The sequence below is a fragment of the Chelmon rostratus genome, chromosome 1 (genome assembly GCF_017976325.1).
Source record: "Chelmon rostratus isolate fCheRos1 chromosome 1, fCheRos1.pri, whole genome shotgun sequence".
Taxonomy (NCBI): Eukaryota; Metazoa; Chordata; class Actinopteri; order Chaetodontiformes; family Chaetodontidae; genus Chelmon; species Chelmon rostratus.
The window spans coordinates 24,354,204-24,405,151 of NC_055658.1; the positions used below are offsets into that span (position 1 = coordinate 24,354,204).

At 40.7% G+C, this 50,948-nt stretch overlaps 5 protein-coding genes across 8 annotated transcripts; 1 reads left to right on the top strand and 4 right to left on the bottom strand.

The window, feature by feature from the left end:
• Positions 1-5,361: 5,361 nt before the first annotated feature.
• On the bottom strand, positions 5,362-11,810 carry vegfd (vascular endothelial growth factor D). Of its 2 annotated transcripts, XM_041941509.1 has the most exons (8): positions 10,855-11,810; positions 8,774-8,987; positions 8,574-8,694; positions 7,924-7,993; positions 7,635-7,759; positions 7,436-7,551; positions 6,590-6,755; positions 5,362-5,510 (listed from the first exon to the last, which is right to left on the bottom strand). In XM_041941509.1, the coding sequence occupies exons 1-8, from the start codon at positions 10,966-10,968 to the stop codon at positions 5,492-5,494; spliced, it is 945 nt and encodes a 314-aa protein (XP_041797443.1). In that variant the 5' UTR covers positions 10,969-11,810; the 3' UTR covers positions 5,362-5,491. The 2 variants fall into 2 exon arrangements, with proteins under 2 accessions (XP_041797443.1, XP_041797452.1); XM_041941518.1 differs by lacking the exon at positions 5,362-5,510 and having other exon boundaries at positions 6,586-6,755.
• Positions 11,811-12,054: 244 nt separating this feature from the next.
• Positions 12,055-25,740, bottom strand: pir (pirin). Of its 3 annotated transcripts, none has more exons than XM_041938678.1 (10): positions 24,980-25,116; positions 24,407-24,525; positions 24,222-24,314; positions 21,660-21,740; positions 18,315-18,521; positions 17,214-17,298; positions 15,388-15,432; positions 13,704-13,786; positions 12,990-13,056; positions 12,057-12,844 (listed from the first exon to the last, which is right to left on the bottom strand). In XM_041938678.1, exons 2-10 carry the CDS (start codon positions 24,500-24,502, stop codon positions 12,726-12,728), a joined length of 876 nt encoding a protein of 291 aa, XP_041794612.1. In that variant the 5' UTR covers positions 24,503-24,525; positions 24,980-25,116; the 3' UTR covers positions 12,057-12,725. The 3 variants fall into 3 exon arrangements, with proteins under 3 accessions (XP_041794619.1, XP_041794612.1, XP_041794604.1); XM_041938670.1 differs by lacking the exon at positions 24,980-25,116 and adding an exon at positions 25,602-25,740 and having other exon boundaries at positions 12,058-12,844; XM_041938685.1 differs by lacking the exons at positions 15,388-15,432; positions 24,980-25,116 and adding an exon at positions 25,602-25,740 and having other exon boundaries at positions 12,055-12,844.
• A 279-nt stretch (positions 25,741-26,019) lies between these two features.
• On the bottom strand, positions 26,020-29,658 carry zgc:113276 (uncharacterized protein LOC553748 homolog). Its single transcript, XM_041942052.1, has 9 exons — positions 29,451-29,658; positions 28,607-28,800; positions 28,301-28,516; positions 27,493-27,904; positions 27,158-27,279; positions 26,818-27,057; positions 26,506-26,667; positions 26,298-26,387; positions 26,020-26,208 (listed from the first exon to the last, which is right to left on the bottom strand). Exons 1-9 carry the CDS (start codon positions 29,656-29,658, stop codon positions 26,038-26,040), a joined length of 1,815 nt encoding a protein of 604 aa, XP_041797986.1. The 3' UTR covers positions 26,020-26,037.
• A 2,239-nt stretch (positions 29,659-31,897) lies between these two features.
• On the top strand, positions 31,898-37,004 carry LOC121606433. Its single transcript, XM_041936751.1, has 7 exons — positions 31,898-31,938; positions 32,074-32,192; positions 33,474-33,570; positions 33,971-34,343; positions 34,557-34,682; positions 34,817-34,956; positions 35,708-37,004. Exons 1-7 carry the CDS (start codon positions 31,927-31,929, stop codon positions 35,924-35,926), a joined length of 1,086 nt encoding a protein of 361 aa, XP_041792685.1. The 5' UTR covers positions 31,898-31,926; the 3' UTR covers positions 35,927-37,004.
• A 418-nt stretch (positions 37,005-37,422) lies between these two features.
• ace2 (angiotensin I converting enzyme 2) lies at positions 37,423-47,970 on the bottom strand. Its single transcript, XM_041941967.1, has 18 exons — positions 47,782-47,970; positions 47,511-47,669; positions 47,226-47,319; positions 46,123-46,266; positions 45,635-45,750; positions 45,438-45,543; positions 44,431-44,528; positions 44,104-44,276; positions 42,866-43,092; positions 41,487-41,631; positions 41,171-41,269; positions 40,233-40,355; positions 39,928-40,106; positions 39,003-39,061; positions 38,773-38,870; positions 38,544-38,660; positions 37,617-37,811; positions 37,423-37,525 (listed from the first exon to the last, which is right to left on the bottom strand). The coding sequence occupies exons 1-18, from the start codon at positions 47,968-47,970 to the stop codon at positions 37,423-37,425; spliced, it is 2,424 nt and encodes an 807-aa protein (XP_041797901.1).
• Positions 47,971-50,948: the final 2,978 nt, after the last annotated feature.

Sequence of the window (50,948 nt, forward strand, 5' to 3'; positions counted from 1 at the left end):
AAGTAAAACAACTTTTTAAAATGATCATTTGCATGTGCTGTGTTGTTGCCCAAAGATTGAAGTTGCAATGTGCTTTAATATGCGGTATCTGTTTATAGTGGTGGAGACTGTACTGAATATTGATGTATAATATTCTGTTGCTGTATGTGTATAATATTTCTAAATGTTTGATGCTGTGATGATGGAGTGTGAGTTTAAGTGAACCTTCAGAGATGTATTTCCAGTGTCCGTTGTCCTCAGGTTACAGAATGTTTATTGAGCTGTGTTGTGCATAGTGTGAAAAATGGACAGTGATCGTAAATGCGTGTCTTAGAAAACACATTTGCATGTGCATGTTTAGGTCTATTGTAGTCGTGTGTCTTAATGCAATTTACATGCAGTTCTCGAGGAAATTAAATAGACACTAAGTTGGTGTTTAGCTTAAACACACTGCACCAAGCATTTTTCTTTTCAATGGAAGAAATACAATATAAAATCAATGAAAATGGCACTCAAACCAGTGTGAACTATATCACTTTTTCGTTGAATTGCAAAGTGAAAGTGGAGCCTCATGTGCACCTTTGTACTTGGGCTATGTTAAGAGTCTAGATCCTGTTGACTGTGCATACACGACCACTTGACACGATTATTCTGCTCTCTTCCATGCCAGATTTACAGTCACTATATCAAACTGCAATGTCCTAATTTGGAGTTTCACAGAGGGAGAGGATCATGCTCAGGTTGTGTTCAGTGGCTGTATAATTCAGCCTGGATACTGTTTGTTTAATTGTGGTGTGTAGCGCCTTGCCAGATTTCTGTCCTGCATGGTCTCAACCGTCTACTTAACATGTCATCTTTATGGTCTGGCTCATTCTTTGCAAACTCTGGAATGTAAATAAGGATCAGTTATTATCTTGATTTATGAAATGAAAGACACACACATCAAGACTAATAAAAGCACATGTGTGTTGAAAATTCACAGTCTTCTGCATGATCATGAAAAAGTTCTGCAGGAATTTGAAAGGAATTCAGCAGGAACTGTTTATAAATCCTGCAGGAAGATTAAAGGTGGGGTGAGTCATTCTGGAGAAACATAGTCAGATATTACGATCCCTCCTTCTGCGATTACATGTCAGCATGCCTGTTTTATCGTATTCCCCCATCCCTCCTCCTCTCCCTCTTGTCCCATGCAGAGCACGAACGCCACCTGTTGCTGATTGACTGGACAGAACAGACAGCTAGCAGATTGTCAAGAGATATGTAATAATAGTAATAATCATCCTTCTTCAGATTGATTCACAACACCTCCGTATTTTTCCCCTTGACTTTCTGCGAGATTCCTCAGCTTCCTGCAGGAATTCACAAGGAGTTTTTCCTGCAGAGGATTTGCTTTGATAGTTCTGGATGGCCACCTTTCACACCTGAACCTGCAGGATCTAAATGGCCAAATATAACATCAAGAGTAATGATTTTTGTAGTCAATTAAGATCATTAATCGTTTAAAGATCCCCTCCAGAAATGTTTTTTTTTTTAAAAAGATATATAAAACTATAAAACTACACTGCTTTGAATAATAATTTGTGTGTGTTTTGACATTAAAAACTTAAAGTAACTAGTTAAAATTTAAATACTTTCATTGAGCCTCATTTTCAAATCTGGAATCTCTCTTACTTCTCTGAAAAGTTTTGACTCTTATGTAAGTTGCACACTGGTCCATGACTGTAAAGATTAAATGTTCTTAATATCCCTGCACTGGTTTGTCAGTATTTTCATTTATGTATATTTTACATCACACGTAAAAAAATGATAATAAAAATCTGGGATTCACACTTATTGAAGTCTGTTCGATAAGGTGTGAAGTTGGTGTTTTTGGTCTTGTCCAACTGTCTCAACAGGAAGAGAGAAAAACACTTCCCAGGGCCCTCACACAGTAACTCTAAAGGTCAGCAATATGTGTACCTGTTAGCTGAGCAGATACGACCTAATGCAAGGTGTCAGAGCCATCAAAGGACATCAGAAGACTGAAATGTCATCGTGTTTATCCCACAGTTGATGCCAGTGTTGCTTTTAGGGTAAGTTTTGAGTTCACAGTAGGCACCAGGGGGGGCCTCTTTACAGCATCTCTTTTTGTCCAACACAACAAAAACGAAGTGAGTCCTATTTCTGCTTTGTTTGAAGCTCCCTGTGTCAGATCTTTAGAATTTCCAGTAATGTTTCCTGATGATAAACCTAAAAATGTAGAGAGTGACACATACAATTACATCCTAATGGTCTCATTTTGGTAATATTAATTCAATGTCAAGAAATAAATGGGGATAACAGGAGCAACATTTTTTTTTATTTTGATACACCTTGACATGTTGCACTACATGATACTAATGGTGACAAAGATGAGAAGGTGTTTTCTATTGATTTGTGACAACTTCACATGGTTATTTCCACATTTTAGTCATCTTTTCGACAGTTTTGTAATCTGCAGACCTTTATGGATTTGTTGCTGTTGTCAAGTGAAGTTGCTTTTATAGCCTGTGTCATTTGCCTTTTCTAGCACTCTGACATTTCTTTAATGTGTTTTCTGACTTCCATAAAGGAAAACTGTTTCACCATGAAGCATCATTTTGCTTTCACCTACTGTGCTGCATTGGGTTAAAATTGCAGAAAATGTCACGCAATTTCATGCCCTGCAATTTGCAATTGCGTGTTCCTGACAGCAAAAACTGAGTGATTTGGCTATTTTAGTCCCTTTGTGCGCTGCAGAGGCTTCAAAGAGAAACTGATGGTGTCCAGCGTATTCATGACAAAATGTGAAAATCTCTTACAGGTTATTCAGATGGAATGAAGGAACAGAGTGGCATACATAGCACAGATAGAGCCTTTTTTTATATATACTTCAACTCCAGTAAGTGCCAGTTTGATCATGTAATTTATACCCCGTATGACCAAAAGTATGTGGACACACTTGCATGCTTTGGTTTAGGGCTGTTTGGGATAGCTACCCTGGTTCCAATGAAGGGAACTCATAATTTTTTTTTAAATGAAATTGTGCCTCCAACCTAGCAGCATTAAGATCGGAAAACAAATTAAAATAACCTTACACATACAACAATGTACAATACTAACCCATAGTAGTTACAAAAACAAATAAAAAACAAATTGAACAAAAAACAAAAAGGTACCAATAGCTGCAACATCATTAATATCTCTGATGAATTACTTACATTTATGTGACTTCTTAAAAGTCTGTTTGATGCTGTTAGGAATCATGTTCCAGGCAGAAGAACTTCTATACAGAACAGTTCTCATCATATAATCTGTATGAGGACTAGATGCCACCAGCTGACCAGGACTCACTTACTGCAAGTTTGGACACACAGACTTATTTTAAATATGGTTGGCTTTGCAAACATGATCGTTTTGACCTCAAGGACAAACACATTGTGTTTCGGTGAGTAACATGTAAACATAACTTTAGCAGGGCACCTTTAATAGTGCGGCTTGCATTAAATACTCCAGTTTATCGAGATCATGGTCTCATATTTTTAGATTAAATCATAGTCTCAGATTCATTTCTACTACATGACTTTTTCCCTCTATCAAAAATAAATGTAAGCCAAACAACCATGAGTTTAACACATTAAAAAGGGATGTTTAATGTTTAATGTATTTGGGAAACTTTAAACGCAGGACTGGACATAACTATTTTTTCTTTTGGCAGCAGAGTGAAGAACGGTGAGAACAGTACACAAACAGTGCAGCAAGGGGGAGACACAGCTCCATAACATAACTGTAACTTCAGGACTGATTAGTATTTTCTATCATTATATAATCTGGAATATGCAGCACTCAAATACTAATTGATTTTTTTTCTATGAAATATATGCAAAATCTGTCTTTGCCCTGTTGCCACTGGGACAGGATCAGCTGAGGATTTAAAAGTTTGATCCCACGTGGAGACTAGAAGGAAACAGCAGTTCTGCCTGTGGTATCTGCCTCTCGTCTGAGCTACTGACACTTTCTATTCTGACCTTGGTAAAAACCTGTATGGCTCCCAAAGGCAGGGTGTTAATGGTACTATGAGAGCGAGCTCCCACAGGAGTGCTTGCCTCAGTCACAAACACCTTTATTAATGCATCCAGTGGAGCTCTCACACATGAGGACTTTATTTCAAATATTGTGATAGCTTGTCATTTTATGACGGCGCACAATCCATTCTGATGCCAACAAAAGGAGGTACTTTATGCTTTTATGTTTGCACTTCATTAATTAGCAGCACTGCAGCAGAAAAACAACTGAAACACCAGACTGGAAATCAAGACTTTCACCAAGCAACAACAGTAAATGAAGCACATTTACAAATGACGCACCTGTTTTATGAGAGCCTGTATTTACAGTCCACTCTGAATTTCACCTGGAAACTGAAATACTTTACATATGTGTATCAAATGCAAAACATGGAGGAATAGAGTTATACCTTATACCTCTACCATCACCTGGCCAAGCAAACAGCTCAGATACTCAATAGATACCAATGTAGCAGGTCTCAGGTCAGCAAAACAGCTGTTTGCACAGTATCAAGAAAAATATGTAAAAGTGTCTTTTATTTTGCTACAACATTGAATCAAAGTAGATTTAATGTGGCTTTTTGTCGCCGATCAACAGTGCAGTGTCAAAGCAAAGACAGACTCTACAAAGCGAGTGAAATTAATGCTGAATATGAAGTACTAGTTTGCAACAGTATTCACCTCATCCAAGTCAGTATTTAGTTTAGATGATGTTACAGCCTTGAGTTTGTGAATAGATCTGTCAGCTTTGCACACGTGGACACAGCAATTTTCTCCATTGTTTTTGTAGAACTGCTCAAGGCTCTGTCATGTTGCATAATGATCATGAGTGGACTTCAAGTCCAGCCACATATTCTCTACTGGACTGAGACCTGGATTCTGACTCGGCAGCCACTCGAGGACACTGACGCTGTTTTTAAAGCATTAATGTCTCACTTTGTTTCGATGCTTGGGCTCATGGTTCTGGTCTTGCTGGAAAACAAATCTCCCCTTTGCCCTCACCAGCAACCTGAAACCCCTTCGCAACTCACAGGTGATCTCCATTTAACAAATCACGTGGCTTTCAAAACAAATTGGCTGCACCAGCGATGATTTTGAGTTCAGTATTCAATTATTTTGAATCACTAGAGTGAAATGTCCATCAGAAGTTCAGCAATAATTCATAAATACAGAGCAGGTTAAAATTATAAAAATAATCTTTTAATAGAAACTACATGTTCAGTGCACAAAGAACAAATGTACAAATCATAAACATCATAAACTTTACACATTGATTGAAACATAATGTAAGCATGTTAAAAAAATCAATTAACATGGTCATGTGAGTTAATATCTTAATTAGTTAAAGTGATCGGCATAAATAGGACTGTAAATAAATTATGAGCCTTTTGTCCCTGCCTCCAAACATCTTTGGCGAGCAGGTTGTCGTAATTTATTTCCCCAGTGGACTTCTACTTGGGCCATTTGCAACTGTGAATAAAAGAGGGATCGCTGTAAGTATAAAATATGCATGAATTCAGACACAGGAGAGCTCAGAACCACTCAGCGAGCCTTCGCTCGGGATACACTGACCACCTTTTCATTCAGTTCATCCTGCATTTCTGAGTAGCTGCTGGGAATACATTTACAATCCCAATTCAGTCTTTTGTTGCTCCTGTCCCAACTTGTTAGAAACGTGTTGCTGCATCAAATTCAGAATAAGCAGATATTTACAAAAATCAATGAAGCTCATGAGGGAGATCATTTGATATACTGTCTTCGCACTGTTTTCAATTGAGCATGTGTCAAAAAGGATTAGCAAATTATTACATACTGTTTAATCCATGTTTTACACAGGGTCACAGGGTTTTTGGGATTGGGGTAGTACATTGTACATACAATCAATTTACCTTATATTGGATCTTTTTATTTTCATCTTCATTAAATTTATTAAAATGATTCATGCAAACTTGAAAATGAAAATGTAGTTCCACAATAGAATTATGATTTTCCATTTACGTAGGTGTTATTTGGATGAAAATCAAAATGCAATAATCCAACTTGCATTTTTATTTTCTCATACTCATATGGGTGTTTAGGGACCATATTAAAATGAAAAAGGAAAAGCTGTTTGACATTTCATTTTCAAACACTTAATCTGCTCTAAAATGGACAATATTCAGATGCAGTAAGGGAAACAGAGCCCCCTGTCTATTGCATTTACATTTATACATTAACGTGCTCTAAAGTGGACAAAATGAAAATGAAAATATAATTTTATAACAATTCGAAAATAAAAGTGACAGTAGCATTAGACATTTCATCTTCAAAGACTTGAAACCTGCTCTAAAATGGACAATATTCAAATGCAATAGGGGAAACAGTGCCCCAAAACTGTTGTGATTACATTTACATATCAACATGAAAATTGTCCTCATTAAAATTAAATGTCAAACAGCTTTTTGACCAAAACAACAGGCTCAAAAATTAGAAATGCTCTTGTGGAATTACACTTCCATGTTTACATTTTCATTTCATTAAAGTTCCCTTTGACTTCGGTACTGGCCTACCTGCAGGAGGCTTGATCAAAACGTTGATGCTTGTGGGCACAGACGGAAGAGTTGAGTTGACAGCGATGGTTCGGTGTTGGCTGGAGGGTCGGCACAGGTTGAGGAAGACAGTCACAGCGCTCCACATCTATCTCGCAGTCGGGCATCCATGAGCTGAGTGGAAAGTCTAAGCAGGAGGTAATAACGGTGCATTTAAGTCTCAAAGACAGTAGAATAGTTTAATAAATAGTTTTTTATAAACCAACAGCTCTGAGAGGCTGTGCGTACAATTAACGTTCGCTTAAAGACAATGCTAACATGCTAATGTTTAGCAGATATAATCTTTACCATGTTCAACATTTTTGTTTAGTGTGTTAGCGTGCTAGTAATCAAAGCAAAGTACATTTTCCCATGAAAATCTCTTACAGGTTTTTCAGATGGACTGAAGGAACAGAGTGGCATACATAGCACAGATAGAGCCTTTTTTTTTGATACTTTAGATCCAGTAAGTGCCAGTTACAAATTCAAAGTATCAAAAAGTAAAACAGAGCTAATTTTGACTGGCATCACATTTATCAAGCTCAAAGTTACACCTTCAGATGTCTTGTGTCTGACCTATTAGGAATATGCAATGGAGTAAAAATATTTCCTCTGAAGTGTACTTTTTACTGGAGTACAGCAACTGAGTAAATGTACTTACACTCCACCACTGCCAAAGTGTCACTATTTTGACCTCCTGGAGCACATGTTGGTGTACAAAAAAAACTGACACAGTGATGCACTGTGTACTATTTCCAAAAGCTGTTGCACACGTCCAAAAGGCCCTTATGTATGTTTGCACACACACTCACACACACACACACACACCTGGTGCACTGGAAGGGTAAGGTATGCATCTGTCACTCGAACAATCCCATATCAGCCCACTGGCACAAAGCCTCCTGGAGTCCTCTGCCTCTGACAGCTGGCCCATCGGAGAGCAGCTGCCAAAAAACCAAATGGATTAGAGCAGTAAAAAAAAAAAAGATATGAGAAATAAGATTGAAGATTGAGGTTCTGGACTCACCCACTGCTCCTTGGCTGAGCATTACGGCGTATTATGGCGGGCTCCATGCACCTGCACTCTGTGTGATTAGCTACTTTTATTAGCACAGGTTCTGGTACAGACTTGAATGGAATCACACTAAGGACCTGAGATACACAGAAACACACACACAAACACAGACATTGGGTGTAAGGGTGACTGCTGAAAACTAGTGCTGTGGTTACAATACTCAAAACCTCAGAAAAAGATTAAATAGGTCAAAATAGGTTAAAAAGGGCCAAAAGGAGATATGTTTATCTGAGACACTCACAGTTTTATTGGCAAATACAGTAGTTGTGTTTCTGCAGGTGAGGCCCTCTTGATTGCAGCAGCCACTGCACCTGTCAGTGGGAAAACAATTCACACCTGGGTAAAGTGATGTGCATGGCAAAAAGAGTCAATGTAGAAAAGTAGAACAGGACCTGAGGCTATTTGGGAAATTTCAAATCATACTGGGTCAAAGGTAAAACTGAATCTATATGAACATGTATACAGAAAAAAAATGAATAGTCTGACATTTGTTGGGAAACACGATGAATTCCTTTCTGAAATGTACCAGCAGGATGAATATGTAGCTATGGCAGCTAGTTAGCTTAGCATAGCATAAATACTAAAAAACAGGGAGAAACAGCTAGCCTGGGTCTGTCCAAAGATAAAACCGCCCTACCTCATTATATTATATCTTTATATCCTGTTTGTTTAATTTGTACAAAAGCTTATTTTGTAGTACGTCAACCTCAGAGTGACAAAAAGACTCCCAGATGTTTCTGCTCACGGCCAAGAAGTAGCCTGACATGTTTCCATGTCAGGCTATATTGAACATGCATGCTGGTGTAACATGAATGACTGCTGAGAGAATTTGTCAGATTGGCATGGTGAGCTTTGAACCACGTAGAAGGTCTGGTTTCATGTTAAACGAACCTGTGGACGGACACACAAGGTGGCTTGAAGAAAATCGAGGGGTCAGTGCCGAGCTCCTTGGCCACATCGACACACGTTTCCCTCGGCATGCACTGAGTCCGCTGCCACTCTTCATCTATGGCTGAACGGGAGACACATAATGTTTGTAACCACATGGACACACAGGCACAGACTTGCAACTAAAACGTCGTTCATCCAACCTTTGAGTATCTCCAGGCTGTAAGATTCGGCAGCGTAGCGTGTGGAGCGGTGCGAGCCCACTGAAGGTGGAGATGAGAGGGCCTCTGGCTGCTGCAGTCTCAGGCGACACTTCCACAACTTCCAGTCGGGGAAGTTTGCGAGCCTCAGCAGCTCATCCAGGCTGGAGGCTGAACGCACCTTCCTCTCCCTCTGCTCTTCCCACTGCTTCATTACCTGCAGGGACCACAGTCAAGCATCATTTAATGTTTCACATGACACGACAGCTATTGGATGGATTATCATGTCCCTGATGGGTAAAGGATCAGTTTCAATGACCTGGATGATCTCTTACCTTTGCTTCTAGCGCAACCATCATTCATTCAGTTTTTGACAAATACCTGCTTCATTCACGACTGCCTAGACAGGTGGCAGGTGTAGTTGCACAGCAGTAATCTTTCTGTTACACTGTGGAATTTCTGAGGGAACTATGTTGTGGATAAGTTTCACACACTAAAACAGAAGAGGCTAAATGTGAGGCACTATGAGTGCGCTAGCGTTCTGATGTGTGCATCCTCACAGAGCTGCTAACGCGGCGGTAGAGTCTTATCAGAAAACATTCCAGCAAAAGGCTGAGGCTGAGTTGACATGACGTTTGCTGTAGTGTGGAGTGACTTGGAGCACTTGGCCTCACGGCTCACCCATTAGTCAGAGTGTGTTGTCAACAGCTGCAGATTTGTGTGTCTGCTCCAGTCTGCTTTTATACCTCCCTGTCTCTGAACACTGCTCATTCTGTCCTGCGAGCCCGCTACCAAAGAGCATGCATTTATATTCACTGGAGGGATGACATGTAGCCAGGTTCAGCCAGGCACACTGAGAGAAGGCAGCGCCCACCTCAAAGCACGTGTGCAGTATGAACACGTGCACATACATTGTGTTTAAAGTATAAAATGATCCTTGCTACCTCTGTATAGAGAAGAACTGTGATTCATGAGCGGGGGAAAATCATAAAACCACCTGTCATGCTACAGAAGGGCAAAGTTCCCATGAAGACATAAACCAGAACAAAATGGAGCGATTAGATTTGTATGGTTTGGACAAGTGATGGAATGCAGAGTAATCTCATGCACTAAATCTAACATGATGTCCTGCGTGAACGATTTGTACCGTTTTGTTTGAGTTTTATGCTGCTGAAATTTTAATAGACTTTGAAGAGCCAAGGGTGTGATCTGAGTGGGAGAGGAGTTCAAATTCAGGACTTCTCAGGCTCATTTTTGAGGCGGGAAAGCCAAAGCCTGATACCGGATGGTGGGTCTACAGCTGGGGTGGAGGCACATCAAAGAAGACAGTCATGGAATATTGCACTTGTCTGCGCAATGTTTGCTATATTGCCTTTGGACAACTGTAATGATCTGAGTCCTCTGATGTGTTCAGTGTGTTGCGGAACAGAGGGTGGGGCAGGTTGGCTCGCTAACTGCTTCCACTTAAATCAGAGAAACAACAGAAAATAGGGAGGTTTTCCCTTCGCAATTTCTACCAGGGGATAGACCCACTAATGAGAAACAGAGAGGGAGAGCGCCTGAGTGAGGGATATAAGGATGGGGGCGTGCAGGAGTTATATTGATAGAAAGTGGGGAGAGACAGAAGTAATGATAGATAAAGGAAACCTACTGAAGTACAAGAGTTCAGTGGTTCAGTAATCCCCCTGATGCACATCTGATGTTCACATGCATTCCCTCTTTTTGCAACATGCAAGAACACACATTACTGTCAATTCTGGTTTTAGTGGGCAGAACATGGTGAGCACATGTGAGTGTGCTGCACTGGCAGCTACTGGTTTATGAGATAAAGAGTGAAAAAGAGGTCAGAAACTACACGACACTGCAAAAAGGAAAAAAAAATCAAATCCTGAATGCAACAAGAATAAAAGAGTAATGCAGTGTTTCAATTTTTCTGGCAGACTCTCTGGTCGAATGCTGGATAATAAATTTTTGTCATTTTTGCACCAAGGCGAGCAAAGTCTGTTCTACATCAGCTGCAACAAGCAATTGCAAGACCGCTTTGATACGTGTTACATACACTTAAAGCTCGACGCCACACTTACCCTGCTTCCTCTCTCTCTGTGCATGGTGTGGCCCACGTTGATCCAGCTCAGCTCCACCACCAGAGTTACCAAGCAAGAGATTCTGCACAGAGTCCGTTTCATCTTCATCACCATCCCTTGGCTCTGCTCGCGTTCTCTGAGGAGCACTCAGCAGTGCAGACTTGTCTCCTTTCACTGCTGGCAGGAAGCACTGACTCAGTTTTCTAGAGCAGCTGAGTCCCTCAGACCACACACACTTAGTCCTCTCAGTGCAGGTATGTGCAGCACAGACTGTTGATCTTTCAGCTGCAGAGTGTGAGTGTGTGTGAGTGTGTGTGTGTGTGTGTGTGCCACACGTAACCTGTCACAGCAACCCAGACACCCACAAGCCAAATGGAGTCTAAAGAGGCTTTAAAACACGCACCCCTTGCTGCAGAGGCTTTGATGCAGAACCTGAGGTGTCCAGTTCAATAATGAGACTACTGGAAGCCAGAAGCTGAAAATTACCTTTAAAAAAAGCAAAAGTCGAGATTCCCTTTAAGACTTCTTATCAGCAAACCCTCTTTTGTCCAAATGGGTTGAAGATATTGTGTGAGATATTCCAGGAGGCTGCAGCTGGACTATTATAACAAATTCCTCAGTGATCTTTTCAAAACCACCTCCTGACTGGCTGCTGACTTCTGGCTTCCCTTTACTGCTAATGTCAGTGGTTACAAAATGTTAATCTTCCCCTGCATCAGTCTCCAGTCATCCAGATCCAGCTGCGGTTAGTCCGTGTAAAAAGGCCCTGAGGTGCAAGAGTAGCCACACAATTCCTTCCTCTAAGATGTGGGCTAAGTCTGAAAAAGCTATGAGAAGCTGTCTGTCTTGATGTCTGCCCTGATGTCACTCCCACTGCTGCTGGTCCGGCTGCCTCAAAGCTCGCCTTTTTATTTGCTTGTGTGTTCCCGTCTTCCCTTTTTAATGTCTGTTTGTCAAGTGATCAAATCCCCTGCCTCTTAAATCCCGTATCAGTGTCTTTTCCTCTGGAGCTGCCAAACCGCACGCAGCCGGAGAGCAGTAACATGTGTTTTAAATGTGATCCAGACCTCCGTAACGTGTGAGGGGAAATAAGATGCCAGCACCACCCCTGTCCCACCGATGCCCCACCCACTCGCCCATCCTGGCCCATTTGACTCAGGATGGAATCAGCCAGGAAAAAACATAATGGAGGATACAGGAAGGACAATATTCCTAATTTGTATGCAAATGAGGAGCAGTATCTTGAGAATCTTTTCTGCTTATAATGATTATGAAACATTGCACCTTTTTTTTTAAAAGTGGAAATGTGATTCTTCTGTGATTTGTTTAACAGCAGCTTGATGAATTCTGGTAATGTTCCTTTAGGAAATTCTGGGGCAAAACATCAAAACATGTGTAAAACCGCCATTCTTCAATTTAATTAAATTATATTAAATCATCGTCATGGCGGCATGTGAAAGCAACCCGCTTTCAGAATTCCATAACAGCTCTGCTACAGTGTTAGTTCAAACTGCAGAAGGAAAATGTAATAAAGCTTAAATTTAACAAGGGGAGTGGAGAGCAGTTAGCAGCACATTTTCCCTAAAAATGATTATTTTACAAGGAAGAGAGGGTGAACTGCTACACTGCTAACAATGGAGCACGCCGTCCACTCCCACATGAAGCACTTGGACATGCAGCAAGCTCAGATGGATGCTGGAAAGTACTAAATGTCCCGTAAAGGGTTAGGGTTAGGGACAGAACACATGCTGAAAAATAAATATCTGTGTCTTCTAACATCAAACTTTCATCGTTTTTACATTATCACAAACAAATCAATATGTTTCTATAGCAACAAATGAGGCAAAGTCTGTCAGTGCAACGTGCGGAGCTCAGATAGAGTCCCTGATCTTGGACCTCCAGTTTACGGCCCTTTCAAAGCCGTTTCTGCCAGACTGGTAGTCCGTGATTGCCTGTCTGATCTCCTCCTCTGTGGTCATTACAAATGGACCTGAAGGACACACACAACATAGGGACATATTACATGACAGGTACTGTACTGATTGAGTTCTGTTTGTGACTTCTGAAACACATGAAGCACTTCTTGTGTTTTGTGACTTGTTGCCAGCATGTAGAGAATCACACAAGCGACGCACCGTGTTGGACCACAGGCTCTTTGATTGGTTCTCCAGCGATCAGCACGAAGTGGGAAGCTTCAGAGCCCTGAGGAGGAAATCAGATGTAGCAACGTCAGTCTTTAATTTTTATTTGTGGTTCCCGACTGAGCCAACAGATCCCGAGATAAATCTGTGGGGTCACAAGATGATTAAACACAGAAAATCAAGACAAAATAGTGTTTATTTATGCTGACTTTGCTGATTTTTTCACCTTTATGCCCCCCTAAAAACATTCATATTAAGCTATTTGAGAAGGAAAAATCCCTTTTTGATTCAACTTCTTACAACGAGACAATGACCGCTGGAGTCGCTCAATTTTACTCATCACACAAAACGGGCTAAAACCTAGAATGTGTGGAATGTGGAAGTCCAAGCCCAAAAACAAAGGTCCATCTGTTTATCCTGAAGTCCATCCTGATGTGCGGTTCTGGAGGATGTGGCTTCTGCAGACCAAAGGATGTGCTTAGATGGACTCCTCCAGGCAAAAGAAAACCAGGAAGATTAGAAATGACATGCTGCAGAAGTGTGAAGGGATAAACTAGACACAGGGAGGGGGGGCTCGACATGTTGCCATTTACAGGAACCGATGTAGGAAGCTCACTGTGGCCTTAGGACAGATTAAGCAGGTAAGTCATCAAACGAACATAATCAAAAAAACAGTGTGAAACACTCTCAGCTTCCAGAGTCTCTCACCTTGTTCTGAACCCTGACACAGTCTCCATCTCCGAACACCACAGTGTGATGGGGCTCCACCTTCTGCTGCTCCTGATCTGGACCTGGAAAACAGGAAAAGCTCTCAGTTTCATCCTGAAATCTGAACCTACTTCATAATAATTTCAACTGACTCGATCCCATCTCAGCCGAATATTCACATTTCTGTATTTCTTACATTTTCAAGTTCAAGTTCTTTCATGAAACTCTCCCATTATTTTCAGAAACATACTAAAAGCAACTCAAACAAACACTGCCTCATAACACCTCGTAATTACAGCACATTATTACCATAAATTCAAAAGATGGTGAAATGGCACATCGAGCTATGACAGTTCTGGCAAAATGGGGCTGTTGTGTTATGTTAGGAAACAAACCACAGAATAAACACGTTACTTAAGATGGTTGATTTAAGTTTGTGGTCTTGCAGCTCTTTCTGACGTATTTCGGACAATGGGAATCTATGACTTCTGGGAGTAGGAGCTTCTCATTGGGGGAAAACCCCTCAAAAAGGGCTCGGTCTAAGAGAAAATGAGATGGAACCTGTTCAGATGTTGGTAAAACCAATACATTTTTCACCCAAATCTCGTTTACTTGACGTATGCATTAGTAGTAGTAGCATTAGTTATTACATTTACTTCACAAGTCATTTCACAGAGAGTTACACAGAAATAAAGGCACCTGCGTGCTTCAGACAGTTTGACCTGGTTTAGCACTTTGTTTGCACGCTGCGACACTTACAGCGCTGACACTAAATGCTGAGAAAGCCAGACACTTCCACTTGTGGTCGAGGCATTCATCAAAGCCAGCTGGTCCTGATTTGGCCAGACTACATGTAGAGTCGGAGACTTCAGATTCAAATAACGTCTTTAATCTTAGCAGCCGTTTTCATCCTTTCGTGTCATCAAAACATCTGCCAGCAATTACTAACAGTCTGAGAGATCCTGCATTGAAACGATGGAAAGTAATCAAATCAGAATGAAATTTTATGAAAGAATAATAAAAGGGGAATTCTGACTGAAAACAACAGGTTTCAACAAACCAAGAAAGCCTCTGAAAATGAATCCACTGTCTGAAAGGGCTTGTTCTCATGCGAGGGGAATTCCCTGATCACACAATGTCGAACAACATGCAGGAAATGCTGTATTTCATAATGTGTCAAACAGCACCACTGATACAATAGGGTGCAGCTTTAATATGTGGGTAAGGTGATTAATATGCAGCCAAACTCTGAGATGTTCGTAATTCACAGACAGTAGCACCATTTCCCAGTAATGCTGGGTAAATTTCACATTGAACTGGAGCGGTCTGACGAGGTCGTAGGTGAGTGTTAGTACGAATCCATCAAGGTTTAAAGTGGAACACGTGGGCACACATTGTGGCTGAATGTGGAGGGGAAGTTGCAACTGGACTGAGATCACACACACGTTTGTAACATAGACAGCGAGGGACGCGAGAGAGTGATTAAATACGATGAAAAGACTGCACATGTGCAGCTAAAGAACCACGTTGGCGCCAACGTGGTTATTAGTGATGTCCCCTCCTCTTTATATACATCTAAAGCGTTGGAAAACATGAGAAAATGCATCTCTTGGTGCAAAGTTCAGGTAAAAACTGCGTACAGTGGGCTTTTCTTTTAGGAGAACATTAACCAGACAAAACTCACCGACATGAATGGATCCTGATAGCGTGTAGATGAATGCAGTCCATCCTGTCAAACATACAAATGTTATCTAGCAGTGCATTTGTAATAAAGACATTGGTGAACCTGCAATAAACATATTGGCCACTTTCTTCAGTAAACACAACATTATAAATGTTTACATGTGAAGTAGTGTCTCCTATTAGTTGTGTTGTAAAGCTCTCTCTCTCTACATGTCGCTCACTCTCTCTGTTGGTGTAAAATGCTGAGCTGTCACGTCCTCCAACGGTTTCACAAGCTTTACGAGCCCTTAAGTGTTTCTGTCGGAACTGTAAATGTCCGCTGATAACATTTTACCCACATTCGTCTTACTCTTCTACAGTAACAGTGCAGTCTTTGTGTGAACCTTGCGTACACTGATCTAGATCCTTCTGAATGGAGCCTGTAAAACCTCTAAACCGCACACAACCCGTGAAACCATTCGATCCGGCCCGCAAGGCCTTTCGTAAATACAAAAAAGCCACAAAAGAGAATAGCGTAAAATGGTAGACTGACAGATTTTCAAGAGTGGTCCCTGAATGCAACACACGTGTAGCGGTTGATATCGTGTCAATGCATCATGACGGCTGTCAAGAAAACAAAAGGAGATGCGCCTTCAAAGAGAAATGTCTAATTTCCAGCATCATTATAGCAACAAACATGCTAAACTGGATGAGCTGCAAGGACAAGGAGAAGGAATGAAGGAGTGCCTTGTTGCCGCACTTTTTTAAAAGTTTGTCAGATAGCGAAGCTGCTGAGCAATGGAGAGGTGGGTGGAGGTCAGCGGGGGCTGCTTCAATGGTGAAGGTAAAGGTCTGGAGTCACATCTAAGCCAATGTAAGGCATGAAGGGATTTTTTAAAAAATTCTGAATATGTAATTTTGATGAGTTGAGATGAGTTTTTAAGGGTTTTATTGATGCCTGGAGAGGAACTTTAAAGGTACCCTGTGAAGATTTTGACCACTAGTATCACTACGTCAAAGGAAATCCAACACACTGTCAGTCCTCATGGATACACACAGTGTGTTTTGGTAAATAAGAATGCCTGTAAACCAAACTAAAAATCACCTGCAAACATTGGAGGACGGTGACGATGGTTGCGGTCGGACTTCAAAAACTCCAATATGGAGGCAGGTGGGCAGAATGTGAAGCTGCTTCAAGGTCCAGTAATGTTCCCGGTAGACTCTCTTTTACAAACCAGGAAGCACTGATCATATTATTGCATTTTTTTGACAATGCTTTTGGTTGTGAAATGGTCGCGATCAGACGTCCGCACTGTGACGTCCACAGATTATGAGGTTTATGCCATTTACGTATCTCTACATGTAAACAATATTCCTGTGTCATCGTTCTAAGCCTGCAGTGTTTGTAAGAGCCAGAAGTCTTTAACCAAGCTGTCTCTGATCACACATGGCTTGCCAGAAAGTCAGGTAACGTAGTATAAAGAGCAACATAGGGAGGAGGACTTGGTGGATGACTGGATCTCACACTCAAGAGAGTTTGTGTCCCGTGTGAATCCTGAAGTCAACGCTGACTTATTATTCTTAGTGTTACGATTATTAGCCTTTTCAGGCAGTATAAAGCTGCTGAATCCACTATGTTCACATAATCCTTTGCAGAATGGCTGAACAGGCTCGTCTAGAACGCCCAGAAAGGTCAGGTAACGTCCCCCCTTCTGGAACTATTCCTGAACCATAACGGGCCATTTTGATTGAACAGCAAACAAACAACAGCCATTCACCATCGGTTTCCAAGAACACTCAACCATTTGCAGACGCACCACAGTGTATTTGTAAATGTTGTTCTCCCACCTGAGGGGATGGGCTGCACATGCAGGGCTCCTGTCTGCAGTCTGAAGTCTAGGTACAAAGTCGGCGTCCTCGTGAAGACCTTAGACTGCATGGGAAAAAAAAGACAGTCAGAAAATATGCTTACTTTCTCTAACACACACACGCAAGCACACACACACACACAGCCACAAGTTTTACATGTTTTGTATAAAACGGAAAACAAAGTCATGCAGACTTTGACATACTGGCGCCAGTGACTGTCATGCTCATTTGTTTACAGCTTCAAAAGCATCTGCAATTGTGTTCCCTGAAAATGGGTTCGGAGCAGTACGTTGAAGCTGCATTGCTCTGTTGCTGCCCCCATACTGTAAACCGAACTTCAGCATCGAGGATTTGCAAATCGGGAACGTGGGTCAGAAAGTGAAAAAAGCGAAGGAAATGAAAGCACATGCGTTTTCTTTGAGTTCTTTGTTCCTATTTTGTGCAGAATTACCGTCACCTGTTAAAATACATTGTTTTCAGGGACTTATCAGCACAAACGTGCAGTAATCAGTTAATCATTACATAGTCATACACTTTAACAATTACTAAAAAACAAAACCAGCATGAGGTGCTGGTTTTCATCATTTTCTGCTCTTTCCACTGTTCAGTTTGTACTTGTACTGTATCGGTTGCACTTGTTCTTCACTTACTGTAAACTTCAAGAGTGTCTTCTTACTGTAGGAAACATTTGAAGTAGTACGAACGTACAGTGGTGGTAAAATGTCAACCAATCTGTTCTTATGATATACGGTACAAATACAACAAATGAAGAGAAATGGATGTTCAAGTTTTACAGGAAGAGAAGTTCAATGACCTGCCTTAAACTGAGAGCTTTTAATGCCAGACCATAACTCACTGCGTCTCATGCCCTGCAGTAACCTCTTACACTCTCCACACACACACATGCACAAACACAAATGCATGCACGTTTATGTCATTGTTTGTCAGTTTTTCCTGTTTGCCTCCAGCAAATGAGCAATCATGAGAACAACAGCTACCAGGAGAGAAAACATCATGTTTCAGACTGTGGCTTGGTTTAATGATGCTGCAGTGACAAGCCTGAATCACTTTCACACGCACCTTTGCTCCTAAAGCCTCCCCAGATATCACAGCGACTGCAACTCCTCCCTGGCTGCGTTTGGGGATCTCTGAGCCTTTAATCTCCTGGTACGCTGGTTCCACCATCTTGTCTCTTCTCGGCAGGTTCACCCACAGCTGTAAGCCCACCACTGGCTCCTCCGACACGGGCATCTCAGCATGGACCACCCCCTGTCCTGCAGTCATCCACTGGTGCACAAGGAGACATGTCTCAAATACACCAAAGACACAAATCAAACGACTGGGACACCTATTTGGAATATTCCACAGGTAAACGGGTTCATGGTAACTGGTGATAGTATCATGATTGGGTATGAAAGGGGCATCCTGGAAAGCCTCAGTGGTTCACATGCAAGGATGGAGTGAGGTTCACCACTTTGTGAACACATGATTGGATAAAGGAGATTACTACATGGGCTCAGGAAAAGTTTGTAAAGTTGGGGTTGTGTGCTGAGGGTTTTCACAGATTCGTATCAGTGTTTGAGGCCATATTGTTCTTGTTTTTGTATTTGTACTAAAAAAACAGCGGTGAGAAGGTTTTTATTAGCCGTGCATGTGATGTGGCACTACAAATGGCAGATTGTGTGGCTATCCCACCACTTCCAGTCAGAAGTAACTCAACAACTCTTTGAGGAATTGTGAAGAAATGTTATACAGACATGGAGCAAATGTTCTTCAGTGATTTTCCATCTAGTGCCACCAGTAGGTCAGTTTTTACTGAAAGTGTCTCGACACGAACAAGACAGATGGGCACAAAATTTGGTTCAAACAATCACAGTTGCTATTTAATGTATCCTAATCACCCCCTGACTTTACATGTCGCTGCTGGATGGATCTCTCAGGATGAATTCTAATACCTTCACTAACCACCCTGACCAGCCGCAGCTGGACTGTGTGTTTGGTACTCATGCTAGCATGCTACCATGCTAAACTAAAGTGGTGAGCATGTTCATATCATACCTGCTAAACATCACTATGTTGACATTATGAGCATGTTAGCATGCTGATGAGGCTCAACTACAACCTTGTACTAATTGTAAGATGTATTACTGCTACTATTATTATAAAAAAAACACCACTTTGGACAAAATAAAGAAAGACAAACATGATTATCAATTAATTACATATACGTGCATTCTTCTGATCAGCCCCTTGGATATTAATATAATGAATAAATGCTGAATCATGGAGGTGGTTTCAGGTACTGATTCCAAACGCTGGATGAAATGAAGTGCAGTTTAACAGCCCCTGCTTCTCCTTTAGGCCAGCTGTAAATTTCCACTCTCACGCATAAACTCAGCTGGCCACTGACAATCATCTGTGACTGTCGGTTTCTGTGGGTTTCAGTTATATGTGAGTTTTTACTGTCAGAGATCTATTGTATGATAAAACATGCACAACAAAAGAAGAATACTAGAAGCCCAGACCTGATAAAGGTGAACATTGTGCATGAAAGCACAAAGACTGTCATTCATTTCAAACTCTGCATAACTAATTACAGCTCATGCTAATAATTGTTTCTTTGATTTGAAAATATTGACATACAAAACGTAGGTGGGTTTTTTTTGTAAAATGAAAATATAGAGATGTGGAATTAAGTCAAACATTACATCCCACTTCCTTTAATGAAACCCTGCTTTAATGTGAGACAGTGTTTGAGCTCTCCCCAAGGGATCGACATGATATCCGAGCCTCCACTGAGTGCACATGGCGGGTTAGAGGAAATTCAGATGAACTGACTGAACATCTGTTGCAGATTGAAGCTGAGTCAGCAGCCAGAGTGTGTGTGTATGTGTGTGTGTGTGTGTGTGTGAATGTAACTTTCCTACTTTAAAAACACAGGAAACAACCCACAGGGCATGATATCCAATTAGTGTGAGTGCACAACATTTTAATGCATATGTAATGAGTTTTGGGGGGATTTGTATGCCAATGGGCTTAAGTCTTGTTCTGCTCTTTCATTTACGTTACTAACAACTGGACTGAAGGCGCCTGATTCATGTTAAAGACTTGTTTGAAATCTACCACGTTACAATCAGAGGATTAGACTGATACATGTGGACAACAATGATCACACCGTTAGATAACGTCTATCTGGCATCTGAAAGAACAGAAAATGTCACCACTTCATTTAGCAGTTTAATGAGCGGCAAAGTTACACAAACAGTTCAGCATTTTGGGATATGCACTTATTTGCTTTCTTGTTGAAAGTTAGATGAGAAGATTGATACTACTCTTGTATGGTAAACATGAAGCTACACTCAGCAGATGGTTAGCCTAGCGTAGCAGCAGCTAGCCGTCCTCTTGGCTGGATACAGTAACTTCCTGAGTCTTGTCATCACGGTGCAGTAGCTCAGCAGTCAGCGCCCTGCTCTCACGTCTGTGAAGCTACAGCCAGCAGATGGTTAGCTTAGCTTAGCATTAAGGTTGAAAACATGGGGAAACAGACACCAATTACATATAATAATCAGTGTTTTGCAAGTTACTGAAAATTAGCAATAAATTACAGTTACTAGCAATTAAATTATTTTACCAATTACTGCATATGGAAGTAATTAGTTACTAGGACAAGCAACTTTTGCCTTACTTTTGTTTCAGTTATTTATTAATGCACACATATCTAAACTATTTTAGTGTTGCAATGGAAAAATGTGGGACAATGCAGCTTTTATCCATCATGGAATCCATTACCACTGTAGTGAGAGTAGTTATTAATACTCCCAATGACCAGAGGGCAGCAACGACCAGCTTTCCTACCTGTAAGCCACCTGTAAGCTACACTTGTGTTTTCTTGGTCAGTGGGTAGGATTTGATAAAAGAAACCAAACAATGCTGGATATTGAATTTGATTAACTAGTAAGTTAGTTTATTTCAGAAATATTGCAATCACTTTGATGAAAAGCAAGCTCACATTGCCTTGCATCCTCTGCAGTTGTCCACTATTTTCATTCAAGATTGTAAAGTAACAAGCAATGAACCCATTTCAATTTTAGTGACTGTAATTGTGTTATTTGGTTGAAAGTCGGTAAATAGTTTATTTGAAAAAGTATTCGCTAAATTTTTAGCAGCAGAATTACAGTAATGAGTTACTCCAAACAGAGCACAGAGGTGCTGGTAGGCAGATTTTGTTACCTCAGGCTAGCCGTTTCCCCTGTTTCAGGTCTTTGTGTTGAGCTAAGCTAACTGTCTGCAGCTTCATATTTACCTGAGACATACATGTGTCTCAATATTTTAATCACACTCTTGGCAAGACGTTATTCCTAAAATGTTGAACCAGTCCTTTAAAGAAAATTCTAAAAATTAAGACTATAAGCGATTACGTATTACTTGCAGATCTCCAGGTTTCAGTTGTCCTGAATGGCCACAGAAGTCTTCATGGGCAGTGATTCCCTCTAAAACGTATGTTACCTGTTGGGGGAAAGACATACATACTGTAAACAGCTCCTGCAAAATTGTGCATGATTGCCTCATACAGACGAGTGAATAATTAGTTATATTTTATAACAAATGTAAAGAAATGGTTGATGAGCTTTTCTTGCATTAAGTGAAATATAACAGGTTTCTTTAACTGAGGCCACAAGCTTTCAAACAAGTGCTGCTTTGACACCGAAAGCACGTGTGAGCCCGTTTCACCCCTGTGGTCCGACTAGACAGGAAGAGAAGTGTTGGTTGTGGGGACATGGGTTCAAAGGAGAACATCTGTCTAAGGGAGGAACGCTCGGGCCCCTGCAATGAGCTGCATGCGATCTGTCCCCACAGCTGTGTGATCTCAAAAGTCATGTGACTGTGGGCAAACACACCTGCTGAAAGGCATGCTGGGAGTGAAGTCAAGTCCTGTCCACCCACACCAGGAGATTTAAGTTGCATCTGCCAAATCAAATACACTTCTGGCAATCTAAGGACAATATCTGGGCTGCTTGAAACCAATTTTAAAGATAGAGCTGCCACATTATCTATCTCCATTCATCAATGTGGTACTGCTAATATCACAGTACTGAGTTGAGCCATGATTTAAAAAACATGTCACAGACTTCAGGTAAATTTAATACATAGCATTAAGCTAAAAAAAAAAAAAGCCATTTTCAAAAACAAGCGTATCACTAAGTGGTTCACAGAGTGGGGGGGCAGAATGAGGGGAAACAGAGCAAGCCGTAAAAAGAGCACCGACATATTATCACCTTATAAAGTCGTTATGGCTAACATGCTACAAAACAGCTGCCTATTAACGCACTGAGCAAACATGGAGTGACATTAGTGCTCATTTGGAGCTGTGCTTCTGTACAATATTCACCACTATCTGGCTCTTTAGAAGCAAAATGCTACACAGCTAGTCACTAATTTTGCCTGGTGGCTGTTTGGTGCTGGGAGGTAGCACTCATCAGAGCACTTCTGCCAAAAGCAGCTGCTTTCTGCTGCTGGAAAATAAGCCGATGGGAGCTGTGAGAGGGAATGAAAACTGTAATGATGGCAAGTGTGAGTTGAGAGTTGAAGAAAATTGGGTGATAGTTCTCTCAGTTTCTTCCTCTTAGGTTCATAGTCATTGGATCCATTGTTGATTAGTGTAACCTTAAAGTCAGGGTGTGAAAAATCTAGCTGCAACTAACGTATCTCAACAAATTAGCCAATGAGTCTGTGGTGGAAAGTTCCCATCACACAGTAGCCCAAAATGACATCTTACACCCAAATGTGTTGAAATTCCAGATAACATTTTAAAATTTAGTCACAGCTAGTAAAAATCTGTTATTTTTACACATGGAAAAGTGAATTAAATTATCAGTCAGTTTCATCAATTGCTTCTCTGTCAATTAAATGATTCATTTTCAACAAAACTCCAAATTCAGTCGTGAAATAAAAACGGCAAATAAATGACAAAATGCGGGGAAGGAAAGGTGGTAAGGAAGGAAACACTGAGAACATGTCAAAGAGGTGCGAGTAATTGTAGAAAGAAAGGTCTCAAAAGCTGACCTTCATCATGAGAAGAGAGTTTGAGCTGGAAAAAATGCACAGTTTTAACTTTGAATATGCGTATGAGGCTACCACAGTAATGTGATGTTTGGGTCTTGTATGTGTGTGTGATCTCTCAGCTTTCCTGAGAAAGAAGAACTGGCCAACATGCCAGTATGTCACCAACAACGCCAGAGGAAGACTCTTTCTGGTGGAGACATAACAGACTACTTTCAAATGCCTGGAAGGACAAAAACAAAGCAGGGGCGGTTCATTGAAAACACAACAGAAGCCGGGGCAATTCCTCTCTTTCAAAATATGGGATTTTTTTTGTTTTGTGAGCTGTCATCAACAAATCTGTAGCTTTCTGGGCTCAAGGTGACATGAAGCAAACTGAACACTACAAGCAGATATTATCTCTCTGATATGTCTAACTTCTGATTTTTAAAATCTGTAAACCTAAATCATCATCTGTGGAAGGCAAATCAGCACCTTAGCTCACTTTCTAGACCCCGTCCCGGCGTCGCCATCTAGTGATCAAAACAGGAATGTCACCCCTCAGCAATGCCTGCTGGTCCGGAGCTTCTGTTGTTTGCTGCTTTTTTAGTTCTTTGGTTAAAGGAGTTGTACCAGTTCAATACTGTTATATTGTTTTCATATATTAAAGGCATTGCACTTTTTCTGGTATATAATTAGCAGTCAATTTTCAATCTTTATCCTTTCATTGTTATGCAAAGCTTGTGCTACTACGGTTAGATTGTTCTTTGCCCTGAGCTGATTTTGAAAAATGAGGTTTGAAAGCACAGATCTTTGTTGCTTTGTGCAAAAATTTTACTGTTTTTCCATCACTGGGTAGTTAAGATGAAAGATTGTATCTTCATTTCCCGATTAATCGATTAATCATGTTTATTATGTGTCATAAAATACCGGAAATCAAACGCTCACCGTCTCAAATCCTCTGTGAGGATGGTCCGGAAAACCTGCCGGCTTGCTTACTCTGAACTCATCCAACATCAGGAAGGGATCCAGGTTCCTCAGCTGGAAGTAAGGCATGTACAGTTCTGCATCAGCTTACAATGACATGTTGAAAGGGTTGGCATCGATCTACTGTAACATGTGGAGGAACTTACCTCCTTTCTACCGATGCTCCTGCGGACACGAGCCCCGACTCCCTCTGACTGTTCCACACTCAAAACTGTCCTTTCCACTCTCCTCACATTCATCATGCTGGGAAAGGTTTCACTCAGTACTACAAAAACAGAAAATATTCCTTAATGTTCATTAACCAAGGATAAATGATGGAATAAAAGGCATTTACGGACACAATAAAATGATCTCTTTTTTCTCCTGTGCACAAACAAACTGTTCTTTGAAATTAAACAAACAGAAGCAAAACAACTTGTCTGACATATTGAAAATACCAGTAAAAGACTGGAGGAGATGTCATATAGTTTGTGATACAGAGCACAATTAATACCGTGATACACTGTGGGTCATAAACAGTCAAATCCAATTCCAATTCACCTGTGCCCCCTTACATACAACATGTTGGACTTTTTGGAAATTATTTCTTAAGGTACCTTAGTGGTCTCAAAGCTGAACCTTAACATCTGTTTTGCAATACTCTAACTGTTATTGTGTGTTTTCATTTTTTGGGTATCTTGTAAAATCAAACAAACAAAAAAAAAGACCCAAACACAAACCTGCTGGAGGACAACACCAAAATGAAATTCTGCCAAGTAACGTGATGTGACAAAATAACAGGAAAGGTCACGCAATCGCAGGGTTTTCCCGGTTTTCAGGATGATTTTCGTGGTAATTTGGCGGTGCCAGGTTGAAACTACCACTGACACAGAGCAAACCGATCTGAGAGCAGCAATCCGGGGCGCGAGTGTCAGCTGATGATCAGCTGAGCGGGTCAGCTGATCATCAGCTGATCTCAGCGCTGCTGCTGCTGCTGCTGCTGATGATGATCTCTCACATCTTCAGCTTTAATCATTCCAGAGAAACTTTCCCTCGAATCACCTCTGCCCTGGATGGCCTCGCTTTCTGGAGGAGAAATCCTTGTAATCCTTGTCATTGTAACATACTCGAAAAACACAAGAGCGTCTCATTAAAGCAGATCTCAGATCTGTTGATAGCCGCCTGCTACTGTCGCATTTCGTCGTTGTTAGTCCGTTTTCCTTATTAGCTGCATGCTTTATGAAATTGTTATTGTGCATAACAGAAGCATAGAGTGTAATTTAGTCAACCTGGCGGAAGAGAATTTGCATCAGTGATTAAACATTACTGCCAACATTGAATTACACCGTAAAACACACCCACCTGCCTGAAAGCATAAGACAACACGACGCTGTTTTCGTTTTTTCTAGTTTTATGGCGACATTTGAGTGACCGTCAGTGTATTGTTGCACCTGAAGCGCTCTTCACCTCCTTAGGTAGGATTACAATCCGGAAGTCAGGCAGGAGGCGGGGCTAAAGGTGTATCCACAGCGTGACAGATAAGTAGCTGGAAATGTACCTTGTGAGGCAGCTGGATTCGCGAGATCACGCGAGATCACGCGGGATCACAGGATAGCTGGAAATAAGGGTAATATGGGTATTTTTAGAAATCACTGACTGGGCCCTTGTGGATGAATATATATTTATTTGAAAAAGAACTGTTCCCCAAAAAAGTCAGTTTCACAGCATTTATTTAAAGGCCTCACAGGCCCCGTCGCCTGCTCACACACGTTTGAGCTCTTCAGGCTAAATGCTAACGTCATAGCCATAATAAGCCTTGCATCTGTTGAATATACTCTTCAGGTTTTGATTTCTCCCCACTCAGCTGGGAGTCCTCTGCATCGTCCTGCTGCCGACGGCGCATGATGTCCTTGGCGATTCGCATGCTGGCAGCCTGTCCGCCAGCCAGGTTTACAGCATGAGGTCCAACCTGTGTGGGAAAAGACGTAGGGGACACGTAGTCGGTGAAATACTTGTACAGCTTGTTGTTGAGACCAAAACATTGTATAGAACACCTGCCTGAAGAGCGGTGTACTGTCCCATCAGGTAGAGCGGGCACCCTTCTGCCCACTGTAAGCTTTCTGATATGCATGGCCAACCATCTATCACCTTCATGGAGGGACAGGCCAGAGACATTTTATGAGGCTCAGTATTTCCTTGTTACATCATTAAAATAGAGCACATCCCTCAAGTCACTGTAACACAAACATTTCTAAACCAAACCCACCTGAACAGGGAATTCCTTCATCACCTCTGAAAGTAACGGGTCTTGTTTGGCATCGAGTTTGCAGCCAGTGGCGAGCCAGATCATATCTCCAGTCCAGTGGTCCCCAGTGCTGAGGGAAAGACTCCAGGCCTGGCTCCTGTAGCACCAGCGGGCTTCACTCACCTGGACAGTCGCATGAGGATCAGGTAAAAACCTCCCACGTCACATGAGGTTACATCACCTGTCATGAGATTATCTTGCCTCACGTGATCGGACTTTTCTCAGCTCATTCACCACACCTTCAATTTTACACCCTGTGTGATGCACGTGTACCTGACAGTATGTCTTCACATCCACCCGTCCACTCAGGATGAATGGCTGCAGGTGGATGTAGGCCTCGGGGGTGACGGCCCCTCCTTTCCTCGCCTGGCGAATCATAGCCAGCCGTTTGTGGAGGCTCCGTTCATTATAGAACTGTCGCAGGTAGGCTTGGCCGTCCATCTTGATGCCGTGCTCCACGTGGGAGTAACGACCCACCAGGCTCTCCACGTCGCCCACGTCAAACTGTTTTAACTGCAGAAGAAACAATGAAGAAGAATGTGTGTGTCTGCGGCAGACAGGTGTATCCATTCTTTATGGTTGGTCTACATGCAGTTTCACACTGTCACTAGACCTGCAGGTGCTTCCTCATCACCCATGTCACATGGCCGGCGCCCTGCTGCAGGGCAATTGAGACGACATGAGCGCTGGTCAGACCTCCACCAACTACCATTACCCTCTGCCCTGCCTCACACACTACACACACTTCTAGACACACATACAGGAGTAGTAAAGGAAAGTGTTGCAGCGAGGATCAAACAGCCACTGAAGTCTGCAGAAACAGGATCATCTCAGGTGAAAGCAAAGTATATTCTGAAAATCCTGGCCAAGTGCTAAAACATGAGTTCCCTGCAGAGCTTTTCTGTGTTTTCATGAGATCATGTAACCTGCTGAAGAAATCTGACTCACCTTGTTTGGGGAAAGTCTCTTTCTGTCTCGGATAATCTGCGTCTTGAAGCTTTTGCCGAGCAGTCGGCAGGTGGTGCATGAGGTGCACTGTGTGTTGCAAACGCTCCTCCGGGTAGCTCTCTCCAATGCTCTTCACCCATGAAGGGATGTTTGCCATCTGGGCACGGGTTGGACCTGTTGCCATCACGACCAGGCGGGCTTTTAGGACGACGCCTTCTTGAAGTTGGACTTGAAAATATTTCACTCTCTTCCTCGATCCATCTCGCTTCCTTTCAGTCGCTCTCGTGGCTTCACCGTCTCTGTCGTTTGTCCGGTCCTTCTCTTCTTCCATCTCTCCAGTGTGTTCAATCACGGGGCTGATGTGCTCCACTGTTCCCTTTACCAGCACTTTGTCCAAGTTGTATCTCTTCACCTGTGTGTTCAGATTTACCCACTCAACAACTCAGGTAAGACCACGAAGACCCAAACCCAAATCCTCCCTTCCTTCCTACTGAACATGTCAATCTTTTTGGAGGTACTGTTCTTTTATTGTTCTTTAATTTAAGTATTTAACCTCAAAGTTAGTGAAAAAAGTAAGTCCAGCAGAAAGCAAAACTCAAACCACAGCAAAGGTTATTTAGATGCAGCGTTGCATGCTTTTTATTTCTTTTATTTAGAAATACTGTGAAGACATGAATGAGGTATTAGCGAGAGCAATAATTAATACAGTGTTAAAAATATTCATGGCCTTTCAGTGTAGAGCAACATGGTAACATCAGCGCAACATCAACACTCACCATGCAGAACACACACACCCACACACACACACCTGATCTTTAAAGAAATCCACACTCAGTTTGGTTCCCGGCAGACTGAAGGATAAACTCTTCTTCAGTGTTGCCGTGATGTTTAGACGTTTCCTCTCCTTCTTGCCGAGCCTCATGTCATTGAAAAACGCATTTTCATCCAGAATGTAAACCTGGTCTGGAAGACTGTGAAGCTCCGCCGAACGGTTATATGCTAAAACAAACTCCTGCAGTGCTTTCTGTGAAGGAAAACACACACATTGGCGCTGTGAACCCTCCCAGCCCAGCCCCCTCGTCTCTACTTCAGGGGAGTTTCTTTGTGTTTATACCTTGTTGAGGGGATCCGTGTGCACCAGTGTGTGTGAGCGCAGATGAGGGATGTTGAGAGCTGTGAACTGGCTCTCCCACAGCGAGGTCCACTCTCCGTAGGAATCTACCACTCGGAGACTCAGCGGGGGGCAAACGACCCTCTCTGATATGGTTGACTTTGCTAGTTGCTCCTCCAGCATCACGCCTGCAGCGACTAATCACAAACCACATATGATGTGAATTACGAGGCCACAGAGGAAGCAAAAGTTTGTTTGATTGTGGTACGCCACAAGTAGCAGTGATGAATGAGCATTTATTAATTCAGTGTTTCATGTTGAAAGCAAACTGAGGTATCAGCTGTTTAAACACAATGAATGAAAGAAAACTATGGCCAAACTGTTTGTAAAAAGACAAACCTAAGGACTGGAATAGTAGGCCACATTATGAGACGCCAAGTCAACATCGAATACCTTTCAAAGCTTCATTATTTGATACGTACTTGGTCAGTCAAAGTCAAGACTGCAGTGAAGATTAAAGTCCAAATCATGAGAAATTTTTCCTAAATCACAATTTTTTGGGTCAGTTTATGTTTGAGATTATGGCATCAAAATAATGATTTAGGTCCATTTCAAGTTTGATTTTTGAGCAACTGATAAAAAATGACCTTTCCCAGAACCTGACTCAGCGTCTTGTCTAGCCCCAAACCCATAAATAGTCATCTCACCATTGTGTAAAAAATAGAAAACAAATCAGATCTTGGGAATATTTGACATTTCTTCTCAAAAAACAAACACCAAAATGTTCAACCAAAATAGCTGCGACTTAATTTTCTGCCTAGAGACTAATTCTTCGAGCGTAGTTTACCAGCTGTCGTCCTCCTCCTCTTCTTGCCGCTGCAGCGTTTGTTGTCCGATGTTTCCGGGTCTGGCTGCGGCCTCGGAGGGTCCGGGCAGGCGGGGGAGGGGGGTAAGTCACATCCAGGGTCTGAGTTTGGATCAGGGTCAGGGTTCGATAGCAAGCTAGCCAGGGTCAGGGCATGTGGGCCGCCCCCTATTATTAACACATCGAGCATCACCATCTGAAACACCCACAGAGGCAATAGAGGAAGATGTTTTAAGACATGAAAACAAGTGTGGGAAGGTGAGTGGTAGCGCTTTCAAAACCTCATCGTAATCAGAGTTAGTTCCTTAAACTGCAGCATGTGACTTTCACTCAATGATGGTTACTCTAGTTTATTAGTGTTTAGTACAGCATTCATTTTAAATTCAATCTCAGATGCAAACAAATTCAGACATACTGACAGCGCTCCAGAGGGGACACCACAACAATCAATAACAACTGAAGATATTTCTCTTCTGTCGTCTTTTGAACCCCGTATGAGCTGCTCCTGTATCTCTGGAGAAGCAGCTAAAAACTCACATCATGCAGAGTCCCACGTTCGGAGCCTCTCAGTACCTGGTTGAGTCCGGATTGTCGGCCTCTGGGTTGATGCTGGAAACGTGGTCGCTGTCTGAGCTCTAGCACGCTGCAGTGTGCGACGCTCGACCTGAAGTTTTGCGACGGTAGCGTGAGCCTCTCATGTAACCCAATCCGCCTCAGCGTCTACAGATTTAGCTGGCTGGAAATAGCTTCAGTGTGTGTGTGTGTGTGTTAGTATAAATTTAGTAACACAACCCATAGTAGTATAAAAACACTACAGTTTGCTCTCATGTGCACACAGACTTCTGTAGCAAGAATACCTTTTCTTTTCCTGTATTTTCATGGTAAAAAGTGAGCTTTCGAGATGCTTTTAGGTGGATTTTTGCTACCTTTGGACAGGGTCTTTATGCTAAGCTAACTAGCTGCTAGCTTTAGCATCCCTGGCTATGCATCACTCCAGGGGTTAAAGGCAGATTACAGGAACACTGTGGAGTTGTGGACCTCCGGTACTGCTGGAGTCATGTTTTGTCCTTTTCTGCTGATCTCCAGCAAAGTGAAGAATAAGACTGCAACAAACAAACAATTTCAAATCTAACAACAAAATCTTTGCAAGGAAGGAAGTGCACTCAACATGTTTATTAAACCTGAACAAAGAAGGTAAACATACCTTTGAGTACAAGCAGGGGCGTCACTAGGTTTTAAGAACAAGGGGGGCTTAGCCCCCAAGAGATGCACAGGATGTGAGTGAATGTAATGCACAAGTACAAAACTTCACAAACAGCCAACAAAGACTGAGAAATTATTCATTATTATTATTTCAGTCTGTGTTTAATACAGTACAACAACAAACAGAGGTTTGCACAGTAACACAGTAAGTGTGTTTACATCACTGACGAAAAGATGGCTACACTTGCGAGTTAGATGGAAGCATCAAAGAATGCTGTCTGTTTTTAAGGGTGGCAAATCGGTCTATCACTCTGTTGTGACTCAGATGCTGAAGCTTGTCTTTTCAACTGACATGACTGCAAGACTGTGAAGTCTTTTCTGACCCATTGTTTGACGCAGCCAGGAATGCAGCCGACGCAGTGCACTAAAGGACCTTTCACACGAGCAGCTGCTTACAGGCACTGTTAGGGCAACTTGGATGGTTGCCTTCAGAGAGGGAAACATGTCTGAGTCAAGGAGGTTGTGACTTCTACACGTCAATAGAGGTGGTGGAGTGATTATTATTAGTGTATTATTACCGTTAGTGATGGCTTCCGTTTCTAGAGGGACAGAAGCACACGCAGTAGAAAATTAGATTGTTAACTCTCTGCTACAGAGTCATTTACTGTCATAGAGGAAGTAATACCTTTCTAGTAGTTCCCATGTTTAATGTGACATACTGTGAGCCGGACTGGTGTCATTTCCTCTTCTCTCTGCTCAGGATTGTATGTCTTCTTGCTAACTGTTGACAGTGACACTGCTGTTATTGTCTAAAGTTATTGGTGTCGTTAAAGGTTGAGGAAGTGAACATCCAGGAGAAGAAAAAGCTGATTTATATGAGATGTTTACTGTTGCAGTAGGGTGTGTGCGGGGGGCCTCTGCTTGCTGTTAGGGATTGCTCACCTGCAAGAAAATCTACATGAAATGCTTTGATTGATGTTTTCTCACCTTGTCTTTGTCACAAGTTCTGCTTTCTAACAAAATCAGATGTACACTCTGTCCTTGTTTTTTATTTAAGATTTACTAATCTTCGTTGACTTCCTCTTCTGACATCAGTTCCCCGTCCCTGACAGTATCCATGAACCCCCCATTCCCACTTCCCCTTCTGTCCGTGCAAAGCAGAAGCTCGAACACACTGAGGGCTTTAAAAGAGCGTCGCAGTCACTGGCGTCGGCTTCAGACTTTGGCGTTATCGGCGGCGGACACAGCTGGCACCATGGATCTGAGAGTGGGTGACAAAATCTAAAATCTTTAATATCTTTAACACTGAATGCTGCAACATATGAGACACATTTAAAATATTGTGATTGTGTATATTGTTTGATGTTAAAAAAAAGTTTGTTCATTTATTCCCAAATTTCAGGATTCTCTGGTTAAGGGAGGCATGCTGATCGTCCACCGGGTCCAAGAAGGAAAGCATCAGTATGAAGTGAAAAACGTGATGAAGTACAAAAAAGCGAGTAGTGTGAAAGCGTTTGCCAGGTATAAGACAATCCCACACTAACACAGACTGACATGACAAAATGGTTTCTTCTGCGCTTGTAGAAAACCTGTTTATTGTGTCATTTTATTACAAAAATAAAACCAAGAATAAGAATTATTTTATTTGTGCAGCACTTTTCAAGCACTGACCGGCGCTGTGCTTTCCAGTGCAGGTGAAATTAAATGCAAAAAATAGATGAATTAAGGAATAAAAAAGGAAAGGAACATTAAAAGGCCATTAAAACAAACAATATGGTAAGCAAAAAGTAAAGTTTACAATAACTGTCTAATTTTGTCACAGTCAATTAAGGCACAAACAAAAAGACTATAGAGAATATTAAAAAAGAAAACTCTGGTAGACAAAAAAAAAGTGTTTTAATTCATGATTTGGAAGTTCAGATGGTTCCAGCAGGACAAAACTGGATGATTGGCTGCTGCTCGAATATTCTACCACTCTCTATTTAATTTTTTGATGGGGTTTGTAAACAGCAATGGATGGTTTTAATACAATTATACATACATTTATCATTCAAAAATCCCAAACATTTGCTGGTTTCAGATTCTCAAATGTGAACTCCTGCTTTTCTCTGTCATATATGATAGTAAATGTAAATTTGGGGTTTTGGACTGTTAAAAAAGAAAGAAATCTGAAGAAACTTCCTCGGCCTGTGGGAATCTTCGTTATAGTTCATTTATATTTCCAAGGCTACACAATTGATGGATTTATATATTTAAAAAAAACAATCTGCAGATTATGTTGTTAACTTGTTAACATTGCAGAGCTGATTTTTTGAGTGACAAACTTATGACCCTCTCGTATTGCTGAATCCTGATTGGTGCACGGGTATGTGACATCACTGTTTCCAGCTGAGCCTCAGAAATGCAGAAGCCTCTAATATGAAATAAACACAACTATTCATATTAAATCATCCATTCATATTACTCATATTAAAAAGCTGATTGAGGAAAGTGGCCCAAGTTTTCAAGGCTTTCACTTACTTTCTAAGAGACGATCATTAATGCAAGGATGCAGAAATAAACGAACTGGGTGACACTAGTGTAAACAAAAAGTTTTAATAGAAAAATAATCGCAGCTTCTTTATTTTCCAAATAAAGGAGGAGTGGACGCAGAAAAGTCTGTTACACTTCAGATGGCGATACAGCAGCCAAATGGCAAACTAGAGTTTTTCCTGTATGACTTATTACATTAATGTTGTCACTGGGTATAACTAAAAACTCTTACTTAAGCATGTGCTGTGTATGTTTTCTGTTTCTTCTCAGGAGAGGAGACAAACTGATGCAGGTAAACGGCATAGACCTGCAGCATCTCACACCTGAGGAGCTGGCAGAAATGCTAGCGGAGGGTAATCCAATGCTGGTGAGTTCAGGGGTTCACAGCATCTCCTGGATGTATTGCTGCATAAAACTATTCATCTTTATTTTAAGAGAAAAATCTGTCAAACAGGGCCTCTAGAAGTTTTCCCCAAGCTGAATATATACGTGTGGCTGTTAGAATTCACCTGCAAAAACCACTCCATGTTGAGCCTTTTCACAAGAGCTGCACCTGTTTTTTCACTGTTAGTCATCAGGTTGAATGAAAATAAAACCTTGAACTTAAACTGTTATTGTTTGAATTACATGAACAGTATTTTATGTTAAATTATATTGAACTTGAAATGTCAGCATGACACAAGATTGCACTACGTGTAGGTCTTCACCAGAGGAAGAACACATCTTGTAACACTAGCTGTTTATTTACCCCTCCCTCTGCTCCTCAGACGGTGCACAAGGCCAACAGGGTGAAATGGCACCCTGAGGAGTCCTCCCCACCTGAGGACACTTTACATCCCGTCTCCAAGGAGTCCACAGAGCTCAGTTTCAGCATGGAGATGAGGAGGGAGGAAGACTTGGAGGAGGGGCGGGACGGGGAGGGAAGGGAGGATGCGGTTGTTGAGGAGGATGTTTGCAAAGCCGAAAATGAGGAGAATGGGGAGGGGGGCGGTCTGCTTATTGTTTCCATGACGAAAACCAGCATCTCCGTGGTGAGAGGGAGGGGCTGCAACGATGGGAGCCCCTGTCAGGGATGTCACGGGACAGGATGCACCTTGAATGATGTGGTGGTGGTGTCAGAATCCAGCACGGTGACACTAGGTGAGTAAGGTTTTAATCTCCTTTCTTGCCCTCTTTTCTCTTCCCAGATAATAATCATTGTTATATATATAATTATTTAATTAGTTAGTAGCACAAATTAAATTCTATTCTACCTTTAATATATTTAACTTTTACTCTAGGTTTTTTTTTGTGAACTATTAAATGACCTGACCAGTTATTTAAATGAAACGTTGTCTCCTGTATCACTTAAAGTTCCAAGAGGAGGTGGGACTTTCAGACAGGAGAAGCTGTTCAACGCTGCAATTGAACATGTGCCCACTCACCAATACCTCAGAGGTCTCTGTTCCCAAAGGACCCTCTATGTTTCACCAAATCCAGGTTTGTCATTCAGAGCAGCATGCACACATTCACAATATCCAGATGGCAGCAATCACAGATGAGTTTTTAATTACAGACACTCTTCATCTGCACATTGTTGTGTGCTCATTTCCTTTTGATTCTTGTGCGTTCAGAGAAGATCACCATCTACTCCTACAAGTCAAACACTGTGGACAGGATTTTCAGAGGAATGCCAGTGGTCCTGAACTTGACCGAGTCCAACTGCTTCCTCAGGTGCTGCAAGGAAGGAGAGAAGGTGTTCCTGCAAGTGGAGGTAATAACTATTACTGAGAGAGTGGACACAGAGTTAGACTGAAGGTGTATCCACCTGTTTCAGACAGTTTTAAGTCACATGGAAGCATGTGCGGTATTTTTTTACGTAGTTTTGAACTACAACTTGACCTGGGTCTTAGGCTACTTGTGACTTGCTCCTCTAAAAAGTTTGGTACACACAGCAACAAGCCGTGCTAACATCTCTGTGAGGCTGGCACAGTGGTGATAAATGCTAACCTTAGCATGCTAACAGGCTTAAAGTGACAATGCTAGCGTGCAGATGTTAAATAGCATAACGTTTACCACATTCACTGTCTTAGTTTAGCGTGTTGGCATGCTAACATGTGCTAATTAGCACTAAACATAAAGTTCAGCTGAGGGCAGTGTGAATGGTGTTAGTTGTGCAGGTATTTGGTCATAAATGACCACATTGCAATCTTTTGCATAGTAAGTCAGTAGAGATAATATGTTCCAGGGCCACAACCATAGCTCATTATGAGGGAACCATGCACACCTATTGAAGATTTAATTGGACGCCATTAAATATTTGTTGATGCATCAGTCTGGATCAAAGTGGTGGACAGACTGAATGACCAACATCCAGTCTTATTACTGTTACAGGAAAGTAAGAGTAAAGAGATGCTAAATGGATGCAGGCTTTAGAGCAAAGAGAGTTCAAACAAGTTGATTATTGTGATACTTGCAAGGATGTTGATCCGCCACCTGTGCTCTCCACACATTTGTTGTTGTAGACATGCGAAAAGCAGAGGCTGAAGCAGATCTCCAAGAGCGATGAGAGCACCCTCTCTTACGTCTTCTACATGAAGTCTGACCGGTCAAAACAGCGGAAGTTTGAGTCGGCGCTCCATCTTGGCTGGTTCATCCAAATCGTCAACAGGGACTTCGTGGAAATGGGGACCTTAGACGGGGGGAGGGAAGAGCAATCGTTCTTCTTCATTATTCAGAAGTGATGGAGAATCACTTTCCTCAGACCTACTCGCAGTTCTCAGTCAAGTCAGTTTTGAAATTCTCATGTGAGTTTTATTTGGGACTTGAAGATGATGTTAAACAAAAGAAAAACATGAGAGGAGCTCGTTTGTTTGAGCCACCTGGTCCAGTGACAGAAACAGTGTCACTGCGTCAAATTCTGCTATTGCAGAAGTGCGTAGATATGTATCATACAACTATATATACAGTAGTTAAAAAAATGTTATGTGTGTGTGTGTGTGTGTGTGTGTGTGTGTGTGTGTGTGTGTGTGGACCAGACTTAGATATGTGATGTCATTTTTGGTTATCAGTTTTGTTGTTTAAAGTGACCTTTCAATCTGATACATAAAGATTGATACACACATGCAAGCATTAATATTTTGTGTTCAAGGTGCGACATTCATAAAAAAATCTAAATTTATAAGTATATAAAACAAGGTGATGTGATAATAACTTTATTTATTTAACACTTTCTAATGTACAGTACATTAATAAGAGATTTTGTGAGTAAAATTGCATATGGTCTAAACTATAAACACAAGTTCAATGTATTAACACAAGAACAAGTTCTTAATGACTGGTTTGTTGGTATGAACAAATGAATATTTTCTTTTGCATTATTCCATTTTCTTATGCAACTGTCTGCCAGATATGAATTAACAACATTTAATTAGATGTTTTAAAACAAGTGGAAGTATCAAATAGTGTTATAAAAATGTCTGACCATCAAAGCCTTGCACACAATATTAAATATTAAAAAGTTATACAGAAAAACACAATTGTTGTTCTCTAGATCTACTATCCTGAATTTGAGCAGCATGACACTTAATAATGCTTGAAACTAATACAATTAAATCAAATTGTCAGGTGTTATTGAAATACTCTATATATGTTTTGATTGTACTCAAAAGTGTACTATGATTTCTGTACTTTAACTGTGCTATGTCTGACTATTGTGTGCTGAGTGTATTAATGATATTTAAGTAGCACAACTTAACTTCAGTTATAATAATTGTATTTAAATACACTTTTTGAATTAGACTTACTTGAAATGGAACTTAAATTTGCTTAAATTGCTACTTCGGGTATGGTGTTTACATTTAGTATATTATATTATATATAATATATATTTGCAGTTTATTTAATGTATATTAATATGCGTTCAAAGTACTTAACATAACTGAAGTATACACAAAGTACAAGGTAAATGTCTATCGTTACTACAAAAAGTATACTTAAATACACTTATATCAAAACCTAATGATGTCTCAAAATAACACAGTCAAGTGAACTTAAGTCTTGTTAAGTTTATGTTAAGTACTTATATATTTTTAATACACTAAATAGAACAGTTAAGTATACTATTTTTACAATTAATTATACAAGGGTATTCACTATACAACTGTCTGTACAGGTAAAACTAGTCGAAAAACTTTTACAGACACACACATTTAGCAGTTATGTTGATGAATTTTCACTTTCAGAATCCAGTTAGTTCATCCTCACTGTCCTCAAAGGCTTTGTTAGGTTTTCCTTCAAGCTTTTCATCGTATGGATTCTCAACGCCTGCCACTGGGGGTTGCCTACAAACACACAAGAAAAACATGTCTCACAGTCACGCAGGTTATTCGTCTAACATGGCAGAAATGTTCTCGGTCTCGAGAGTAAACTCACTTTCTGCGCTCTTTGACACCAGAGACGATGAGGTAGATGCCTGCGAGCACCACGATTCCCATGACCACCCCAAATACCACCAGCCACACCTCCACCGGCTGCTCCACGGGAGGGGCCAGTGTTGGTAGGATACCCTCGAACTCCAGCGTACTGTCATCCAGTTGGAAGGCACCGTTGATTCGGCCTCGAAACATCCTGGGATCATTATTGAAATGGGTTTATTATTGCTCAAAACTGAATGTCTTAAGAGAAAGGTCACAGAGATGATATGAATTTTGTCGACTGCCACAGCAGCTCTGTGAGGTTACGCCTTGAGCTAAATGCTAACATTAGTATGCTAATATGCTCACAATGACGAGTGACATGCTATGTTAAGTAAGAATAACGTTTAGCACGTCCACTGCCATAGTTAACTGAATCAGGTTAGCATGCTAACACTTGCTAATTAGCACTAAGCACAAAGTACAGCTGAAGTTAATGGGAATGCCATTTGTTTTGCAGGTATTTGATCATGAACAAAAATGCTGAACACATTGACATGTTTGCCCTGATGATGGTGCTAGATGAAAAGTTGAGCGATAAAGTTATGGCTGACACGAATATCCGCACCACAGGAGTAGTCACGGTGGTGCTAGATGCATTGTCTGGGAGCCACGTATGACGGTGCAGAATTTTGTGTCAATCTATCCAGTGGATGTTGACATATTTTACTGGATAAGTGAAATCTGTGACCTGCTTGTAGGACCGGAGAGAAATTCATGGGATTACCAAAGTCACTCGTATTCATCCTCTGGGGAACATGAATGTCTGAAGAAAATTTCATGTCAATCCATCCATTAGACATATCCAACCCCTGAGATAGCGTGACTGAAAATTATTCAAAATTAATTCAGGTCAATTGTGTGTTGAATGAAGCTACTGCCTCACCGTATGGCAGCCTCCACTTCATGCTTTGGGATATATGAGAGGGAATATCTTGGATCTGTGACGGTCATGTTGAAGGAGATTCTATCAGTTGGTTTAGTTGTGAGGACATTCTCTGTTCTGCAGGTGCAAACAAAGGAAAGCTCTCAAGTAAATGTGGCAACAAAAGACAGTCAGAGGGAAACAAAGCATAAAGTGTTGCCATTGTTTTATTGTGGCAGTTAATACTGACGTGAGGAGAAGGGTCTGGTTCTTTTGGGTGTAGTACTGCCTCACAGCAAATGCAATGTTGGACTTGAACAGGAACATCTCGTTGTCGTTCCAGGGATACTGAAACATATTTTAGTTGAGTAATATTTGCCTTGGTATCAAACAGACTGCAGTTTGAAGGTGCAAAATTTATGTTGAGTGTAGCCAGATATTATATAAGTAATAACACTTCTAATAATGATTAATACTCACAGCGTCATCGCCCATGGCAGACTTCAAACTTAGTCTCACTGTGATGGAATATTTGTCATCTGTAAAGAAATCAAATCATGAATTCGGATTGTTGAATTCTTTTTTGTCAGATATTTGGTTGACCTGGAACAACATGAGTTTGTTTTTGGATATCCTCTACTGTTTGCCTACAATTGGCAAACAAAGTTTTATTATTGTGTGTCCAAATACACATAACTACGCTTGAATGCATCATTCAGTTGCATCTGATTTCAGATGCCCTGTACAGACAGGGACAGCGAACAAGGCTAAAGAAACTGGTGCACTTCCCTGGAAGGGGGCACTATAGCAAAAGTATAAAATGTAATTCTTGCAATTTTTAATAATCAACATGCCTTAATAAAACTCGGTACACAAGTGCCCATGGACAACCAGTAGCACCATCATGTGGACAGTTACGAAGCACATTATGTTCTAGATTTTTAAGGTCCAGTGTGTAGGATTTAGTGGCATCTAGCGCACCTCCCTTTTTCAGTGTTGAGGAGAACCTACAGTGGCTGCAAAACTTGCTAAAAGTGCAAAAGGTACTCTCAAGAGCCAGTGTTTGGTTTGTCTGTTCTAGGCTACTGCAGAAAAATGGTGTCGCAACATGGCGTCATTCTGTCCAAAGGTAACAAATTCCACCCGCCAGCAACCCTAAAACTTGTTAATTGACACATCAAATCTCCTCTGTACAAAAAGCAAAGTGTAAAAACGACACACTGTGGTGTTTTTTTTTGGTGTGTGTGTGTGTGTGTGTGTGTGTGTGTGGGGGGGGGGGGGGGGGGTAAATAAGACAGTGAGAAAGCAGGAAAGCAGGAAGCATATTACCAAAAATGTTGAAATGTTTGTCAGAAAAGTGATTTGGCCAGTAATAAACTTCAAGGTGTGTAACTTTTACACTCACATGGCTTACTGCCTGTCGCCCAGCCTACCATCCTGTTGTGTTTCTTGTTCTCTGCCTTCAGCCAGTCTTCAAGTTTTTGGAAATAGTCCTTAAGGGGTTGGACGTTCATCCTAACGTCACCGGATATCGTTTCCAAAGCCTTGGTCCAGGACTCCGACTTTCCCAGTTTTAACATATCCCTGACAGAAAACATTGATGATGATGATGATAAATTATTGTTTGCTGCATTTCTAAATGTGTATCACCCAAATGACCGCATCTGATTCTGTGACAGCCTCCACAGATGAACAGGAAGTTGTTCTTACTTCAGCTTGGTTCCTGCTGCTTTAGAGCCAGTAATGTCACATGAAGACAAGGGACCTGTATGATTACTCAATTTACAGAGCGCTTTTTGGAACTGGAACTGGTAGATGGTTCTTGTGAAGTACCTGCATTTACAGCCAGGGACACACACACACACACACACACACACACACACACACACACAGGTGAAGTCTTATAGCACAGCTGGGCAACATTTTTTAATCTGGGGGTCTACTGTTTTTTCTTTAATCATTATACTTAATCTCTTTCACAGCTTTTGTTATCTTGTTTGCAAAGTTGTGTGAATCTTCATTTCAGCCTAATACAGCTAAAGGCTGAACTAAGAGTACATCTCAACACACATCCAAAGCATGTCTTGTCAGTCAAAGTCATAAATGAAAATAAAGTTTGGCTTTTCTTATAAAATTCGGATGCTACTTTAAATGTTTTTGTTTACTCTCTTGTTCAGTAAGAACGGCAATGCAATTGTTGAAGTCCTGAATATTTTAAAAATTGAATACAAATGGGTGTCATTACATGGTATTTGAACATGTTTAAAAGAATATCCTTTTGGTCTCATTTGGGGTTTTGGTAAACAATAGACAAGCTTTATAAGAAGAAGATCTCCGGTGGAGAGGTTGGCAAGATTTTGGGTGGAACTGAACAGTATAATGAAAAACTAGAAAGCAAAATGAGTTAAAAAAGTGAACCTGCATCAAAACACACATAGCCAAAACTTTCAGGAGTGCTTTTGGAAATGTTAAGAATGGTTTTTCACCAAAAACCAGTGATTCCTGTTCCTTGACCTAACCTTCCACCAAATTTCACTGAAACATGTTAGCAAGTTTTTTAATCTAAAACAAAGCTGGTTTTGAGAAAGTGGCTGGAGTTAAGATGCGTTTTATGTCCTTGGAGTGCAGCTTTACAGTGGGAGTGTTACCTGATGAAGGAATAGTCTCCAGATACATGGAACAGAGCAGGTGGGTCACAGTACTCTTCATTTCTTGGCACTCCCTCCACCACCCCTACCAGCTCCGTCCTGTCATGACAACAGAGAGTCAGCACTGATGCTGTGATCACAGCCCTGCAGCAAAGCAGCCGCTGAGGTGACACAACATTACCACAACTTGTCCGCTTTTCATGTCAGGACCACTTTCGATTACAGTGACACCACATGTCAGATTTCTACACAATTCATCCGTGAAGGACCGCACAAGTTAACTGGATTATTTGCAGATGCTTCATATAGGTCTTACTTCATCTCCCACCAGCGCTTCATCCACTCTTTCTTGGGGATTTCCCCTGCAAACACCTGCCACCTCCATTCCTCCAGCATGTAGGTGAACGGCAGTGTGGCCACGATGGTGAGCGCCTGTTTCATCAGGAAGTTGATCTCTGTTTCTGCAAGGCAATAAAACACAAAATAGTTGAGAATACATGAAGTGAAAGGGTCAGAAAGATGTCTGCTTTTAGAAGTTAAACTCTGGACTATGTACCGAAACACAACCTTTACAGTGTAATACATTCTTTTTTGGAACGTTTTCAGTGGGCCTAGTGTAGAAGTGTTTAGCATTCTGCATTTTTTATGCTATTTATGACACCTGAATCAGACATGGTGAGTAAATGACAGTTTGTATAACAATTAACTGAGGGCCCAAGGTCATGTCCACCTTGACTGAAGGTGAATATGGGTGTGTCAAGGAAGTGCTGAAGCATTTTTTTTATTGTACATGCCATTCAAGGGGCAGCAACCAAACACATTACTCATACCTAGGGGCAAGGTGTGGTTCCTCAAAAGTTAAACCTGCAGTAACTGGGTTTTTGGTTGTCAGTTAAGTTGATAAAGTGAACTTTGCAAGCAAACGGCAAATAGGGCAAACAGACATGGAGCAACTTCAGAATACATTTGAAGCCCTGTTTAGGTCTCCACTAACTCCTGTGGGAAATACCTGGCTCTTCAGCAGCTGCACGCTGCACTTTGTTCACACTGTCTCTAACAGTGTACATACAACATTTCTTCAATAAAAACATCTGCGAGTGGAAACATCACTGAAAGCTGGAGGCTGGAAACAATGAGCTGAAAGATGCTAATTGTTGTCGGATTATTGATGATATGATTACTCTCTGTAGGTTCATCACGACAGACAACCTCTTTCACATACTGATCGACCCCATTAACCTATTGTCTTCATATACATGCGTCTTGGGTGAATCAAACAGCTATCCAATCTCAAAAAATGAGTGTAAATGCAACCAAGAAATCAAATAGCTCAAACCTCCTTTGAGCCTCTGCAGGTGGTTTGAGATGCATTCTAGCCAGATGTTCAAAATGTGTAATTACATCTGTCTCTAAAAGGCTGAACTATTTTCCACTCACAGTGTCATTTTATTTTGCTACTAGATCCATGGTCTGTCTCCTCTGTCCTTGCAGCTAAAGTTGCAAAGCAGCCCAAGAAAACAAAGACTGTAATCTGAAAAACTGCATGTGAGACACTTGAAAAAACAGGTGTAACTGGGGCCACAGTCATTTCATCTATCGTTATTACAAAACTACTGATTATATCAGCTTTAATGTTTAGGAGAATCTATATTTCTTTGGTTTGATAACCGTCAGTGTTATCTAAATCAATAGTACCGTTATCATCAGTGAAGTCGAGTGGCAGGAGACCCAGGCCCTGCAGGTGTTTGGGTGTTGCAGCAGAGAGGGACATGATTTCTCCGACAGCCTCATGGAAGCCCTCGTTGGCTCCGTCCCTCAGGAGGTAGGACAGGTTACGGTAGGCCATCTGGTACTGGTTGTGACCCATCTCATGGTGCACAGTGAGGAAGTTGTCCATGTTAACCACGGTGCACATTTTGATCCTGGCGACATTGCGGGAGAAATGTTGCTGTCAGCAGTTATAATTTGTGACCTGGACGTGGCCTGACGCCGTATCAGATATACTATACCAATAAAAAAGTCAGCTCAATAACATGTTTCTGATGAGTCAGATATAACAAACGCTGAAGCCCAAGTTCAATAAAATGAATCAAGTCCTTGTCCGAGAACACTGGTGGAGTAAAGTGAAAACATACTTGACACAATGCTAAACAGTTGCTTCACATAAAAAACATGTTAAAAATGGCACAGGTGCCTGTGTATTTATTGCACATTGCTCGATCGCACTAAAATTTGGCGTTGGAGTTCAGCCGCTTGATGAAGGCCAGAACGAACAACAGCATCAAGCACTTTGATTTGCACTTTGGCCCCAGAGTCTGCTTTCTGACGGCAGAGGTTTGTATTCAAAGAAAGGGGGATTGTTGACATTCGGCAATGATATTTGTTGCTTGTTTCATGACACCCTGCTCATAAAAGCTCTTTATTGGCTCATATTCCTTTACATTCATTGCTGTTTTGTGCATGCTGGCAATCCTGCACTGTTGTCAAACCATGCTGTAATTCTGCTATGTCTCTGGGATATTTTGCATTTGGACAATCAGTGAGTGCTGGGGCAATCATGTGGATTAATATTTGACTTTTGTTATCTTTATCAGCAGGAAAGAATGAGTCAGATTGATCAATATCATTGTTCCAGCAAGTTCATATTTATGGCTCTATTGTACTGATCTACAGATTGATTACTCTTCCCAACACATCACAAAAAAAAACATAAATATTCTCACATGGCGATATTTTTTAAAAAGAGCTGCTTTAGGTCAACTGTCCCAAATGTAAACTTTTTAAGAATGACAATACGGTATAAGCTGTTAATCAATCCCTAAGTTTGCCAATACAAGTTTTATTTTAGAGTTAGCAACGTCAATATCAGAGAGTTGGCTAGATTTATATATATGTGTGTGTGTGTGTGTGTGATGATTGTGGATTTATCCCACCTGAAGTCCTCTCTGTTTCCCATGTCCCAGGCTGTGGGGTGACAGACCACGTCGCGGCCATCGTCAGGCTTCACCAGCATGGAGTTATTCCAGAAGTTTGGGAACATCTCGTAAAGGCCCACAGACATAAAGAACTTCTCTGCTTCTTCGAAAAGCCGAAGCTCAGTCCAGCTCTGAAATTCAAGATGACATTTTGTAAACGGTTTCAGTTCCAATAGAGGAAATTAAATGTCTTGTTTGTTTCAGTGCAGTGTGTGTTTTTTGCATATCAGTTACATTGTTCAATATACAAAAAAAAATAACGGTATCTAATACATTATAATGTACCTGATTTAACATAGCTTCGGTGACATCAATATCTGTTCTCTTCGGGTAGGGGACTACCAGAGGGTACAGGTTGGTCCAGAATCTTCCCCACATGTCACCTGAATGATCAAAAAGACATGTTCTTTAATTAGACACTGACATGTTCTTCCTACAGCAGACTTTAGTCTGAGTTGCAATCCATTTAAAGATGATTTGGCATATATACATGATATCACATCTGCTGAATTTCTATGTTCTGTGTATTATTTATTTATTATTATTATTATCTGTATTTTTATAACACCAAACAAAACACTTAATACATTTTCCTAAGGGTCAGGATTCTGTCTTCACCAAATATCAAAAACATAAACCTAACCCTTATTTCTCAGTCTGCCATCTTAGCTTTAGCAAAGTGGTAGTAGTAGACGTGGGCAACAGGGGGCGCCATACGCAAGTCCTGGACTGCGACTTTAAACTTACACGAACATTCAAATCTTACTGCTCTGATGCCTCTTTATTAAACTTAATTATTTTATTACTAATCACACAACTGTCACTTTTGTCTTTAATTGCTTTTGCCTGCTGAATGTGTCTATCAATATTGAATATAATCAATACATATATAATAACTATGTATGTGAAAATGATTTAGAGAATTCAATATGGAGAAAGGTGAAATACACTTCATAACTACTCCAATAAATATATAAAGTATTCCAAATTAATAAATAATAATATCTATTTTTATATTTAGCAAAGGGATTTACATTCCCCCATTCTGCTTGTATTCTTCTTACTTCTACTTCTTCTTTTAGACTTTAAAGTTATTTATATTCCATGGGTGATGATCAAAGAGAACGGCAAGTGAAGAATTTCATTGTACATTGCAACAGCTTTTCTGCACATGACAATAAAGCTTTGAATCTTGAATCTTTGATGATAATGAAGCTCATGATCGAGCAGGGTTGATGTTTGTAATTTGACGCCTATGGTCTGATCAGTCCTGAACAAAATCCTGGACATACCCAGCAGGTGGGCTGGCAGAGGTCCTTGTGGATCAATGTCTCCTTCGTAGACCTCCATAAGCTTGGCTCTAACGTAGGCATGCAGCTCCTTGTACAAGGGCAGGATCTGTGAAAAACAATAAACTACTGTCTTTAATTATGACTGCTCTGAAACACGAGACATAAAATCTGCTGGCATGTTTAGACATTAGTCATACCTCTCTGTATATAGAACGGACGTCCTCCATCAGGTCATTTCTGGTGTATTTGTACGGACCTTCCTCATCTATCGTCTCATAGTTATATCTCCAGTAAGCTCCGTAGTCTTCAAATCCTGTAAATGTGTGTGTGTGTGTGTGTGTGTGTGTGTGTGTGTGTGTGTGTGTGTCAGAGAGGGTTAAGGTTACACTATCAGCTCTGTGTGTTTGTCCTTAGTCTTATCAGACATTATCTTCACCCATCCACAATCTAGAGTATTAGCTTGTATGCATACAGTCCCTTGATAAGATCTTAGTCTGAGTATTTCCACTGGATTATATGGAAGTGCAGAAATTATTTAAGATACATTAAGTTTCCATTCAGAATTAACAACAGCACCAACACGAAGGTCATCAACCACACTGCAGCTTCTCTGTCATTCACACATTAAAAATATTACACACCCTCACAATGATAGTCTAAGACATTATGACATGAGATGGATCACCATTTAGTCTGGAAGCTTCATTCTTCAGATCCACGTATTCTTCGTACAGAGGCCTCATCTTCTTCCCCACCTGTCTCCTCCAGCCCTCCCACACATGCAGGCGCTCCGAGTAGTTTCGGCTGTTGGCCATTATATGATCCAGGCCTGTAAACGGAGGAACATGCAAGTCAGCAACAGAGTGCACTGATCTCAAAGAAAGGTTTGTCTTTTCTTCAAAACAAATATGATAAAGCAGTGGTGGAATGTAACTAAGTACATTTACTCAAGTACTTGTAGTATTTTGGGATAATTGCTACTTCTGTTCCACTACATTTCAGAGGGAAATATTGTACTTTTCACTCAACTACATTTATCACCTGACCTTATATACACACATTAGTGATATTATACTATATGAATATGATAAACATAACATTCTGAATGAAGTGATTTTGGATAAATAATGCCTTTATTTTTTATACTTTGCTACCACTTTTACCATTGAGAATTTTTAGATGGTGGTTTTGCTGTGGTAAATACTTTTACTTAAACATTATACACTTTAATTAAGTAAAAGGTCTCAGTGCTTCTTCCACAAAAGTAGCTACATAACATTCTATGTCCAGACTAAAACAAACTATCAAAGTAAAAGTATCTTTACATTTATTCTGCAGACAAATGGCCTTTCTGTAAGTTTGGGAAAAAAAATGATTAAATCTTTAAAATGCATTGATAAGATCATCACATAGTTTTTAATGTAAAATTTTAATCTGAGAAGCAACTTGTGACTATAGCTGTCAAGTAAATTTTGGAAAGTGAAAAGTACAATATTTCACTGGTGGAGTAAAAGTATTAAGTAGCATAAAATCAAGCAAAGTACCTCAAAATTGTTGTTTCCACCAGTGAAAACATGGAGGTATTTGAACCTGTTTTTTGTTAGAAAATTAAAGAACTAAAAATTATGACAGTTCATAACATAATTTCTAAAATGGATTACATAACCTCAGTTCAAAAACTTGAATAAAAGCTGTTTTCCTTCTCTCAGTTAATTATAAACTGCTTTATCTGGCCGACAGTAGCAGGCAGCCACGTCGCCTTAACTGGCCCTTATTAACAGAGTGTACCTGGCTCCAAAGTCTGGCAGTTAAAGGGGTCGTCAATGAGACACACTGTCCCTGTGCTGTAGATTGTACTCATCTCACTCAAGATGTTACTCAGCTGCAAGTGGATTTAAAAGAAAAGCACAGAGATACAATGTTAATGTGATAGAATGAACTCAAAACTACTGTCGAAGCACAGATCAGAAGATGAAACTTGTGTCTTTGCAGCTTTTACAAATGTGAGAAGAACTTATTTTAAGAGACATCCAAACACAGATCAACAGAATGAAATTTAACATGGAGGCTTACACGTGCAGCTTGATCTGGGGATAGGGCACCAGAGCCTTTGTCTTGTAGGGAGATGAGCTGTAATTTGATTTGTGGATCTTTGATCTCATTGATGGGGTAATCCTGGGACTTTTTTGACATATTGGTGTAGAAGGCGCTCCAAATTTGCCCCTCTCGTGACTGGATAGAATGAAAACAGACACATCAAATTATGGAAATCAGTAACTCACACCACATCTGTTTTTGTGAGCACTGGTCAGTCTACAGAATTAAAAATTCTCAGAATATTTACCAGTTTTTCTGCGTTCTCGTTTGTAATGTTGGTGTTGTAGGTCCATGACGCCAGCGAGTGCTGGTACACGAGTTTAGTGGCCTCCTCGTCGAACACCCGCAGAAATTCCTTCGCCTTGTTCTCCACCTCTGACTGGGCAGAAACAGTGCAGCACACAGCCAGCAACGCTACAAAAATCCTAGCAGACATCTTGGCTACTTCAGCTCCATCCACACACACAAACTAATGAGAAGGACGGATACTGTGCTTTGTTATACAGTTTCAATAACCTTCGCTGCCTTGGCCTTTGGACAGCAGAGTCATAACCGAGGGTGTATCTGAGTTTTCATTTACAGATAGGACGTTTCAGACAGTAAGGGGGAGTCTGTGTTACGTGATACATTATCAGTCACGAAATAGGCATACCATACAGTGCGTACTAACATACAGTGAGCTAGATTTCTGTTGAGTCAGTGAATGTGCAGTCTGTCAACACGATAGGACATAAATCAAAATCTTTGGGCATAACATCAAAAGCCTGCCGCTGCTAACAAGAAAGCGGGATGACCAGTGTATAAACATTACAATAAATGTGTCTACACAATTGAATCAAGAGGAACAGATACATGACAGCACTCTGATAAACATCATGCACTTTGAAGTACATTAAAAACATTAAATGATGAGCAAAATGTGGAAGAAAATGTTCTTCTTTTGACTGTTCCTTTAGAATATAAGACAAAATCTTCTTTAAAACTCTTCTTAAAACTCATTTCTATCTTATTTTTAAATATTTTTTCTCAACTGATAGAATTTGTTGTGGTTGTTTTTAATTACTTTATCTAATTTTATCTTTAATGTTTTGGAATTTATTTACTTTTTACTCCTTGTCTTTGAAAGGTTCAATCTAAAGCAACTTCTTATTATCTCTGTTATTCACAGAAAAACATAATCTGGGCATCAAAAGGGTGAAAAAAAAGTTTTTTGCTCATGTGCACTTTCTACTGATATTCTCCAGGGGTCATTTGTTAAACAAACATGACCCTTCGAGGAGAAAAATGTCAATGAAACAGGAAACAATAGCATAAGACATGCCTCCAACCTCCTTATCTAAAGGAGGTGTATTTCCCAGAAGCAGATAAACTGCAAGTCACGCACTGTTAAGGCCTAAATGCTGATAAGAAATCAGCCATGAGGGCAAGGTTTATTGTCTAGATTTATTACCAACACCAAAAGATTATCTAATTCTCTCTTATTGTCTGCTACAGATCAATCAATAATTGACTAAAACATCAATACAGTGAAAACATGAATCATTAAGTCACTTTATTCACAGCAGCAATATAAAATCAATGCAAGAATCGCTCAATAGGCTTCAGTTTGCCACTTTATGTCCTAGTTTGACACTCGTTACTCGTTACGATGAAGGTTTGTGTACAGATTTTACTCATTAATTATTTACTTGTGCTTTTGGGGCGCTGAAAGGCGGCACACCTGTTTTACATCTCTGGAGACTTTAACTTGATGCAACAGTGCCCTCCCGTGGATAGAGTGGGTATGGCCGTGCTCCTCAAAGGATGGATTCACATTATTTCAAGTCTGTCTCACGCTTGAACAAAACGTCCACACTCATATGTACATTAAAAGCTCTGTTGGTTGTTGTAATTGCGGTGTGTGGAATGTGTGGAAATGACAGCATGACAAAGGTCATTGAGGGTAGGTCAGCCTAGAGTATCTCGTTATCACTCTTATTAGAACATAAAGTTTAGTGACACCATGCAATCACTAAATTACTCCTGGCTGGAGGTTTAATCAGCCACGCTGATTGAAAACACCTGTGTGAGTGTTCAGAGCCTTTAGTTTGCAGTGCAACGAACATTACACCGGTCACATTAATACAGTGGAGTAGAAGGTGCAATATTTCACTCTGAAATGTAATGAAGTAGAAATATAAAGTTGCATTTTAGTTCAGATGTTTATCCTGTATAGCTTAGTTCTTTATTTTTTACTTCACTATTTTTTCTCATATTGGTATGTTGTATTTTGTATTTGATTTTGCCTCTTACTTGAAAGTTGTGCCTTACTTGAAGATTGATCTGTATTTGAAAGTTGTTCATCACTTGTAAGTTGCACATTACTTGAAAGTAGTTCCTGTTGTTATTTTGCATGCCCTTGTGTGTCCACCGTTTTGAGCTGCTGGAACTGCAAATTTGTCCTTGGAGATAAATAAAGTATCTCTCTCTCTCTCTCTCTCTCTCTCTCTCTATCTATCTATCTATCTATCTATCTATCTATCTATCTATCTATCTATCTATCTATCTATCTATCTATCTATCTATCTATCTATCTATCTATCATTACATTGAAATATATAGTAAACTACAAGTGACTCAAAACTGTACTTGAGTAAATGTACTTAATTACTTCTTGCCCCTGCTAAGTTCACCGTCAGTTGACTTCTTGGTGTAGATTTGAGACACCGAGGAAAATGACCTATGGCAAAACATCAACAGTCTCATTAGATCTAAAATGTGGAATTTGTGGAATTTAAAGCAATGATCATCATCTTCTCACATTCATTAGAAATGGGAAGGAGGGTGGAAACGTTTAATTTATAGATAATGTTGGAAGAATTTCACACTGTGCAAATAACTAAAATAATTCCTATTTCTATGCTCTTTATAACATTAACATTATTAACCTTAATTGTTTGCTGTGCAAGTTTGTAGCAGGCTTGTCTTCCTGGTAGCTCAGAGTGAGGCCCGTGATAGGTTACTGTCAATCTGTGCTGCCGCAAATTTGCTGCAACAGCAAGTTCATTGCGGACATGTCTACATACAGACTGAGCCTAGAGGCTATAGGCTAATCACCGTGAATGAAACACACAACAGTCAGGATTAGCATCACATTCTCTCACATTCAGCAAAAAAAAAAAAAAAAAACTGTTCACTGGACATCGCTCAGCTACAGTATAGGCTGCTGCTGTTAGTGAACTTTTCGGAGAAGTAGAAACAATTTAGCAGTTAAGCAACTCAGCTTCCGACCAGTTGGATACAGTGAAGTGTGCATGACATGTTCTGCTGGACTGATCTATCATTGATTGTGTGCTTTTTAGATTGTTAATTGTTTTGTTATGTTTGTTTTGGCTGAATTTCCCTCTTCCGTCATTTCAGACAAAATGCACAAAC

Coding starts and splice junctions, on each gene's coding strand:
- zgc:113276 (XM_041942052.1), bottom strand. CDS start 29,658: ATGCTCGATGTGTTAATAATAGGGGGCGGCCCACATGCCCTGACCCTG. Junction 28,801..29,450: donor GAGGAGGAGGACGACAGCTG/GTAAACTACGCT, acceptor GTTTGTGATTAG/TCGCTGCAGGCGTGATGCTG. Junction 27,280..27,492: donor AGAGACTTTCCCCAAACAAG/GTGAGTCAGATT, acceptor AAGTGTGTGTAG/TGTGTGAGGCAGGGCAGAGG.
- pir (XM_041938678.1), bottom strand. CDS start 24,502: ATGATGAATGTGAGGAGAGTGGAAAGGACAGTTTTGAGTGTGGAACAG. Junction 24,315..24,406: donor GGAGCATCGGTAGAAAGGAG/GTAAGTTCCTCC, acceptor CCTTACTTCCAG/CTGAGGAACCTGGATCCCTT. Junction 15,433..17,213: donor TGTGCAGCCCATCCCCTCAG/GTGGGAGAACAA, acceptor TATGTTTGACAG/GATGGACTGCATTCATCTAC.
- LOC121606433 (XM_041936751.1), top strand. Junction 32,193..33,473: donor AGTGTGAAAGCGTTTGCCAG/GTATAAGACAAT, acceptor GTTTCTTCTCAG/GAGAGGAGACAAACTGATGC. Junction 33,571..33,970: donor CGGAGGGTAATCCAATGCTG/GTGAGTTCAGGG, acceptor TCTGCTCCTCAG/ACGGTGCACAAGGCCAACAG.
- vegfd (XM_041941509.1), bottom strand. CDS start 10,968: ATGGTGATGAAGATGAAACGGACTCTGTGCAGAATCTCTTGCTTGGTA. Junction 8,988..10,854: donor ACAGAGAGAGAGGAAGCAGG/GTAAGTGTGGCG, acceptor TGGTCCCTGCAG/GTAATGAAGCAGTGGGAAGA. Junction 8,695..8,773: donor CAGCCTGGAGATACTCAAAG/GTTGGATGAACG, acceptor TCTCCCGTTCAG/CCATAGATGAAGAGTGGCAG.
- ace2 (XM_041941967.1), bottom strand. CDS start 47,970: ATGTCTGCTAGGATTTTTGTAGCGTTGCTGGCTGTGTGCTGCACTGTT. Junction 41,632..42,865: donor CGACTTCACTGATGATAACG/GTACTATTGATT, acceptor ATTGCCTTGCAG/AAACAGAGATCAACTTCCTG. Junction 40,107..40,232: donor GCAGCAGGAACCAAGCTGAA/GTAAGAACAACT, acceptor GTTTTCTGTCAG/GGATATGTTAAAACTGGGAA.